This window comes from Quercus suber, unplaced genomic scaffold (assembly GCF_002906115.3).
Source record: "Quercus suber isolate HL8 unplaced genomic scaffold, Cork oak 2.0 scaffold_9, whole genome shotgun sequence".
Lineage (NCBI taxonomy): Eukaryota > Viridiplantae > Streptophyta > Magnoliopsida > Fagales > Fagaceae > Quercus > Quercus suber.
In genome coordinates this window covers 999,306-1,070,831 of record NW_027069475.1, presented here as the reverse complement: position 1 = coordinate 1,070,831, position 71,526 = coordinate 999,306, and the positions used below count along the sequence as shown (strand labels likewise).

Sequence of the window (71,526 nt, the reverse complement as noted above, 5' to 3'; positions counted from 1 at the left end):
CATTGAGAATCCCGAGTCAATGTTGCTCTAAATTCATGGCTTGCTTATTTCTCATCATGTATTTTTCTGCCTTGCTGTAATCAATCAACAAGAGGCATGTGAACGCAATTCAGCTGTTCCAATTCGCTTGTGATGATTGTATCACTGAGCAGGTTCCCTTTTGTAGCATTTACGAACCGAAAAAGTTTGCATAAAATTCTTTTCTGGGAATAAAAAGGGGGGTGGATCAGGCATGAGTTATGCACTGAATTTTGGTCATGTACTATATAATTTCTCTACGTGAGCTGATATAAAGAGATGACTTTTTTGCGAGTCTAGCTTTTATAAAGAGCTGATATAAAGAGATGGCTTTTTTGCGAGTCTAGCTTTTATAAAGAGCTGATATAAAGAGATGATTTGTAGCTCTTCCTTGTCCCACTTGAATGCCAACCAAAGTACACTTCAGCGTGAAAAGCTTTGATTGTTTTGTTTAGGGCTTCTAGAATTCAGCTTTTCTGTAAATGCAATGGTGCTCAATCTCAGTATTCACCATCTCTTGGAGTGTACAAGTTTTATTTGTTTACTTCAACTTTTGGCGGGCCGGATGAGGTTTGTAAAATGCAAAATAATCTATTACCTGAATTACCACAGCCATTTTTCAAGTCATGTTTTTGCAATTGTTGAATATTATCAAGTTTTCAGGTTTGAATAGAGATCGTTGAAAACCAAAATGGGAATGACAAACTTGAAAAAGAAGATGAAAAGTAGAATTGAATTTTCTTAGAGTTCCAGATTTTCCATTTCTTTGGTAGTTTTATTGACTTTTCTAGTTAGAATCTTGCTTTTCAGACTAAACTTCTCTGGCCAATTGGCCTAAGCTTCCAAGTCACGTGAGATGTGGAAGCTTTAATTGATCTACCTTAGGATAGGTGTACCATCCACCATGTTAGAGCCATTACACCTAACCATCTCCTAAGCTTGGCCTTTTATTTTATTTTATTTATTTATTTATTTTTTTTTTTGTGGTTAATAAGTGTATGAAGGGTACAAGTTAAGGTGTATTTAATACTTAGGTTATTTTATTTTTATTTTGAGAAAAATGCTCTGAAATCTCCTAAATTTTAGGGCAGTAGCCATCACACCCCCTTAACTTTTTAAAAACTAACGAATTGATTTTGGTAATTTCATTTTGCATGTGAGAGACGTTAGTTTTCTAACGGTAGGGTAGCAAAAGTATTGATTTGAAAGATGTGTAAAGTTAAAAAATGCAAATTGGCTAAATTAAAAGTTCAGGGAGTTTGATAACCACTCCCTCAAAGTTCAAGAGGTGTCAGGATATTTTTCTCATTTATTTTTGATAAATTCAATAGTTACAATAAGAGATGGAAGATTTGAAAATGTCTTTTATTAAAAACACCAAGTAGTACTAATTGAGTTACAAAGCTCTTGACAATACTTAAGTGTATTTAATATTTTGTTAAATTTTATTTTAATAATAAAATAGAGTCAAATTGTACACAACTATCATCAAAAAAAGATTGGACAGATACTCTTGGATCCATCCCACTCAAAAGAGCTTTGCCAGCGAATGAGCAGCTGCGTGTATTGTTAAGGAATTCATATACCACATCCATGCCCAAAAAATAAAATAAGAATCGTTCCCTTTCTCAAAAATTACAAGAGGGGGTTAAAATTTTTGCATAAGCTAGCAACAAACAAAAGAGAGATTCCCATACTTAACCCGTTAAATAAGTAATAAAAAGGAAAAAAATACATTCATGGCTCACAAGAAGTCACAACCAAGAAGCTTAATATAGAGAACGATACGACAAACAAATGAAGTTTGACACTACAATTCTTCTACCAAACAAATGGTATTGGATCCTCTGATGCTCAGGTATCGGATTATGGAGGTCTGAAGTTTGGCAATGGATGAAGAATGATATGAATCATATGATGATCCATGAGGATTTAGTCTCTTACAAAAATCAAATTGCAGACTATCACAACTCAACTCTTTTAAGGATTTTTTTGGAACTTAGAAAAGAAAATATACAATCCATTCATCCCACATCCAAGAGTCTATGCTGGTGACTTATCAAAAAAACTTTCGACCTGCATATGAATATATTGACTAGCAATAGAAGAAATGCATTTTACAATGAAAGATCAAGGGCCTCACCAATATCAGACTTTTTACATTGGTCACTGGATGATTATTTACATATTACCAACACAAATAAGTAAATCACTTGAATTGGATCATTTATTTCAAGAAATATATATCCTAATAAGTAACATCTTAACCCAGATATTGCAGATAATCCTCTAAAATTCAAGATGCAATTTTCAATACCATGTTACATCCTAGTCCATATCAATCCCAATCGGTCAAGATTACACATAGAGCATCTATATAAGAAAGTGAAGCCATTGCCAAAGGGTATTTCTCCTCAAAAGACAAAAAAAAGAAAGACTCACAAAACATCTTATACATCATGCACACACTTCAGCAATAATCACCTAGCTTTCTTAAAGATTAACTTTACCAAAACTCAAGCAGTGACCAGTAACCTTTTTCTAAAATCAGATTACCCTCAATGAAGCTCAAATAATGGTTGATACACATTGAACAACATAAACCTGCAAATATACTGCGAATGGAACCTTGTGTCAAGAACTTAAACAAAAACAGAACACTCAACTCACGCAACCCTGATATTCATTTGAAAGTAAGAGCAAAATCCATATCCATTCTTATTACTCTTCAACTGACTATTGCACAAATTAAAAAGAAAAGAGGTACACATGTCCTCTTGAACTATACTCATATTTATTTCAAGCCTTAGCGCATGAATTACATCTTTTTCTTGGGTCAGATTAATGTGTCTGTTATGCTCCCATGTTAAAAAGAATCAAATAAACATTCTCTTCCCCCCTCCTTTTCTCTCTTCTAAGAGAAATATCAATTAAATGCCTCACCATTTCAGCAACAAAACAGCAATTTGACTGATCAAATAACAAACGACCAAAACACACATAACAAACCCCTCTAATTATGTAAATGGGTTGCTAAGAAAATTAGTCTCAACATCTTGTCCCAAATAACCAGGCCATCATATTTAAGCAAAAGCACAAGAAAATAACACAAGCTACCAATAAACTACTGGCCCTTGCAAATTCACACACCATTAACCATATTACCAATCCACACCCATTCAATATCATATTACACACACAAAATTATTCACTTCCACGTTGTAGCAAAGTCCACCATTCATCCCAATTCTTATTCATTACCCAACAATTCAAAACGTTACATTCAATAAAAAAATTCTTCTCAAATGGTGTTTAGTTTTACCATCTTTTTCTTGTCTTTTCCCTCCTGTTTTGCTTGATCATTGTAATTTGGTTTCTTGATGTTTTTGCCCATTCAGTACATTTCCTATGTATTGGGCTGTGTTTTTTTTAATAAAATTTTTGTGTTACTTATCTTTTTTTTTTTTTTTTTTTTTTTGATAACGCAACACAAATAGCACGAGGGCATGTCTCTCTCCCATGTCTCAAACATTCATTAACCAATGGAATTCCAAAATATTGTCACAAAACATAAACTATCAAACATTTTAATCTTTAAAGTACAAAGAAGTACAACACAAGCTATGAATAACACACTACTCATGAAAAATTTACAAATCATTAGCTAAATTACCAACCCACAACCATCCCATTCACAGAAACAATCCAAATTATTTACTCTCCACATTATACCCAAGTCTTATCCATTACCCTACAATTCAACAAATTACATTATCAAAAACTAAGATAAAAACATCAACAAAGTATACCACTAAATCATGGCCCTCTCCCATGCCTCAACTATTATTTTCAATTATTGGTAAGTTTACACACACAGCCAATGAGTTATAAACCCACAACCTTAAACTCCACCCATTTACTTCTGGAGGGTAGATATTGTGAGCTAGAACTCATTGGCCTCATGTTTCAACTATTTATTAATCGAATCAGATTTTAAATACTTGTCACATACCATAAACCATAAAATTTCCCAATCAATGAAGTACAAAAAAATATGAAACAACTTACCCATTCCATTCACATAAATGATAAAACACACAAAACCATTCACTTTCTAGGTTATATTGAAGTCCATAATTCTTCCCAATTCTTATTAATTACCCAACAATATACAAATTAAGTAAATATATAACAAAACAAAATTTCGACAAAGCAGGTCTCTCTCCTATGTCTCAAACTAATAAATGAATCATATCCAATTCTACAGTATTTTCCACATACTAGAAACTATCAAATTTCTAATCTTTGAGCTACAAAAACATAAAACAAAAGCTACCCACAAAATATTCACACATCATTAACCAAATAACCAATGGATAACAAATCCATTCAGTGCATTCACATAAAACACAAAAATTATTCACTTCCTGTCCATTCATAAACCATCAAAATTTCAAATCTTTGACACAAAACATAATAGAAAAGCTGCCTGCAACAAATTCCGACATCATGATCTAAATTACCAACCCACAACCATTCCATCCATGTAAAACAAACTACACTGGCTCTTTCCCACATACCTCAACTATTCATTACTCCAATCAAACTCCACAATACCATGGCCAATCACAAACTATAACATCTAACAATTAGCCAAATTACTATTCGAATCACATAAAACACACAAAAGAAAAAACTATTCATTAGTCTAATCATTACCCACTTTATACCCAAGTCCATGGTTCATCCCAATTTATTCATAACCCAACAATTGTCACAAAATTGTATTAAAAATCATACTAATAACAAAACACTACCCACCATGGCATGGTCACTCTCCCATGCCTCAAACTATTCATTAATCCAATCAAATTCCACAATGTTTTGCTTGTCAACTATCAAAATTTCAAATCTTTGATACCCCAAAGACGTTATATTAAATTTGATCAAAAGACTCACATAGCAATCAAAGTCCCATCTTTTTTTTTTCATATGGGCACATATCGCTTCAACGCCTGCTTCGCCGTCACGGCAGCTCCAACCAAAACTCCTCCGACGGCACCGGCCACCGCAGCCGACCGCACTCCACGCGCCGCCCTATACACGGCGCCGGTACCGAGCCCCGCCGCCACGCTATTCCACACATCGTCCACGTCCCTCAGCGCCATGGCCCCGCTCTCCATGCCGGCGTAGATGAGCCCGATGATCCCCAGCCGGTTCCCCCACGCCCGGCCGGCGTGGCCGGAGGAGTTGAGCACCCGATTGGCCCGGAGCTTCGCGGTGTCGCCGGGCTCGAACGACTTGACTCCGGCGACGAGGCCGGAAGCTCCGCCGCCTAGAGCCCCGAGGAGGTAGCCGCAGCCGGTGAAGAAGGTGAGGTTGTCGCTGAGATTACGGCGGCTCCGGCGAGCTTCTTCGTCGAAGAGGTATTGAGGGGCGGTGGGGAGTTGGTAGACGTTGCGAACAGGGATCGGGACTTGGATCCCTTGGTACGGGTCGTAGAATCGGGTCTGGGTGTTATTCGGGTCGGGTTTTCGTTCGCTATCCATTTCGTGGATTTGTGGATTTTTTGTTCTGTTTTTAGAGGTAGGGTTTTGGAAATCTCTCAAACAGAGAGAGAGAGAGAGAGAGAGAGAGAAGGAGTGAGAGATTTCACTTTGCAGTAGGCTTTTTTTTTTAGCTTTTAAATCTCTTTCAATTTATATTTTATTTTCTTTAAAAAAAAAACCTCTGTTTATTGTTTTAGACTTTTATACCATGTTTAATTATATTTTGTAAATTTTTTTTTTTGAGAAGTAATTATATTTTGTAAATTTGATGGATGTAAAAAAATTCACATAAAAATTATTTTAAAAGTCCTACTAAAAAATTGAGAATTAATTTTCATTTCGATTCTTTGTCTGTTTCGGTTAAAAAAAAAAAAAAAAAAAAAAAAAAAGGTAGAGAAGGAAAAGAGTTTTTGTGAGACTTGGCTTGGGGAAGGGGATTCCACATTTTATGCGTAGCTGGAAAGTGTAGAAATGTGCGCTTGGACTATACGTGGCCCCTTTTATAATTTTTTTTTTTTTTTCCTCAATTGACTTTGTGAAAATTCACACATCACTGCCAGAATGTTCCTTTAATGTTTTTTTTTTTTTTGGAAGATAATTTTGTTAGAAGTATACTTCAAGTTTTTTGACAAACAAGTATACTTCAATTAAATCATATGTTTCAATATTCAATATTTCAAAAGAAAAACTGTTATTTATTTTATTTTATTTATATCTATATATAATTTGACTTTTTATTTTATTTTATTTTATTTTATGTTTACTTTTCATTATTTCATTCACCAAAAGTCTCATTTTCTATACTACTAATAACATGATTTCTTGTTTTAATTTTATCATTTTGCGTACTAAAATATCCTCACACAAATTCTTAAACTCTCTAAAATGCTCTTATCTTTTAGTTAAATAATTTTAAATTTAAAAATATAAACGGTTTAAGAGAGTAATTTATTATTTTTTTTTAAAGTTCCTAAGTTTTAGAATTTTTTGCTAAAGTCTATTTGAGTTTAGCTGTTTGGCTAGAGGATGTTCGTGAGGATATTGCTCAATTACTTTTGTTCGATGTTCATTAAGTAATTTTATTCTTCCCTAGGCCAATTTTGGTCTAGTTTCTCAAAAAAAAAAAAAGAAGAAGGAATTACTATTTTTATTTTAAATTCAAAATTTCACACTTATATCAACTCTCACATAGAGAAAGATTCCAAAAATTAGAACTCTATCACTATCTCACTTTTAAACATTATTTCATGTCTTTTTAAAATAAATAAAAAATACTCACAGTTATTTTATATATTTTGTTAGGCAGATGACTTCTCCTATTGAATTCCAATGCTTCTATATGAGAGTTAAAAAAAAAAATCACAAGAGTTTTAGTTACAAATATTTTATTTCATTCATATATGTCACTAACTCACATACAAATAACTAATTTGAAGAAAGAAAGAAAGAAAACTCACATAAAGAAAGATCATAAAAATTATGACGCTTTCTCTATCTCACTTTTAAATATTATGACAGTAAACTCAAAAAAAAAAATAAATAAATAAAAAGTGCCTCATAGCACTTGCAAAGTGCATATGATGAGGCTATTATGGTTATAACTTAATTCGTTGACACTTTCAAGTGTTTTTAAAAAGTTCAAATTCCCAATAAAGTTGTAATTATTGAATTATAAATAAATAAATTATTCATATTATTTAGTTCAAATTATTTTTTCAAAAAAATTATTTTACTAAACAGTTGAAATATTTTTTTTTATTTTTTTTAGAGAAGGTAAAAAGATAAATTAAGATTAAATAAAAAGATAGTGGGTAAAATAGTTAAACTAAAAAAATATCTTAGAGATATCTAGCTTCATTCCTTATGTTTTAAGTTATAACTTATAATATAACTACCTACACTTTTAAAACTTTCATATTTTGAATAGTTAGTATTTATTTTGAACAAAAATAATATCATAGTGCTTGCATGAAACTAGTATAAATAAATGACTAGTTATAATTATAACTCATTGCAATTATTTATGCAATACTAATCAACATAATATATGTCTAAAATGGGATTCAATATGTGTTCAAGCAGTATCCCTAGGGGTGTTCATGGGTCGGTTCGGGTCGGGTTTGTGCCCAACCCGAGACCGACCCGATAGAATCGGGTTGAGGAAATCCTGACCCGTCGCCGACCGGCGAGGGAGTTGGATCGGTGTGGTCGGTTTTGCGCCGGAAACACGGTCGGTTCGGTCAGAACCGTTCACGGTGAAAAATCTGGCCAAAATGGTTGATTTCAGGCGAAAAAGGGCCAAATCCGGCGGAGATCTTACCGGATCTGGTGAGATCTCGCTAGATCCGATGAAATTTCACTAGATTTGGACGAAATATCACTAGATCTACTCGATAAGTGGCCGAAATATGAAAATTTGAAGTCGGAATCTGGAAATTTGAGGCCGGAATCTGGAAATTTGACGTCGGAATCTGCAAAAAGTCGCCGGATTCTGGAAATTTCTGCCGAAATCTGGAAATTTTTTGCCAGAAATTGTTAGTACATCGGTCGGATCGGGTTTTTTCGGGTTTTGGGGAGGAAAACCGAGACCGATCCGCCGGAATCGGTTTCTGGAACAAATGACCCGCGGCCGACCGGTGACTTGATCGGGTCGGCGGGTTTTCTGGTCGGGTACGGTCGGAAACTTCGGGTGAGTCGGGTCGTCGGATTGGATGGACAGCCCTAAGTATCCCAATCTAAGCAACACCCCAATTCATACAATCTTAAAATTCTAAGGGTTCTAATATATATATATATATATATATATTCAATAGTTGGAATTAGAGGATTTTGAACCTAAATGTCTCAATTAGAAAAGTTATATTTTTATTTTTTTGAGAAACATCTATCAATTGATAATATAAAGCAAACAACACCGATAATTTATGTGATAGGTCATAATTATTTAAATAGAAAGAATAAAATTTTTATTTTAAAAATAATAAAAAGGTTTTGTAACTATTATCCTTTTGGACCTTGATACAAGTGTCATTATAGTCATTTGACTTTGGATTTGAAAATTAAGCCCTCCATTTCTCAGTCCATTTTAGGTTCGTAAAAATCAAACATTTTGCTAATATTTTCAAATTCACATTAAAGCAATAACTAATCTAAAATCATCATAAATGAAAATACCACTTTACTCTTTATTATAAAAGATTTTGGGGGGGGGGGGGGTGTGGGAGAACTTTTTTTCAAACTTAATACAAGCAGAGGTTAATTGATGACATTTCATGACATCCAAAGACTCTCTTCCAAGAAGGAGAGTAATTTTAAGCCATTGAAACCTAAGTTCTTGTGTTAGTACCATAAAAGAGATGCTTAATTATCATTACAAAAATGTCTTAGATGAGTTAGGATGATGTGAAAGGTAGGGAAGCCCTACATGGATAATATTTTTCTCCATAGCCATAATACAAAAATTAATATGTAGTTGAATAATCTTAGATCTTTCTTAGGCAATAATATCATTTTAACTTTGTATCATTAATTTATGGCACTCTTCCTTTTGAAAGATTGTGACTTCCATCCTATTGGAGATTTGGAGTGGCATTATATCAATTGTCTCCTTCCCATCATTGCACATTGGACTTTCATCCAATGACAATTATTTCCAATAACATTAAGTCTAGATTACTGCATGACTTAAATCTCGCACATGCTTTTACTTGTTAAAATTGAAGAGAGATATTTGTCAATCAATTTGAAATTTTATTATTTTTGTTGTGGATCAGTATCCGCGCGCTTAAAACTCAAAATCTTAAGGTTTATTATTATTTTTTTTTTAGAGAGTTTCAATTTATGGCGCCCGCTCCTAATAATAGCTCTTTATTATCATATCAAGACACCAGTTAGTTTTGGTGTAGGCAGGGATTGAATCCCAAANACCTAAATGTCTCAATTAGAAAAGTTACAAGGTACCAACCAACTAAATTATAAGGTTCTTAGTTTTCCATCTATTAATTGATTTTTTTTTTTTTTTTGAGAAACATCTATCAATTGATAATATAAAGCAAACAACACCGATTAATTTATGTGATAGGGTCATAATCATTTAAATAGAAAGAATAAAATTTTATTTTAAAAATAATAAAAAGGGTTTTGTAACTATTATCCTTTTGGACTTGATACAAGTGTCATTATAGTCATTCGACTTTGGATTTGAAAAATTAAGCCCCATCCATTTTAGGTTCGTAAAAATCAAACATTTTGCTAATATTTTCAAATTCATAGTAAAGCAATAAAACCTAATCTAAAATCATCATAAATGAAAATACCACTTTACTCTTTATTATAAAAGATTTTTTGGGGGGGGGGGGGGTGTGGGAAGAACTTTTTTTCAAACTTAATACAAGCAGATGGTTAATTGATTGACATTTCATGACATCCAAAGACTTCTCTTCCAAGAAGGAGAGTAATTTTTAAGCCATTGAAACCTAAGTTCTTGTGTTAGTACCATAAAAGAGATGCTTAATTATCATTATTAAAAATGTCTTAGGATCGAGTTAGGATGATGTGAAAGGTAGGAAGCCCTACAAAACATGACAGCACAAAGCATATGCCAGAATGTTCCTTTAATGTTTTTTTTTTTTTTTTGGAAGATAATTTTGTTAGAAGTATACTTCAAGTTTTTTGAAAACAAGTATCTTCAATTAAATCATATATTTCAATATTCAATATAAAAAAAAAAAGTTATTTATTATTTTATTTATATCTATATATAATTTGACTTTTTTATTTATTATTATTATTTTTTATGTTACTTTTCATTATTTCATCTACCAAAAGTCTCATTTCTATACTACTAATTACATGATTTCTTGTTTTAATTTTATCATTTTGGTACTAAAATATTCTCACACAATTCTTAAACTCTCTAAAATCTCTATATTAGTTAAATAATTTTAAATTAAAAAAAAACTGTTAAAAGAGTAATTTATATTTTTTTTTAAAAAATTCCTAAGTTTTAGATTTTTTGCTAAAGTCTATTTGAGTTTAGCTTTTGGCTAGAGGATGTTCGTTAGGGATATTGCAATTACTTTTGTTTGATGTTCATTAAGTAATTTTATTCTTCCCCAGGCCAATTTGGTCTAGTTTCTCAAAAAAAAAAAAGAAGAAGGAATTACTATTTTTATTTTAAATTCAAATTTCACACTTATATCAAATCTCATAGAGAAAGATTCCAAAAATTAGGACTCTATCACTATCTCACTTTTAAACATTATTCAGTCTTTATAATAAATAAAAATACTCATGATTATTTTATATATTTTGTTAGGCAAATGACTTCTCCTATTGAATTCCAATGCCTCTACATGAGAGTTGAAAAAAAAAATCAAGAGATTTTAGTTTCAAATAGTTTATTTCATTCATATAGCTACCAACTCACATACAAATAACTAATTAGAAGAAAGAAAAAAAAAAAAAAAAACTCACATAAGAAAGATCCTAAAAATTATGACCTTTCTCTACCTCACTTTTAAATATTATGACATAAACTCAAAATAAAAAAATAAAAAGTGCCTCATCGCACTGCAAAGCGCATATGATGAGGCTATTATGGTTATAACTTAATTCTTGACACTTTCAGTGTTTTTAAAAAGTTCAAATTCTCATTAAATTGTAATTATTGAATTATAAATAAATAAATTATTCATATATTTAGTTCAAATTATTTTTTCAAAAAAAAATTAATTTACTAAAGTTGAAAGATTTTTTTTTTTTTTTTTTGAGAGAAGGTTAAAAGATAAATTAGATAAATAAAAAGATAATGGGTAAAATAGTTAAACTAAAAAAATATCTTAAAGATATCTAGCTTCATTCCTTATGTTTTAAGTTATAACTTATTATATAACTACCTACATTTTAAAACTTTCATATTTCGAATAGTTAGTATTTATTTTGAACAAAAATAATATCCTAGTGCTTGCATGAAACTAGTATAAATAAATGACTAGTTATAATTAAACTCATTGCAATTATTTATGCAATACTAATCAACATAATATATGTCTAAAATGGGATTCAATATGTGTTCAAGTAGCATCCCAATCTAAGTACACCCCAATCCATACAATCTTAAAATTCTAGGGGTTTAATAATATATATATATATATATATATATAAGTTGGGTTCAAGTTATACATGGTGTAATTCTAAGCAATGTTACACCTCCAATGACTTGTTATTAAATTAATATTTTGAAAATTCAACTATATTCTATATGTGCTTAACATGCATGACAATTTTCATATCAATCGGATGCTATTTACCATTTGATCCATAAACTCATATTTTATGCACAAAATTTGAATTTTAACAATTGATTAATGATATGGATATTAATTTTTGATCACCTTAAAATTTTGCAAGTATAAAGAATATACAAAATAATGTAATCTATGGTAGATTTGTCAATATTCGCTCCAATTAAAAAATATTGAGTGGTCAACATTACTTAAAGTTACACCAGGTGTAACTTGAATCCACCATTATATAATATATATATATTATTCAATAGTTGGGGTTAGAGGATTTTGAACCTAAATGTCTCAATTAGAAAGTTATGAGATACCAACCAACTAAATTATAAGGTTCTTAGATTTTCATCTATTAATTGATTTATTTTTTTTTTTTTTTTTGAGAAACATCTATCAATTGATAATATAAAGCAAACAACATTTTTATACAACAATCAGAGATTTTACCAGTTAGGTTAAATGGAACCCATAATCTTAAGGTTTAATTGTTTTGCTTGGTCGAAGTGAAACTCATTTAATGAAGTGCACATCAGGCACGTTAATTCAATACTTTTTTTTTTTTTTTTTTTGTTGAGAAATTTAATTTAATACTTTTTGAATAAACACAAAGCACACCTAGGCATGTTTTATTTTTTCTAAAAAAATAATTTATGAATCATTAAAATAACTACTTTATATTAAAATAAATGACATATATATATATACACACACATTGATTATGATTTATTATATATACAAACATTGTTCTTAATGTGCCGTGTTGCACAAATAATTATTTGTCAAACATATCAAAATACAGGACCAAGAATAATTTACTACTATTGTGTATTTTAGAGTCTTTGCCTATTGGATATATTTTGATTAATTATATACTGCAATTAATCATAGCTATAATTAATTATGAATTTTTATAAAGCACAAAAAATTATATAAAATATTCTATTTAAATTTTGTATCATTATATTATTATCATATTTTCCATTAATTTTTTTTTTCAAATTTACTAGAAAAATATTAAAACATTAAAATAGTTTATGTAAATTTTGAACTTATAAACTTTGTGCAATTTCACTATCCATTTTAACTAATAGAGAAAATATATTACTATTTTGAGTTTATTAAAAAAAATTATTATATGTTCTGCATCATTCTACTAGAACTTATTATATATTATATCTTAAAAATATGCACTTTACATTAATTAGGTGCATGTTTGTGCTCGGCACTTAGGCTCTAAGATGGTTATGCACTAGTACTAGCTGTTTTGTAAGTGTGTGTATATTTATATATTCCATGGTGAAAATTTGTCATATGAAATAGACTGAATGTGTGAGAGAGTTTGAGACTGAAAGGATCAAAATAGTACGTTCAGCAAAAAAGAAAGGATCAAAATAGTGAAACCATCTTCGTTATAGCCTTATAGGATTAATTGATTCATTCCTTTCATGTGTTTTGAAAATTAGTTGTAGAGCTACTTGCACAAATGGCCAACAACTTTCAACATGTTATTCAACAACAACAACAACAAAATAAGCAGTCTTCAACATGCTTCTTGTATGTGTCTGTACGTGTGTGCAAAGACTGCATGACTATGACTCATATATAGCAATGATCATTTTAATTCTATAATATGTTACTATCACAACAGTCCCATCCCCACAAACCCATAAAACAGCCCCAACCTTTTCATTTTAGACAAAATTGTTATTTGCTCTGTCTAAAAATTTTCACTTTAAACTTCAAAGCTTCCTTCCTTCTAGTGGGAGAACTTTAAAGTTGTCTTCGCTTATTCCTCTATCAAGTGAGGTTTATTGTTGCCCAAAATGGTTTATTAGTTCAAATTAAAGTTATCAAAATCAAAGAAAATTTTGAAAAGTATTATATTATCCTGCTTTTACAATCTTTCCCAAATACTAAATTGAGTGGATCGAAGCCCATGCAGTGGAAAGTGTGCCTTAAGCATTTTCTAATGAATGGTTTTGAGCCATTTAATCTTGTATTTGGCATGGATTGGATGGGCAGGACGGTATAGTAACTTTTATTTATTTTTCTTTGGTTTGATAACTTTAATTTTGGACTATTAAACTATTCCATTTCTTATAAATATCCCTTTTATTGACCTTCAAATTTTGATACTAAGATTTGATTGTTATGGTAAGATATCATGAGTGCAATTTAAAGGACACTATTTTGATGTGGGAATTATGAGATGTACTGTTTGTTGATTTAGATGGTTAATGAACTTTATTATTTTTTTCATAGGTTGTTTTTGAGATAAATTGGCTAACATAATTTGGTATTTTGTCACGGGAAATTGTTACTTTGGTTTGTGATTGTAGGACCTTATTTGCCTAAGAATGGACCGTCATTCCTCGTTACGTGTATCGGGAGGCTAATTAATTGTGTTGCACTCTTGCAGATGAACTCGTAAAGAAAGGAAGAGAGCAACCTGCAACATAGAAGAATACGATACATGCCCACCTTTTGTGTATAATAACTATGTATTGGATCTTATGCAATAGGTGACTCCAAGGAATGCCCCATAACTGCTAATGTTGTATAGTTGCTCTTTAGTCTTTATAATAGAAATAAATAACTCCATCTTTCTACCCAAAAAAAAAAAAAAAATTTGTTGTTTCTGTTATTTTGTATTTCCTACTTTTGATATGATAGATCTATTATCTCTACTAGAAGTTGTGTTTCCTACTATTTTGTAAAGCATCAAGCCATCAACTACTCACATAAAAAGCTCAGATCGAACGGTGTTGTTTTCACTTTCTTTTCCCTCTGGAAAATAGGGAAAGTTAAAAGACTTTTCTCCAATTTGAGAGGATATTTTTCCTTGTGCTTCGCTATAAAGTGGAGAATTAATGTTTCTCAAAAAAAAAAAAAAAAGTGGAGAATTAATGTGAGCTTGGCCAACATAAGTAGTCATTTTATGATTTTGTTTGCATGAAACTAGTATTAATAAATGACCGGTTATAATTAAAACTCTTTATAATTACTTACGCAATTTTAATCAACATAATATATGTCTAAAATGGAACTTAATATGTGCTCAAGCAATACCACAATGTAAAGCAACATATATATCCATTCGATCATAGAATTCTAGGAGTTCTAATTTGCTCTTAAAATATTTTTATGTCAAACAATGTCATCCATCAATTGATAATTCAATGAAAGTTACACTGATTAATTAATTTATGTGATAGTCATTATCATTTCAATAGATAGAATACATTGTCTCAAATAAATAAATAAATAAATAAAAGGTTTTTGCAAATATCATCCTTAGACTTTGATGAGTGTCATTATAGTCAATCGACTGCATGACTATGGCTCGCAGCCACGATCATTTTAACTCTATAAAACTGTCCCATCCCTAGACACCCATAAAAAAACTCCAACCTTTTCTTTCTAGTCGACAAATTTTCATATGCGCTGTCCACTGGGCTTATATAGTATCTCTTTCATAAACTGTGACTCTGTCAGTCTCATACCCACATGTCAATGAGAGAAATATTGTATAATCTTGGCGCAGGAGATCCAGTACCCTTTTAGTGGGAGAACTTTACAACCTGTTGTCTTGACTTCCTCTATCAAGTGAAGTTTAGGCTGCCCAAGATCAAGGGCGTAACCAGTAAATCCAGAAATTTTTACATGGGGCCGATTCAAAGTATTGATATAAAAAATATAAATCATTAGTCTATTAAATATGAAATTTCAATTTTGATATATTTTAAACGTTAATGAACATACAAAAACTGTCTAGTTCACTATAGACATATACAAAAATATCCACACAAAAAAAACATTTACATCAAAATCATGTCTGACGATGATTTTTCATGGAAGAGAATTCATCCATAATCGTTTCCATGGTGAAATTTCCTACAATTTTCTTTTCTATATAAACTATCATATTATTTGCCAAAAGTTCATCCTTTATTCTATTGCGAAGCCCTGTTTTTAATAGTTTCATAGCTGAAAAAGCTTGTTTTGTAGTTGCTGTAGAAACTGGAAGAGTCAACACAAGACGAATCAGTCTGTCAATCAAATGATAGAGTTTAGACTTCCCTAAAATTTCTAATCCCCTACATAGCTTAGATATTGTACCCATATTCTAAAAATCTGGATGCTTTGTCACATCAAGCTTATAATGTTGCAATTGATGTTTCAAAAGACAAATTTCCTGCTCAGTGAAATCTTGAGGACAATAATTTAAAGCCAAATTGCAAATATCACCAATTTTGAATGATCTAAAAGCATCCTTAGGATTTAATGCTGAACTAAGAGTGAGAAGATCTGCTGTTAGATCACAAAATCTACTATTCAATTATTGCAATTGAAAATCTATTGCAACTGTAAATATGTCAATTCTTAAATGATGTTCTATTGTTGTCAAAGCTTCATCTTGATGACGGTATCTACCTCGAGCTTAATGTAACAAGCATTTAAATCAGGAATATCAATTTCATATTGTTCACAAAATGATGTAACATTAGCAAGTAAAGGCTCCCATCCATCATCTCTCAACTTTTGAATAAGCGATTTTGTAGTTGAAGCTAAATGCATGGCATTTAAAAGATCTTGAGAATATAATGATGTTTATACCGAATAAGCTCCATCGGTATTACCACGTTGTTTATAATTAGCTCCTTCCTCGGAGATAGTATTGATAACTTTGTAAGTTGCATCAAATTTTTATCAAACTACAAATAGATTGAAAATGAGATCCCCAACATGTATCTCCAGCTCATTGCAAAATACCAATTTGGTTTGCTTCTCTTCTAGTCTCGATTTCATTAGAAGCAATCATATTCGCAATTTGTTCCCCTTGAGCATATTGCAATTCATCATTACGCTTACTAGAACCAACGACAATATTGATAATATTAGTCAAATGATCAAAGAATTGATGAACAACTTTTACTTCTCTAGATGCTGTAACTAAAGCCAATTGCAACCTATGAGCCATGCAATGTACATAATAAGCACTTGGACATTCTTTAAGAAATAGAGCTTGTAATCCATTCCATTCATCATGCATATTATTAGCTCCATCATACCCTTGATCTTGAATATTCTCAATGTGAAGCTTGTAACGAGAAAGGACAACATATATCTCATTCTTTAGGGTCAACGCAGTAGTAGCTCTAACATGCACAACATGAAAGAAACGCTCTTTAATGAAACCATTTTTATCAACAAACCTCAAAATAATGGCCGTTTGCTTTCTCTTCGACTCATCTCGGGCTTCATCAACAAGAATGCAAAATTTTGCGTCCCCAATTTCTTCACGAATAGCATTTCGCACATTACTAGTAAGAATATACAAAATCTCCTTTTGAATTGTGTGTGATATATATTTGGCATTTTGTGGAGCATTTTCCAAGATAACACTGGCTACTTTGTCATTGAAAGTTGATGTGAATTTTATCAATTAAATAAAATTGCCTATATTTTTTGAATTAAGGCTTTCATCATGACCTCTAAAAGCACAAGCTTGGAATGCTAGCCATCGAGCACACTCTATTAAGGTTTTGAGCCGCAACTGATTATTCTCTAATTCTTTTGACGTTTGTTTCTCAATTAGCTNCAATCAATAATATTTCTACCTCTTACCTCAAAAAAAAAAAAAAAAAAAAAAGGTTTATTGTTTAAACTTTGAAAAGTGTGTTTCATTTAAAATTGTGAGCTTAATTAATATGTCCAGGGTCGTAGCCAGGAATTTTTACATGAGGGGGCCGATTCGAACCATGAATGTTGAAATCGATGACGATGAGTATCATCGTTGTATGGATAGTCTATATTTTTAGGTTGATATGGACCTTCTTTGAGATAAGCTCATCAGATTTCATCTTGTTTGTTGATAGGAAATTCACATATTTGTTTACGTGATCCTGGATCACGATCTATCTCTTCAGATTGAATTCTTGAACATTTGGAGGGGTCAGGGTGTTCATTAGGCATTGAAGTATCAACATTTGTTTCTACAGCCACAAGTGTCCTAATTTCTGAATTGTAAACATCTTTTTTCTTAAAAAATGCATCAATTGTTTTTTTGTTTGCTCATAATTCTTTTAGCTTTAAGAATATGACTCAAAAATTAACCTGAAAAGAAGTTTAAAAAATAAAATTTTAATTAGTAATTTTTACTTAGTTATATGGATGTTATTCATACTCAAGAAAAAAAAAATTTCTACTATAATTTAAACATACAACCTATTTTTAATAGGACTTTTTTTTTTTTTGTGAAGAGTATTTTTAATAGGACTTTAATTAATAATAACCCCTCAAACAAAAACAAAAATTAAACACACAAGTATTGGTACACAACATAAACCAAACAATTTAACAACACCCATAGCCACATCCACAACCACATGATATCTAACTAATCAAAAATAGGTAATAAATCAAAATAATTTTACCTTAAAAACTTTGTCTTCACAAAGTGCAAAGATGGATCACCCGTGTGGCAATCCCTACTGCCTCTGCTTGACTGCCTCCAACTTTAGATCTTCCCTTCAAGACTCATCACAAACAATCTCCCTATGCCTTCAATCATGTATTTCTCTTAAAATCTATGAAAATATAAAGAGCATATGAATATTTAGGTGTAGATAGTTGAGAAAATAAAAAAAAGACACTAAAAAGAGATGAATGTCTAATGCTTAAGAAAGAGAAGAAAACTCACTAGTCACCAAGTAGTCACCAAGTTCCAAAACTAAAGCTGATGAAGAAAGAAAAAATTGGTCAGGATTTTTTTGTTTTTTTGTTTTTTTTTGGGGACTGTGAGTACAGAAGACTGGAGTTTTGGGGGTCGGTAGGTAGGCAACGGTATAGTGCAAATGAAAGTGTATCAAAGAAGACCAAACAAAAGAATAAGAAGTAAAGAAAGGGATTCTGTGGGTTAGTGGGTGGATTTTTTGAGATGAAGAGAAAGTGAAATTTTGTTTTTAGTATTTGGACTTGAGCGGGCCAGCTTGTTTTATTTGGAGTACATATAGTGATAAGGCCTAAAACTAAAGCTGGGCTTAGGAGAATATTTGAGCTGGGCTTGGGAGAATAGTTGAGAATTAGGCATTGGGGGGGCCGGCTATCCAATATAGGGGGGGCCCAATTTTTTTCTATCCTTTTACTTTTCCATCCTCTTACTAATTTTCCATCCTCTCACTTTTCTACTCTCCCAACCAAACGGACCCTTAGAGAAAAAAAAAATCCAAACATGAATCAGGCTTGGAATTTAATTGGTTTGGGCTTCAAAAAAAAAAAAAAGCTTGGCCCAACCCATAAACATGATTCTACATTCCCAACAAATAGGAGTAAAACAAAAGCCCAGCTAAGTGAAAAGGCAACTCATAGCTGTCAATAATCCAAGGAAATTTTTAGCTGTAAGCTCATTTTGCCATATAGGTTAATTTGTCAAAAACCAAAGTTGGTGAAGTCATGGTGGTTGGTAGAACTGGAAAGACACGAAGTCTTCAACTATAGTAGTATAGCTAGGTCTTCTCCAATAATGCAAGGATTATCCAAGAAAGCACAATATAAGGTGCAGGGAATAAAGCACCATTGACCCCAAGTCCTTCGCGTCTTTGTTAAGTTTAGCTTTTTAGGTCTTCCTAAAGAATGCAAAATTGGTATATTATTAGGGAAAGCACCATTGACGCCAAGTCCTTGGCGTCTTTGTTAAGTTGAGCTGTTTAGGTCTTCCTAAATAATGCAAAAATTCGTATATTACTAGTGGTGGGTGCAACTTTTTTGCCTGTTGAACGAAGACTAATCTTATAAAAAAAAAAACAAAGAGGAAAGAGGAGAATGATTAGAGTCCTTGAAAAACTGACATATCATCTAATCAAGGACTTACTCATTTGATTTTTTCCTTGAAATAATGAGAGATGAGAAATTGTTTGAAACTGTCCTTGGAACAGCTTAATGAAAATCGCTTTGCATTATATAAATCTCTAGCCTCTTCTTGATTTTGGGTAAATTCTCAAATAATGCAATGCTCTTAATACCAAGGGCATAGGTTAGTCATCACTGAACATTATCTAAGAAGAAAGCACTGGATACACCGACAAAGTCTTTGGCTTCTTGTTGAGGGTCTTCTAATTGCAAAATTATTGGCGAGAAGAAACAAATAATAGAAGTCAATGGTTATCACCACAAAGAACTAACGTGCAAACAGACTCAATAGGGGTTGGAGTATAACCAAAAATTAAAAAAAAAATAAAAATAAACATCCATATGGTATTAATAAACTATTAACCAAAACAAACAAAGAAATTATTGTTTTTTAATATATTAAGAATTTAAGATGTTGTTTCTTAATACATAACACTATTGTTTCTTAATATACTACAATTAAGGGAGTCAATTTCATACCAAAAGCTATTTCAGTTTGACTAAAGGAACGGTATATTTTTCGATATCAACAAATATTTTTGTACTATTTCACAATTACCACTATATATATATATATATATTTATATAAATTTTAGTCATATCTCAACCACCCACCAACAAATTTTAAGAACTCTCTCTCTAAACTCCCTTATTTAAATGTTAAAACTTAATCCTTCATAAATCCACACCTATCTAGTCTACGTATTATGGTTAGCTCTACTTTTAATTAAGTTTTATCTCTTTTTATTATTATTATTAGGACAAAACTTTGGTACAATAAAAATCCCTGACACATGTAAATCCTTGGCCCAATATAATAAATTTGATTAAAAAAAAATTAAAAAGAGATAGCGGCTATTCAGGGTGAAATACCAGATTTCGGCCGGCAAAGAGATACGGACCAAAACAAGAAAGTTAGAAACATAAAGATTTCTTTTCATAAATAATAATAATAATAATAAAATAAAAAATAAAACATAAAGATTTNTTTTCTCTATCTCAGTATGTAATGCATTCAGGGGCGGCTTGATGCATTTGGGGGCCTAAGGCGAAAATTAGTTATCTTGTTTCATATATAAAATTACTATTAATCAACATAAATCATGTAATTTTTTTTTTTAAAAGTTTATAAACACAAAAAAATTTGACAAAACTTTTTACATTGGTTGATGTGGCGGATTGATAGTAGTGAGTAAAAGAGTGATGTCAGTGGTGAATCTAGTTGAAAACTAATAAAAGTTTGCTAACTTGACTATTGTGAAAAATATTGTGAATTGCTTTTTTTCTTTTCTTTTTTTTTTAGAAGTGCGACATTCAGAATATTTTTCATGACAAGTCTTAGGTGTGAAGTTGCTTCTTGTTTTCTAGTTGAACCTATCACTAAAATTATTTCTTTGCTGTCAATAAGCTATTAAGATTTTTTGTAAAAATGTTGTGAAAAATATTGTAGACGTAACATTTTTTTCTTTTTTTATTTGTTTTTCATTGATAAGAAAATACTATTTTATTTATTGGTTAATATTTTGACTTAATTAATACTAATGGTTAAAATTTAGGGGCCTTTTTTTCACTTGGGGCCTTAGGCGGCCGCATCAATGGCTTATACCATTGAGCCGGCCCTGAATGCATTTAGCATTCTGTATCTTTTATTTATTTATTTATTTTTGTTTTGGGTGTCTTTACAAGTGAAACTGAGTACACCATTGGATTCAAATGAATTTGTAATTCAGAGATAGTCATCCTCGTGTGAAACTGAGCAGTGAGTACTGAGTATGGAGTAGTCAGTCAAGGGCAATAAATTGAAGCGAAGTGACAGGACTAAAGTTCCTGAAAAAAAAAAAAAAAAAGTGACAAGACTTAAAAGAAAACAAAACGTGTATAAAAAAAAAATGAAAGCAAAAAGAGTAAAAAATGATACAATTTGTGTTATAACTCATCCACGGGCGAGTTGTGAGTGATAGAGATATGATGGTGGTTCTTTATGAGACACACTTCTACAACTCGAAACTCATCACATGAACAAGTTGTGTGACACAAATTGTGTCATTTTATGTGATACCACGCTACTCAAAGCAAAAAAGATAAGAAATAGTAGTAATAATAATAAGAGTAAGATTTAGGTACAGTACTTAGGTAATATTTTTTAAGTTTTGCTCTTAAAATTCTACCATATGGACTTTTTCTCATAGAATAGAAGTATATCTTGTAGTTAAATAGTCACATAACTGAATCTTAAGAGAAGAACCTAAAAAAAGCACATAAGGCTTTTTTTTTTTTTTTTTTTGAGAAGGGTGTTTGGGAAAATAATTTTAAAGGAGATGAGCCCAAACAGCGACCCAAATATAAATATATTTTTTTGAACTGAAAATATATCAATTATTTTCTTTTCATAAGGTCAGGGGGCCTGGGCCCCTTTACGCCGTCCACGATCGTAATAATGATATGGAGTGTTTGACAACAGTATATATTTAGGATTATATATTTCAATTCAAGGTCATTTTGGAATCATAACTGAGAGGGTTGGACAAAAACCATTCGTCTTATTGTCATAGGAAATTAGAAAAACAAAAAGTAATGGAGGAAGGCAGTTAATGACTCAAGAACTCGTGCATTAAAATCATTCCAACTCAAGTCTAGGAGTTGCAATTTAGTTAAGATGTTTGAATCTACAGGGCAAAATAAAATATCTCAAAAACATCGACATGATAATTTCATTTGACATACCAAACAGAATAAGTATTTGATTTTAATCCTTGAATATATATTTCTACAAACTATCATACCTCCTGTTGTCACTAAGTCATTGATCTCAGTGCCACTCAAGTAGAGATCCTCCAAGTTGGTAAATGCTTTAAATTCTACATTAAAAAAAAAAGTACATGAAAAAATCATGGAAGAATAAAGGGACTTCAGTAGCATAAATACATTCATTTAAAGTAGCTAACGAAAAAAAAGGGTGAATTTTAGTTGCATAAATATCAATGATTGATAGGAGGGAAATAAGAAATGTTATATGCTCAATAAGCGTGCATGAAACAATCTTCCAATAATCTTCCTTTGCAAATTAATGAGAGTTTTACCTTTGAGGTGGATTGCTCCATTCAAATTGTTGTTGTTCAAATCTAGTTCCTTGAGCGACGCAATACCACTTAAGGATTGTCAACTCAGTAGTTGACAACTAGTCGCTAACCCGTGCGATGCACGGGGAAGCTATTGATAACTTTCCTAATATGAAAAAAAAAATCAATATCATGGTATAAATTATATACCAAACTAATAAAACCTATCACTTAAAAAGTAATAAAATCTATCACATACAATGAGATATCGTGATAACTAAGAGCTTGAGATCATATTTAGAGATATTGTGATAACCAAGAGCTTGATATCATATTTAGAAAATAAATAACTAGAGATGCGCACAATAGCCACCTCTCTCTTTCTCTCTCTCTCAAAGTGGAAAGTGATGATTTCAGCAATTGTGTAAATTGGCATTATGGTTCCTTTTCAATCCCATTGAGGTCTAGAATCTTTGTTTACTGGCAATGTTAGAATTTAGATACATCTTGGACATTAAGAATGATTAATGTAATTTATGAAGATATTTGGTTGAATGAGTATTGAATTAACAATATTTGTGTAATTAATTTTATTGAATTAGTTATTTATTTTCTAAATATGATATCAAGCTCTTGGTTATCACAATATCTCTAAATATGATCTCAAGCTCTTAGTTATCACGATATCTCATTGTATGTGATAGATTTTATTACTTTTTAAGTGATAGGTTTTATTAGTTTGGTATATAATTTATACCATGATATTGATTTTTTTTTTCATATTAGGAAAGTTATCAATAGCTTCCCCGTGCATCGCACGGGTTAGCGACTAGTTGTCAACTACTGAGTTGACAATCCTTAAGTGGTATTGCGTCGCTCAAGGAACTAGATTTGAACAACAACAATTTGAATGGAGCAATCCACCTCAAAGGTAAAACTCTCATTAATTTGCAAAGGAAGATTATTGGAAGATTGTTTCATGCACGCTTATTGAGCATATAACATTTCTTATTTCCCTCCTATCAATCATTGATATTTATGCAACTAAAATTCACCCTTTTTTTTCGTTAGCTACTNCCCACACCCCACACCCCACACCCCACAAGTACTTATACTTGTGAATTAACCACCGCACCAAGAGTGCGCGGTGGTAGTTTAAATTCGAATCAACTGTATTAACTTACTATCTAGAATTTGTTATAATTTTTTGTGAAAGTGTTACAAACCATGCACTTCTCATATCACTTATATTATAAATTTTGTATTATTATTCTTATTATTATTATTTTTTGAGGTGCAATTTGTGCATTATTTGAGATAAACTAGACTATGATAGTTGAAGACTTGGCGTCAATTGCCCTTTCTTAACTCATATCTAGTACTTTCTTTGAAAGTGTTTCATAGTAAATACTAATCTATATCACTAATATTTTGCCCAAAAAAAAATCTATATCACTAATATTATAAACTTTGCAATATTTGAGAGATAGCCTAAACCATGACAGTTGAAGACTTCGCGCCATCAAATCTTTCCACCCACCACCATGAGAAGTTTTTATTTATTTTTTAAAATGCTATCAAATAATTATAATTCAATTTCATTGAGAGAATAAAATATGAAGAAATTATTTTATAAGATAGTTTCAAGGACCAGCCCCTCTTATATTTGACGGTTCCACCTATAAGACCCACATTTTGTAAGGGGAACGCACCATAACACATTCTCAATTTCTCATAGCATAATCTATTTGCATGCGTGGGGCAATCACATTGTGCATCTCCCTCAAAAGTAAATATAACCTAGATTTTCAACATTTAAAATGGCTAGCGAATTTGGCTTTAGTTTCCTCCCACAAGGCATCTCTCTAGGATCTCATCATTTCAACAAATTAAATACTTTTCTTAGGATATAAAATTGGTACCTTCATTTGGGACCCATCCATGAATCCCATTCCAACTCAAATCGAGGTACTAGAGCTCTTCAAAGTGAAGAAACATAGAGGAAATAAAGTACCAACTTTCTCTACTCCAATAGGATATCGTACTATTAAAAGTAAATTAGATTACACGGCCAGTTGTGATGTTGCACTTGACTCTTCCCCATTGACGGCAATCACTCTCTTTGTTGCCTGAGTCCCAAGATGGAAAATAATATTTATCAGCGTTGTTGATGGTGGAAGCTTTGTATTGTAAGAGAGCAATTCTCTCTTGCTCCCAGCAACCAAATTTGGGAGGAAACTAAAGCCAAATTTGCTAGCCATTTTAAATGTTGAAAATCTGGGTTATCTTTACTTTTGAGGGGGATGCACAATGTGATTGACCCATGCATGAAGAAAATTATGTAATGAGAAATTGAGAATGTGTTATGGTGCGTTCCTTTTACAAAATGTGGGTCTTATAGGTGGGATTATCAAATATGAGAGGGCCGCCCCTTAAGACTGTCTTATAAGATAATTTCTTTATATTTTATTCTCTCAATGAAATTGAATTATAATTATTTAATAACATTTTGGAAAAAAAAAAAAAAAAACATTCTCATGGTGGTGGGTGGAAAGATACAATGATGCGAAGTCTTCAACTACCATAGTCTAGGCTGTCTCTCAAATATTGAAAAGTTTATAATATTAGTGATATAGATTAGTATTTACTGTGAAACACTTTCCAAGAAGGTATTGGATACAAGTAAAACCGGTTATTTTTCTTTCTTCTTAAAGCTAAAGAAACGAAATCTGACTTTTGCTACTTGGGGCAAACAGACTCGTAATTATAAAATAAAGCCTGCAAACGACATTCAGGGGTTTATACTACGAAAAGATAATAAAACGGCATGGTTATAGAAAAGGGAAGAATGCTCTTAAGAACAGTGTTAGGAATTTCAAACACAAGGAGGCTGCAACAACAATGACTAAGAACAAGGAAACCTACGATGGATGCTAACATTGAAGCGAGAAAAAAACCAAATGAGTACGAGTTACATGTCTTGATCAATTAGAGGGAAAATTTTGAGAAAAAACCAAACGTGGCTAAAATGTAAACAAATCAATTAACGTGCTAGACAAAGGCAAAGTAATATTAGATCTCACACCAAATGTGGTCGTTTTTGTCTCGTAATTAAATTCCTCCCTCATCAAGTTATGTGCAAACCTATTCAATGGTAGTGTTAGCCGATACATGTGTACAAAAAACTACAATTTGGACAGGTTTTTAAACATTCTTATATTATCCAAGTTACTGGCTCTTTTTTTTTTTTTAACCAAGAAAATACGAAGAATAATAAACAATAAAACAAATTGATAAATTTCTTGTTCATCATTTTTAAAATAAAAAAACATGTGATACTATAAAATGATAGACTGACTTTAATTGGGCATGCTCTTTCTATTCACGTAGCCAATTGGGTTTCTCCCTTAAATAAAATTACGGGCCATTCTAGTTTATTTCAGTAAATTCCAGCCCAAATTGGAGTTTGGACCTGTAGTAAGTTCTCAGGCTGTATCTTTTTTTTCCCCCCACTTATATGTAACCCACAAAATACAAATTCCAAAGCAATTGAAATTTTAATTACATGAAAACTTTGGCACCAAATATGGATCAATAGTGGTAAGTAAAAGAGTAATGAAAGTGGTGGACCTAGATGAGAACAAGTAAAACTTTGCCAACTAAACTGTTATGAAAAATGTTGTGAATTTTTTTGTGCATTTTTATTTTTATTTTTATTTTTAAGAAGTGCTACATCAAATCTTAGGTGTTAAGTTGTTATTGGTTCTAAATTATTATTTCAACCCACCACTGAAGTTATTTTTTTCTTGTTTTTTGTTTGAAAAAAAAATATTATTTTATTTATTGGCTAATATTTGGTTTTAATTAATACTATTACAATAATAAAAAGAGAAATGATATGTACAGAACATTTTCACAACATTTTTATAACAAATCATAAGTGGTAGGTTGTTACTGGTTGTTATTTTTGGGGCAAAAAAGTAATCTTAATGTTAGGTTCAACTTTGAACTAATAACAATTAACCACCTATGATTTATTGTGAAAATGTTGTAAAAATGTTGTGGACGTAGCATCTCTCTAATAAAAATAATCATATCACTTAAAATTTGGGGCCTTTTATATACTTGGGTCTCTAGACGACCGCCTTAATTACTTATATAGTTATAAATTGCTCTTTATAACTTCAAGTATTGTCTCCATACTGTGAACATTAGCAACAAAAGAAAAGCTCCAAATGCAGATAATGTTTACACTAGGCTTGGCAAAAATTTTGATAAAGTGGATGATGAAATTGTTTTTTTTTTTTCTCAAGGCCCTACACTATAGTGTACTCTATGCATTTAATGGAAGTGAAGCTGGACCGCTTATCAGGTGGCAAATGCGCTAGCAAGTGGCCTACTGTGTATAGCCAAAGTATTTTGTTTTGTCTCCATGTATATATACTTTTTAGTTAAATGATTTATTAAATAATTATGTGATTTATTTAAATAATTTTATGAATTATATTTTTTAATAAAATTTTTAGATACGGTCTTATAAAGGGTCACAAAATGAGTTGGAATTCCACCTAGATTTGGAGGAAAATTTTATGGGTTAAAAATGTACAAAACTTTGGCCTAATCCCTAAACATGCTTCCTTATATTTCTAAGCCTTTCCCCACAAAAAAATTTAAAATAAAAATAAGAAAGAAGTCCTGCTAATCCAAAAGACAAGTCCTAGCTGCCGACAACTAGAGGTCAATCTTTGCGTCTAGTATGGGTTAATTTGACAAAATAAGTTGATAAAACTCAAGATGGTGGGTGGAACCGTGGAAAGACACCATTGATGCCGAGTCTTCAATTGTTGTCGCGTAGGTCTTCTTAAGGGAAATGTTAAGTTGTTATAAATGACGAGTCATGTAGTCAATTGGGTTTCTACTAATGTTGTCAATACCTTTCCAGTGGAACAAGAAACCCCCCCTTCTCCTTCGAATAAAATTACGGGCCATTCTAGTCTATTTCAGTCCATTCTAGCCCTAGTTGGAGTTTGGGCCTGTAGTAAGTTATCAGGTTAGATCTTTTTTTTTTCCCCCTCCCACTTATAAGTAACCCAGAGAGTACAAATTCCAAAGCAATTAAAATTTTAATTACAAGAAAATTTTGGCACCAAATATGGATTGATAGTGATAAGTAAGAGAGTAATATTAGTAGTGGACCTAGATGAAAACAAGTAAAACTTTGCCAACTAAATTATTATGAAAAATGTTGTGAATTTTTTGTGTATTGCTTTTTTTTTTTTTTTTTTTGAGAAGTACTACATCAATCCTAGGTGTTGAGTTGTTACTGGTTCTAAATTTTAATTTGAACCCACCACTAAAATTATTTTTTTGCTATCAATAATAGCTTGTAACAACATACTACTTTAAGATTTGTTGTAAAAGTGTTGTAAAAAATGTTATGGATATAATATATATTTCACTATTTTTTTTTCTTGTTTTTCGTTTGATATAAAAATATTATTTTATTTATTAGCTAATATTTGGGTTTAATTAATACTATTACAATAAAAGAAATAATCTTATTGGTTAAAATATGGGGGCCCTTTATTTACTTTGGGCCCTAGGCGACCGCATGAATTGCTTATAGTATAGAGCTAGCATTGCTAAAGCTACTCTCCCTAACTCCAAATTCTGGCTCAATCTTTGCATCATCTCATCCGAAAACCACATTGTGGGCATTAGCAACAACAAAAAGCTCCAAATACAGATAATGTTTACACTAGGCTTGGCAAAAATTATGATAAAGTGGATGATGAAATTGTTGTGCAACTAAGACAAAAAAAATTTCCCAAGGCCCTACCATAGTATACAGTATGGGTCAAAGTGTACAAAACTTAAGCCTAATCCTTAAACACGCATCCTTATATCTCTTAGTCTTTCCCCACCAAATAAATAAATAAAAAAATAAAAATAACAAAGAAGTCTTAGTTGCGGACAACTAGAGGTCATTCTTCGCGTCTGGTTTGGGTTAATTTGACAAAATAAGTTTATAAAAGTCAAGATGGTGGGTGGAACCGTGGAAAGACACCATTGACGCCAAGTCTTCAATTGTGTAGGTAATCTTAAAGGAAATGTTAAGTTATTATAAAATTTATTTATTACCAAAAAAAAAAAAAATTACAGATTGATATATGATAATGAATCTAATTAGTTAGTGTCATTCAATATGTAGCATGCTTGTGTCTATTTTAACTGAAGAACACTTTGTTTGGAGAAAATTCTTTGTCTTATTTTTGTCCCGGAAATTCAGGAAAAGAAAATTAGATAAGTTGAGACGTTTTTGCTTTTTGGAGGTGTTAGTTTTTGTTCAATTATATTTCAATGGGTGCTTTGGTTGCTAGGAGCAAGAGAGAATAGCTCTCCTACAACTCAAAGCTTCTGTGATCAACTTTATAGGTGAAAATAATTTTACATCTTGGGACTCAAGCAAAAACATTATGAGATCAACCAAAAGTTAAATCTCATTCATAAAAGTATATCCACAAGGTCATTGGTTCTTTTTACTCTCTCAATGTAAGTATTCATTCATCAAAAGAAAAGAAAATATCTTCTTCCGCCTTTTCTATTTAGAAAAGGTTTTAATTGTAGTGGGTGGAAAGACACCACGAAGTAGAGTCTTAAGTATTTGGTCATCTTGTTTCTCACATAGTGGGGAAAAAAAAAAAAAGAAGTCTTGGTCATCTCAAATAATGAATGTAACTTTTTTTCCTAAAAAAAAAAAAAAAAGCACACATATGATCCGAGAAAGCTCCTTTGTATAGGGTGAAGCTAGGTGGGGTCCAAAAGGGCCTGGGCCCTCGACCTTACGGGAAAAGGAAAAAGTATATTCTTCACAAATTTATATTTGGCTTCTTCTTTCAAAAGTCATGGCCCCCTTTTTCTTATAATTTTACATTGATTTCATTAATAATGTAGTAAGAAATAATAGTATTTTGTGTCTAGTAATGTACTATGTACAAAACAATGTTTTTGTGTCTTTTTTCTTTGTTATTAGTTTATTAATACTACTAAATTGGATTTTTTTTTGGATTTTTTTTCTTATACTTTGCCTTACTAATTCGAAATTTTGACTCCATCCTTGCCTACCTTGCCTACCTTGCCTAACTTTGTATTAGTAGTGGATGTAGCTTTCCTGCTTATTGAATGGATTAGATAAAAACTAAGATAGAGAGGAAACATGAATGAATTAGATAGGAAAAAAAGCAAATATGTGTTGTTTTTCTTCTATTTTTTTCTCTCAAAAATCTAGGAATTTGGTAAATTCCTATAACAAAGTGCAACAACATTATGAAATCAACCAAAATTGAAACCTCTTTTGTGTGAAACTAAATCAGCAAGGCCATTAATTGGTTCTTTTAATTTACTTCCCTCAATCAAAGTATTTATTCATCAAAAGAAAATAAATTATCTTCTTACTCTCTTTTTTATTTAGAAAAGATCGTTAGGCAGAAAGACACCATGATGCGAACTATGAAGTCTTAGTTTGGTCATCTCAAATAAAGATCGTCAGGTGGAAAGACACCATGATGCACAAGATATGATATGAGAAAGTTGTATGTGTAATGGGTGTAGCTTTCTTGCTTGTTGAAGGGATTAGATAAAAATGAAATTAAGAGAGAAAGGAAAACGTGAGTATGTATTAGATAGGGAAAAAGAAGAAGTTAGAAATGAAAAAGTGTATGAAAGTTTATCAACTCAATAACGTACATAGTATTGATGATTGGTGATAGTTGGAAACTTGGAATAGCTTTAAGAAAAGTGCTTTGCATTATTTGAGCAATTGTAATACTGTGTAATGCTATTTTGCATGGACATCGAGATGGGTATGGATACGGGGTGCAACAATTCTTGAAAAACAAAGAGTACAATATGTTAGGGGTTAGACAATTAATTAATATTTATATTTAGGTATAAAAATATTTTTAGACATAATTTATGTTTATTTTAGGTTTTAAATTAAGTAATAACAGTAAAAAAAGTACAATAACACCCAATGAAGTACAATTCTCCATAGTAGAGCACTTGAATTGCCTGATTCACTAGTGGAAAACTATCAGTTAATCTATCAGTACTCATTTTATGTACAATATTTAAATTTAATAAACAAACAAATTGTACACAGTCACAACAAATGCCAAACAAAAAAACAAATACTAAACCAAAAAACAAATAAACTTATAAAACCTAGAAAACCAAAATATATAGTCTAAAAGAGACTCGTACCAAAAGTTGTTTTGGTTTGGTTAAAGAAATAAAATATTTTAGTATCGTTTCGAAATTATGGTTAATTTTATTATATATATATATACACACACACACACACACATATATATTTAAAAGTCTTTATTCTAATTATAATTTTATTTGTCTCACATAATATATTTCAATAATAATAATTATATGTAGATTTTTATTTTTATTTTTTTTTCCTAAATAAGATACACCTATTGTTAGAATATGTTAAATAGAAAATAAATAAAATAGAAAAAAAAAATTAAAATTTAAGGCTAAAGCCTACAATACACGGCTGTGTCGGTAGACAAAGACAAAGTTTTGAAGAGTGGAAAGCGTTTATTCAAAACTTTGAACTTTATCAGAGAGTTATTCACAACTTTGTATGGGACCACACTGTTCAGGCCGGCCGGGCAAAAAACAATGAATAGGCTCTTAAATCATTGTCGTATGCCCTTGCACCTTTTTTTATTTAGAAAAAATCATTATCTTAGGATTTGTAGCTGGGTGGAAACTGGAAAGACACATGATGCGCATTGCGAAGACTTAATTAGTCTTTAACCAAAAGAGAAGACTTAATTAGTCTAAGTCATCTCAAATAGTGGATGTAAATTTATGCTTTTGGAAAAAGCACAAGACATGATCTGAGAAAGTGGTACGTGTAGTGGGTATATATAAGATGGTGGTGGTAGTGTTATTTCAACTCAAGACCTAGTTTGCTTAGGAGTATAAATCAGAGTTGAGCAAAAACTTTGTCAGTCTTATTGTTGTAGAAAATCAGAAAAGGAATAAGTAATGGAGTTGAGACGTTATTGGTGGTGGCCAGTGGTGTTAGTTTTGGTTCATTTTGGTATGAATGGGTGCTTTGGTTGCTGGGAGCAAGAGAGAATTGCTCTCTTGGAACTCAAAGCTTCCATTGTCAACTGCACTGATGAATATTATTTTCCTCATTGGGACTCAGCCGACAAAGAGAGTGATTGTTGTGAGTGGGAAAGAGTCAAGTGCAACATCACTACTGGCCGTGTAATCCACCTTACTCTTAATAGTACGATGTCTTATTCGAGTAGAGAAAGTGAGAGAGGTTGGTACTTTAATGCCTCTTTATTTCTTTCATTTGAAGAGCTCCAGTACCTCGATTTGAGTTTTAATTCCATTTTTGGATGGATCCCAAATGAAGGTACTAAGTTTATATCTTAAGAAAAGTAGGTAGTATTTGTCAATATTTTACTTTTTTCTATTACCTCTTTGTTTTTTTTAAGGGATGTTAAAAAAATTAGTTGCAAATTAGAATCATTTTATACTGTTTTGTGGGAATATATAGTTGCCAACATGTAATTGAAGCATCTAAATTGCAGGTTTTGAAAGATTCTCTACTTTGGGCAAGCTAGAAGTGCTTCACTTGTGTTGTAATAGTTTTAATAACAGCATTTTACAATACTTTAGTGGTACTATTGCTTCGCTTAAGGAACTACATTTGGATTCCAACAATTTGAATGGATCAATCCACATCCAAGGTAAAATTATCATTAATTAATTTGCAAATGAATAAGATTAGAAGAGTGTTTCATGCTTATTGAGAACGTAATTTTTTTTTCCCCCTCCTATATTAATCATTGAGATTTATACAACTAAATTTCACCTTTTTTTTTTTTCGTTAGTTCTTTTAAATGTCTATCTATGGAACTGTAGTTCCTTTAAGAAAAACTAAATTACTGGCCATTTATATTATTGAGAAATGTTAGTGGGCACTTTCACCTAATTAAAATGAGAAATGATATGTCCACAACATTTTTACAATATTTTCACAATAAATCATAAGTGACAGGTTGTTACTAGTTGTTATTGTTGGGGTAAAAAAGTAATCTTAGTGGTAAGTTCAAATTTGAACCAGTAACAATTAACCACCTATAATTTGTTGTAAAAATGTTTGTAGACGTAGCACCTCTCATTAAAAATTAGTATAAATTAATGAAGTGACTGAAAATATTACTTAAATGACAAGTGAAATTCAAAAAATTAGTTTTATTGGCTCTATATCTTAAAAAGTTGGTAAAAAATTTGACATAAATTAAAATGATTTGATATTAAGTTATTTCTTAGACTACCCTATATTGATAGACCTCTTCTTTAAAATATATGTGTGTGTGTGTGTATATATATATATATATATTGTTAGACGTCTTAAGACTCCATAACAATTAATTATTAATAAATTTAAGATAGATAGTATGACAATATGTGGACAGTTTGGCCGACAGGCCTAAGAAAGTTAACACCAATATCCCTGTTCAAGTAGAGGCTAATGCTATTCTTTTGGCTGCCCACATTGCTTTGAACTTCTCTTTTTGTAACTGCATTATAGAGAGTGATTGTAAAGTTTGTATAGATGCTATTAGAGCTGGTGGGAAGGAAATTCCTTGGAGGCTTGTGAATTTTGTAGAGTCAGTTAAGAATGTTTGTAGGGACTTTGGCCATGTATCTTTTAATTGGGTTCATAGGGAGGCTAATCAGGCTGCGCATGTGCTAGCTAATTGGTCGCTTGGCCAATCTTTTTTTGGTTCTTTTGATATGGGGTTTGGCCCTCCGAGTTTTGTAAATGTTATCTTGGATGAGGCTAGCCAGGAATCTGTTTCTGCTGTGTTTCAATAAATTTTTCTTTCAGCAAAAAAAAAAAAAAAAAAAAAAAAAATTATGGTTAATTTTATATTTTATATATATATATATATACACACATATATTTAAAAGTCTTTATTATAATTATAATTTTATTTGTCTCACATAATATATTTCAATAATAATAATTATATGTAGATTTTTATTTTTATTTTTTTTTCCTAAACAAGATACACCTATTGTTAGAATATGTTAAATAGAAAATAAATAAAATAGAAAAAAAAATTTAAAATTTAAGGCTAAAGCCTACAATACACGGCTGTGTCGGTAGACAAACACAAAGTTTTGAAGAGTGGAAAGCGTTTATTCAAAACTTTGAACTTTATCAGAGAGTTATTCACAACTTTGTATGAGACCACACTGTTCAGGCCGGCCGGACAAAAAACAATGAATAGGCTCTTAAATCATTATCGTAGGCTCTTGCACCTTTTTTATTTAGAAAAAATCATTATCTTAGGATTCGTAGCTGGGTGGAAACTGGAAAGACACATGATGCACATTGCGAAGACTTAATTAGTCTTTAACCAAAAGAGAAGACTTAATTAGTCCAAGTCATCTCAAATAGTGGATGTAACTTTTTGCTTTTGGAAAAAGCACAAGATATGATTTGAGAAAGTGGTACGTGTAGTGGGTATATATAAGATGGTGGTGGTAGTGCTATTTCAACTCAAGACCTATTTTGCTTAGGAGTATAAATCAGAGTTGAGCAAAAACTTTGTCAGTCTTATTGTTGCAGAAAATCGGAAAAGGAATAAGTAATGGAGTTGAGACGTTATTGGTGGTGGCCGGTGGTGTTAGTTTTGGTTCATTTTCGTATGAATGGGTGCTTTGGTTGCTGGGAGCAAGAGAGAATTGCTCTCTTGGAACTCAAAGCTTCCATTGTCAACAGTACCGATGAATATTATTTTCCTCATTGGGACTCAGCCGACAAAGAGAGTGATTGTTGTGAGTGGGAAAGAGTCAAGTGCAACATCACTATTGGCCGTGTAATCCACCTTACTCTTAATAGTACAATGTCTTATTCGAGTAGAGAAAGTGAGGGAGGTTGGTACTTTAATGCCTCTTTGTTTCTTCCATTTGAAGAGCTCCAGTACCTCGATTTGAGTTCTAATTCCATTTCTGGATGGATCCTAAATGAAGGTACTAAATTTATATCTTAAGAAAAGTAGGTAGTATTTGTCAATATTTTACTTTTTTCTATTATCTCTTTGTTTTTTTTTTTTTTTTAATGGACGTTAAAAAAATTAGTCGCATATTAGAATCATTTTATACTGTTTTGTGGGAATATATAGTTGCCAACATGCAATTGAAGCATCTAAATTGCAGGTTTTGAAAGATTCTCTACGTTGGGCAAGCTAGAAGTGCTTCACTTGCGTTCTAATAGTTTTAATAACAGCATTTTACAATCCTTTAGTGGTACTATTGCTTCGCTCAAGGAACTACATTTGGATTTCAACAATTTGAATGGATCAATCCACATCCAAGGTAAAATTATCATTAATTAATTTGCAAATGAATAAGATTAGAAGAGTGTTTCATGCTTATTGAGAACATAATTTTTTTATTTTTTTTATTTCCCTCCTATATTAATTATTGAGATTTATACAACTAAATTTCAACTTTTTTTTTTCGTTAGTTCTTTTAAATGTTTATCTATGGAACTGTAGTTCCTTTAAGAAAGACTAAATTACTGGCCATTTATATTATTGAGAAATGTTAGTGGGCACTTTCACCTAATTAAAATGAGAAATGATATGTTTACAACATTTTTACAATATTTTCACAATAATCATAAGTGGCAGGTTGTTATTGGTTGTTATTATTGGGGCAAAAAAGTAATCTTAGTGTTAGGTTCAAATTTAAACCAGTAACAACTAACCAGCTATGATTTGTTGTAAAAATATTGTGAACGTAGCACATCTCATTAAAAATTAGTATATATTAATGACGTGACTGAAAATATTACTTAAATGACAAGTGAAATTCAAAAAATTAGTTTTATTGGCTCTATATCTTAAAAAGTTGGTAAAAAATTTGACATAAATTAAAATGATTTGATATAAAGTTATTTCTTAGTCTACCCTATATTTAAGACGTCTTAAGACTCCATAACAATTAATTATTAATAAATTTAAGATAGATAGTATGACAATATGTGGACAGTTTGGCCGACAGGCCTAAGGAGCCGGATTTTACTATTTTAGGCACTGGTCCAAAAGTCCGTGTTCAAATCCCATTGCGTAGCCTGTTATCTTTATTTATTAGACACATTTAAAGTCCCTTTTAATGAAGAAGGGTGCTGTTAACGGGTGCTATTAATAGGGTTATTATACCTTGCATTGGGTATACTATTAATAGGGTTATTATACCCTATTAAATGCAAAGATTCAAATGATTAAATTCCGTGCTTATTTATTGCCGTGATTCCCAGGAGGTGTATGGAAATATCATGGATGATTGGATGCTTAGGTAACAATCTCAGATAATGTGAAAAAAGAAGTGTGACTTGGCATTCCAAATGAAGAAAAAGAATAGGTAACAATAAGTCAGTAATAAAGTTTGGAACTTTGCTTTTTGGTAAGTGATAAAATTTGGAACCTAGCATGTCATAAATTAGAAAAATCATCCTAATAACCCATGAGAGCTCTTGAAGTTGAAACACTGACAAAATTTAGGGGGAAAATAGGTAAAAATGGCAAACTATTATATGACGACATTAAAAAAAAAAAAAAAAAAAACCACACACACAAACATTCACATGCCCTTATATAGGTGGGTACCGTACCCCCCCTTTTTTTGGGGGGGTACGGTAGAATGACCCTATATATATATATATATATATTGTTAGACATCTTAAGACACCATAACAATTAATTATTAATAAATTTAAGATAGATAGTATGACAATATGTGGACAGTTTGGCCGACAGGCCTAAGGCGCCGGATTTTACTATTTTAGGCACTGGTCCAAAAGTCCGTGTTCAAATCCCACCGTGAAGTTTTGCGTCGCTTGTTATATTTATTTATTAGACATATTTAAAGTCCCGTTTAATGAAAAATTAAACCTTGCATTGGGTATACTATTAATAGGGTTATTATACCCTATTAAATGCGAAGATTAATCAAATAATTGAATTCCGTGCTTATTTATTGCCGCGATTCCCAGGAGGTGTATGGAAATGTCATGGATGATTGGATGCTTAGGTAACAATCTCAGATAATGTGAAAAAAAAAAAGTGTGACTTGGCATTCCAAATGAAGAAAAAGAATAGGTAACAATAAGTCAGTAATAAAGTTTGGAACTTTGCTTTTTGGTAAGTGATAAAATTTGGAACCTGGCATGTCATAAATTAGAAAAATCATTCTAATAACCCATGAGAGCTCTTGAAGTTGAAACACTGACAAAATTTAGGGGGAAAATAGGTAAAAATGACAAACTATTGTATGACAACATTAAAATAAAAAAAAAAAGAAAAGAAAAAAAAGACACACACACACACACACACACACATTCACATGCCCTTTTTATTTTGGGTAAATAAGGATAACAAAAACAAGCCCAGTGGGTCAAGTTATAGGCCATTCCATTGATGGATATGGGGCAAAAGGAAAAAAAAGATACATCATCAAATATAGAACAATTAGACTAAAATATTAGCAGAGTCATTCAATTATATAATATAATGTTAGTCAATGATGACTCTTTTTTTAAGCTGACTAATTAAGTATCATTAAACAAAAATAAAACAACAACAAAAAGTCATTTGATCCAAAGTCCAAACTATCTTCATCCTCTAAGATAACGGAATGGATGAATGAGATAGTTCAAGAGGAATAATTCTAGTGACATAATCAATCACACATTTAATTTTACAATTTACTAAGTTGTGTCACTATGAATGGTGGATATTTTCTACTTTATGCGACTCACTACTTCATGCAGAGTGCAGACCACTCAAACTCACACAAGTCAGCAAATTATGAAATTAGGTATGGGAGTGATTGTGTACAAGAAGTCCAAACACCACATACAAGAAACCCAAACAGCTAGCAAATGGAAATGAACATTACAATCCTTGTTAACAAAATGAAATTAAGATTCTCAAATTGAGATTCAACCTTTAATCTAGACAAATTGAACTTCTAAAAAATCTACAATCTTTTAATTAATTTATTTTTTCATGTAGACTTCAAAGCATTTAACAACTTGGAGGAGCTCTACTTGCACGGAAATCATTATATCAATGACTTCGTGACAATGAAAGGTATGACAGGTTGTCAAATACATGTTCACGAATTAAAATAAAATCCTTATTTAACATGGTATGCCATATGCCTAATGAAACTGCAACATTATTTATTTATAAAATATTTTATTTTTCCCTATAGATTCAAACAGCTTAAGTAAGTTGCAAGTCCTAGATTTGAGTTACAACAATTTTAGTGCACGAATTCTTGAGTCATTAGCTGCCTTCCCATCATTGAAGATATTAAACATTGGAAACAACAATTTGGATGGATCGTATACTACTAAAGGTAAGTTATACAATTCTTAGACTTTTACATACACAGTAAGATAATCATTACCAGCATAATTTTAGAAAACCATAACCTATTATAAACTTTTTATAAATATTTTTCATGAAATTTCTTTAAAAGAAATGAAACAAAACTTGTGTTCCTTAACATTGGAACCATCCTAACACATGATTCTTTTGTAATTTAAAATAAATTTCGTATTACATTTTCAAATCCTTTATTTTTCTAGATAATAATTTTGCATCTCTTGCAATTCTAGTTATAATGATTTGGAATCACTTGTTAAAATTCCATAGTCTTCGAAAGAACATAGAGATCTTTTCTAACTCAATCAGTTTATGCACATATTTGAAGACCAATGGAACTCGAAAAATGGTTGTCATGTTTACTTTGCCACTTTCTCAAGAAAATAACAAAAGCAGCAGTTTCAGACATTGAAAGTTTATTTCATGCTTTTGAAAACCATATTGTACAGATTATGGATTTTAGAAAAAAAGGAACGATTAAAAAGTCGTAATAGAAGTATTTACTTTTAAATTTGTTGACATTCTTGTTATAAAATTTCACCTAAATAGGAAAAATGTCTTTTTCTATGGAAAAATTATTCACTTTTCACTCCTCTCACTGATGATGTTGATGATAAAAACAAAGTGGACATTTCTAATTCTTTCTTGGATTTGTTAAACCAAAATATGTATATATTGCTTTTATTTAAACTTTACATATAGCATGCCACATATCTTGCAAACAGTAGTAACTATTTCATAGTATACCATATTAATAATTTTTTTTTTACAATTTCCATGTCTAAAAATTTTATTATTATTTTAGAGTTAGGTGCACTAAACAACCTACAGCAGCTGTACTTGGATGATTCATCAATTGATAGCAGCTTCCTTCACAAAGTTGGAGTTATGTATTCTCTTAAAGTATTGTCAGTGCAATTCTGTAATCTCAACGGTAGCTTACCTGCACAAGGTAGGTTGCTTTCACAATGATATTATTTAGGAAAGCTACAATACTAGAATCTAATCGATACTAATCTCATTTTACAGGCTGGTGTGAACTTAGGAAGCTCCAAGAGATAGACCTCAGCTACAATAATTTTGAAGGGATACTACCTTCATGTATGGCAAACTTGACATCACTTCAAGTATTGGATCTCTCTAACAATCACTTCACCGGGAACATTGCTCACTCCCCACTACCAAGTTTGACATCACTTGAGCACCTCTCCCTGTCAAATAACGACTTCTTGATCCCAGCCACAATGTCCACCTTTTCTAACCTCTCAAATCTTAAGGACTTATTAAGTGATAACAATAAAATTGCCTTTGAACCTAACTCTCATACTGGGATTCCAACCTTCCAATTGCAGTTTTTGAGTCTAACGGACTCAATGTCAAGGGCACAACTCCTAGATTTCTTCATTACCAATATGAGTTGGTAGTGATTGATCTCTCTCACAATAATTTGGTCGGAAAGTTTCCCACTTGGTTGCTAGAAATCAATACAAAATTGGAGTCCCTTTTCTTAAATAATAACTCTTTCACGGGGCCTTTCATGCTGCCATATGATATTTGTCACAACATTAGGAACATAGATATTTCAGATAATCACTTACAGGGTCCAATCCCCATAAATTTTGGTTTAATTTTTCCAAATTTAGAATATTTAAACATGTCTAAAAATGCATTTGAAGGTAGTATACCTTCTTCTTTTGGGAAATTGGTTTTCTTACAAGTTCTAGACTTGTCTGAGAATCATTTATCAGGAACAATACCAATGCATTTCGGAATGGGCTGCCACAACTTATATTTTCTCAAATTGTCATATAATAACTTCAGTGGCCAAATATTTCCCACCCATTTCAATCTGACTAATTTAGAGTTTTTACTTTTGGATAACAATCACTTCTCGGGAATGATCCCAAAGAGCATCTCAAAATTAAATTATCTTCTGACAATTGATTTTAGTAATAACCATTTTTCAGGCATGCTTCCAACGTGGTTGGGGAACATATCTAATTTATTTGACCTTGTTATGGCCAAAATCAACTTGAAGGTCCTACTCCAGTCGAGTGGTGCAAATTTGTTGGACTTGAATTTCTTGACCTTTCCGAGAACAATCTATCCGGCTCTATTCCATCTTGCTTCAATTCATCATATATTAGATCAGTTTATCTGAATAAAAATTGGTTGAGCGGTCCAATTCCATGTGCGTTCAAAAACAACTATAATCTAGTTACATTAAATCTTCGAGATAAGCTCCTAATTGGAAACATTCCTGATTGGATCGGCAACCTCTCATCCTTGAGCATTCTTCTTTTGAGAGAAAATCATTTAGAAGGTAGGATTCCAAATCAATTATGCCTTTTGCAAAACTTAAACTTGTTGGATCTTTCCTACAATAAATTTTCAGGTACAATACCACATTGCTTGAGTAACATTACTTTCGTGGCATCCACCCAAAAGCCTATTGTTAGAGGTTTCTTGGTAGGGTTTTCTAAGTACAGTATTAGAATGCCATACTTGAAGACAAAATCAACAAATATGAAAGACTGGAATCATAGAGGTTATTTGTTGACAGATGTAAGTGAGATAGATGAAGCAGAGTTCACAACAAAGAATAGAATTGACTCCTATCATGGAGACATTCTCAACTACATGTTTGGAATTGACCTTTCATGCAACAAGTTAGTAGGTGAAATCCCAACTCAACTTGGAATGATGAGCACCATCCGGGCAATGAACTTATCACACAACAATCTAACTGGACCAATCCCTACAACATTCTCAAACTTGAAGCTGATGGAGAGTTTGGATCTTTCCTATAACAATTTAAGTGGTAAAATTCCAACTGAATTGACCGAAATTACCTTTCTAGCAGTCTTCAGTGTGGCACATAATAACTTATCAGGTACAACACCAGAAAGAAAAAATCAATTCGGGACTTTTGGTGAAAGTAGTTATGAGGGTTATCCTCTTTTGTGTGGACCTCCATTACATGATTGCACCAAAATCGGAGCTCCGTCTACAATGCTAGTGGATCATGATGGGGAAGATGGTGGTAGTTTCATTGACATGGCTGTCTTCTACATAAGCTTTGTGGTGGTTTACATAACAGTGTTGTTGGGACTTGTTGCAGTTCTCTACATAAATCCTTACTGGCGTAGGGTGTGGTTTAACTTCATTGAGGTGTGCATTGACAATTGTTACTGTTTTGTTGTGGTTTATTACCGTAAGTTGTTCAATTTCAAGCTCGCATAGCCTTGCATTATAATGGTTACATGTATGTGTCTCTTCCTTGTGGATTTTGAATCTAAAGTTTGAACTTTGAATAAATGTATCAGTTGTGTAAATTTTGAATTTGGCTATGTTGTTCTAACTACGAAGATTGTGCATTTTAATTTTAGACCCCTTTCAAAACATTATATTTAACCAATTTTAAATCCAAGTTAATTATTATATCTATTTTGGAAGATTTAGGCTAAAAACATAATCATCAATATTATTATGCAAGTGCAGAAATTTAAATGATACAAGATATGATGATCTAAGAAACCAATGGAACACAATAGTTTCAAAGGAAAAACGTGGGCGAACTTGACCTTATATGTCACACAAATTTGTGTGAGCAAATTTTTTTATATGTCACACAAATTTTTTTAGCCAAACTGTGGGCATTAGCATAAACAGCAAAGCTACAAAGTACAAATGCAGATAATGTTTCCACTAGGCTTTATAAGAATTATAATTAAGTGTATTTATCCAAAAAAAAAAAAAAATTTATGATGAAGTGTATGATGAAATTGTTGTGGAACTAATGGATGCAACTCAGAAAGATTTGTTTTTCCATGGCCCTACTATTATGGTGCAGGTACTCCATGCATTAATGGAGCAAGTGAAGATGGACCACTTATCTGGTGGCAAATGCATTAGCAAGAGGCCCCGAAGCAAAGACAGGATACTGTGTACAATTATCTGACCCCTGCCTTTTTTTCCTTAGCAGTAGATGCGGACTTGGTGAGAGTTTGCTTCCCTAGCATTTGTGGTGTGAACAATTTTTGAATTCTATAAATGTTATTTAGCACCAAAACAAGCAATGCCCAAATTTTCAATACAACTAAAACTAAAGAAGGCAGCACTCAAGGAAAAAAAAATAAAAAAAATAAAGAGAGTAGTTAAGCAGCACTTATACAATAAAAGCATTGACAAAATAAAGCCACAAATCGATAAAACTAAAACCAATAGAACAATTCTGAAAGAATGTACTTACATTGTCTTGGAAGAAATCTTTAAATGGATTATGAAAATCATTGGGAACGCCACTGTCTCCTTGTTGTACATATGCCTCATGGCCAAGCTATAAGATAGTGTGTACAGACAATGCAACTACAGATAAAGACTAAAGTGATAGGAAGAAAAGTGCTGAATTATGTTAAAAAATGGAAAGCTAATGTAGTTTCTAAAATGCACAATTAGGTAATATTATACAGAGTAGTTTTACTTAGATGCAAATATAAAGGCAAAGCTAGTTGATTTGCTCACTCAAATAAAAAAGTAAACAGGATAATTCATCAAGACATTAAGATTTTCAACATGTGATTAAAGCCCACTTTCCACAGTAAATTGTTTGATTTTCAATGTCGGACTATAGTTGTTCATCCTAGTAACTAAGAACTGCAATTGTATGCATAATATTTTGGATTGAACACATACCATCTGCCATTTAAATCTAAAAGTGTGTGCGTGTGTATTCAAGCTCCAAGTTGTTGTAACAGCCCAATTGTGGGCCCAGGTTTATACAAAACCACCAGTTTAATGGATTTGACTGGGTCTTCTTCTTGTGAGCTTATCAAATTGAAGAACACCAATTCCCTCATGTAAAAAGATAACAAAACTCCATGGTTATAGAAAAGGGAAGAATGCTCTTAAGAACAGTGTTAACAGAACTCCCCATAAGGAACAAGAAATACTCTTCCAATAATGCTCATATTATATATAGGACATCTTTCAAAGGTTTATACTATGAAAAGAATATGAACATGCAATTAGAAAAATTTAATTCCATGCAAGTTTTTTCTATCCTTTTTTGTGTTATCCAAAAAACGACATCTATCCAATTTCTTTGTGTTCCAAAAGATTCACATCTCCATCTAAAATGTTTAAGGTATAACAATAATGCCACACTCCAAATATTCAAGGTATAACATTACAGTGATCCATACAAGCAGATTTTTTCTCTTTAAATTTTCAGTGCACTTCTTCATTCTATAATTAAAGAAACAATCATGCAAACGTGTGATCTACAAATCAGAGGTAAATATTACTTATCAAAAAAGAAAAGAAATCAGAGTCAAATATCAGTATTCTTTATACATGTTCTAAATACATAATACACATATACCATAAAAACCAGCCAGAAATTTTCCATGTCTTTGTATATAAAAATGTGAAATTAAAGAGGGGAGAAAAAGAAGAGACAAGACTTAAAAAAATCTTAGAGTTTTATTTCCTGCGACACACTAAAGGCCCGTTTGGATTCTACAGAAAATGGCGTTTGCGTTTTTGTTCTGCGGTTTTTTTTTTTTTTTTTCCCAGGCGTGTGAGGGAGTAACGCAGTTACTGTGCGGCTACTGTTCAATGAACAGTAGCCACACTTGTTGACTTTTTGTCCATACTATTCACACATTTAAAAATTATTTTGTTACAGTGTTTTCAGTTTTCAGTTATATCCAAACGGACGCTAAATCTCAGACTTTTAAATGAGACACGTTATACTTTATACTTTTACCAAAAAAACAAAACCCCAATCTAGCGAGGTTTTAAACTTTAAAGTGTTTTTATTTATTTAAGTTTGTTGTTTAACTTTTTCTTCTCCTCTCGTTAGGAGCTCTCCTTCTCATCTTGGGTGAGACTTTCTTCCTACTCTTTGTGGGACAAGGGTACACACTTTCGCTATAGATCCTTTCCATTAGAGTTGCACCAGTATTGTGTTTGCTTAACATGGATTCGGATTTCATAGAACGATTACGATGAGTGAGTTTGACACCGGAGGAGGGTGAGGTCATACAGGTTCGTTTTGAGCATTGTAAACAAATATTAGAAGAATGCTCCTTGAGTCTATTAGGTAGGTTCCTCACGACCAAACCAATAAACCTTAGGGCAACATAAAATCTCTTGAGGTCAGTATGGAAGATGGGCAGCGACTTGAAGATTACGGATGTTGGGGATGGACTTATACAGTTTAAATTTGCCATCGAGAGCCAATTAGTGTGGGTGCTTAACAAAGGTCCATGGAGTTTTGATAACCATCTGTTATTACTTCACTGATGGGAGAAAGGGATGACGGCTTTCTCAGTTAACTTTCAATCTGTGCCGATTTGGGTCCAAGTGTGGGGATTGCTGCTCGACCTTATTAATGAAGAAGCAGGCAGAGATATAGCGAGGGCAATTGGCCGAGTATTGAGGTGGATTGCAAGGCAATTGCGTCGGACCAAGCGAGGTTCCTTCGTATCCGAGTAGAGATGCCAATAGATAAACCAATACAGCGTGGTGCCCCTGTGCTCAGTCCAGAAGGTGATCAAGTTTGGGTGGCATTCCAATACGAGAGGCTTCTGGGTTTATGCTTCCACTGTGGCTTGTTAGGCCATGAGTCTAAGTCACAGTGCCATGAATTAATCTAGCTGAGCCACAATTGGCATTCAGAGCTCCCAATAGCAACCAATTTTTCTGACTAACTGCATATCACAATACACAAACCATTAGCTCAATATTATTAAAAACATACTATCTTCAAATAAATTAAGCCAATAATCAGTACAAAAACAAGCACACTTGCTCACTTTGTTGCAAACAAAACTCAGGAAATGAAAGCTTAATAAAACAAGAATTGAACCTGACAAATAAAATCCTAAGTTGAAATGGGATATTGGGTATTATTCATTCAAACTTCAAAAAATTTCATTTTTATTTTCATATTCCCGAATTCTCAAAACCCCAACAAACAAAAATTGAAGTTACCATTTTTGGAAGTGTAATTCCCAAGAATCCGAGAAGGGTTACAAACCCCAGAATTGAAATTCCTATATGCCCCTTTACACACCGTCTCGTATATCTGCAAAATTCAAAACCCCACAAAACCAAATGGCCAAAAATTCAAACTTTTTTCACAAGCTGATCTAAAAAAATTAGGGAACTGATTTGAAAATCGAAGTGGGATTGAAGAAAGAGAGCGCGTACTGTGGCGGCCCTGGATTGGTGGAAGAAATTGGAGGCGAGAGAGCGACGAGCGAGGCAGCGGATAAGCCTCACACCATTGGAGCGAGCCATTGCTTTTGCGTGTGTATTGGGGGTTTGAATTTTTGGGGATTAGGGTTTGGGAATTAGGGGTTAGAGAAGCTATAATAGTTTTGACTCTTGAGTGAGATAAACCCTTGAGATAAACCCTAATTTTCAGACATATTGGAAGGTTCTAGCGCAGTTAGAGAGAGTGAGAATTTTCTTTTCTTTTCTTTTTTTTCTTTTTTGGGTTTCCCTTTTATAATGGAATCAGAAACTCAGAAGTCAAAAGCCCAAAGCCTTATTTTCAAAAAAATTGAAAATGGTTATTTAAACGCATGTACTAAACAGGTCCCAAACTTGTGGGAAACATTTTTCAAGATTTTTGCTTTTTTTTTTTTGGTCACCCCTTTTTTTCTTGGATAATAGGTAAAAAGAATTAAAAATACTTTTTGTTTTTAACAAATAACAAATTAATTACATGTGATTTGATTAAAATTTAAGTTGCCTACATGTGGTTTGAAATTTGATACTTTACCTATCTAGGGTTAACTAAATTAGAGTTCTGTAATCCGTTAAAAACATAGTTAAATATGTAATTTTGCTCCACATTATGTCTATCTCCTCCAAAAACACAAAAAAATATAAAAATACAATTCTGATAAGATCAAAAAAAAAAAAATCCAATAGAACATTTGCATCATGGGATTTTAAACCACTGGTAAGCAACTTAAAATTTGGTTAAATCTCAGGTTAGTAAATTGTCAAATTTCAAACCACAAGAATGCAACTTAAATTTCAGTCAAACCACAAATGGATAAGTTGTAATTTACCCCCCTTTTTTTAATATTGTGTGTTTGGGAAATAATTAGGTTTTTTATGCCTGTAATATATATGTTGAATGCATGAGATAACTTCTTATGCTTGAGTTGAGGCTTAATTCTGCTTATAAGAGCACGTTTGGTAGATTGTAATAGATACTATAATGTAATAAATATTCTTATGGCATACCTATTCAGTTGTTTGGTTATATTTTTATTACAATGAGTAGTTATTTCTTATGAATAGCTATTCTTCAAAATGAGGAATAACTATTCATTATCAAAAGTACTGAATATCTATTCCTTCATCTTATGTAATAACTTTTTTTTAAAATTTTCCTAAAAAGCCATTAGTTGCCACATCTTCAAAAAGAAAAAAAAAAAAATTTTTCCTTCTTGTTAATTATTAGCTCTATTTTGAACACCCTAAAATAAGTGTTGTAAGGACTCAATTTGGATTGACCCTGGGTGACGGGTCTTTCAGCCCAATAAGCCCAAACAATACATTTATAGAGAGTGGGGTGAAAGGTTTAGGTGCTGCCCGTCGATCACTAAGCATGAATTTTCTTGCAACGAAGAAAAGTGCTAAGAGTTTTTCTTTCAAGGGGGGAGATGCTCCTCGGCCACAGGCCGAGGAGGCCTTCTCGTTCTCCCTCCTTTCTCCTTCCTTTCTTTACTTTACTAACTTTTCTTTTATAGTTTTCATCTTTCTATCCCCTCTTTCCATCTGTTGATCATCTATTTGCCTTCTTATCTGGCCATCCGTCCCATCAGAGGCCTTATCGGTACTCAAGTGGTTCACTCTGATCAACGTTATCCTGCCAAGGGGTTTACCTCCCCATTAATGCGGCCAGGGGGAGTTAGTTGAATGCATTAAATGTGAGAATGACAGCTTATTTTGGGGTTAGCCCCTCCCTAAAATCCCCCTCGTCAGGCCGAGGATGAGGTGGTCCTCGGTGTGGATTGGGAAAAGAGGCTTCCCCCAAGTTAGCCTAACAACACCAACAAAAAAAATGGCCTATGCTCCTCGGCCTGGGCCTTGGGCCTGTTTCGTGATGGGCCGAGGCTGTGAGGCTCATAGGCCCCACAATAGCCCCTCAAAACCCTGCTGCACGTTCCCCGGGACGGGAAGGAGGGTTTTGATACTCGCGGGCCCATGGACGAATTGCCCTACATTGGTTTGTACTGATGCTTGCGGCTTTCTGACTGCCCAATGCGCGTTTTTAGCATTTCAAGACTTAATGGGCGCCCACGTTAAATTTTGGCGGCACCACGTTTCCCACTATCAACGGCATGATTTTTTGCTTTTATGAGCAAGCGGTTACATTTAGGGAACCCAAGGGGGAGTTTAAATACTTGTTTGAACCTAAGGGTTTCATCATTTTCGCGCTTACAATTATTGATGCATCTGATTTGAATCTGGCTCGACTTGCACACTATCTGAAGGGTTCCGTCATATTTCTGTAAGTCTTCTTTTCCTAGTGATCCCAAAATTTCTCGATTTCACTCTTCTTTTTCTCGTTTAGAACTTTTAGTTGTCTTTGGGGAATGGGTAAGTTTAAGAAGTTGGTCGAGTCTGATGAGATGATGAACAAATTCAGGGTTAACTATGGAATACCCAATAATGTGAATTTGAAGTATTGTGAAGAGGGAGAATGGTACCTTAGGAGGAGGGAAGGTGAAGTTGTGATCCCGATAGTTGCTTTCGTAGAAGGAGGGATGAGAATCCCTATGAGGCCGGTAACCCTTAATTACCTTAGGCATTTTCGCCTGGCCCCTACTCAGTGTGCCATGAATGTGTTTAGGATATTAGGGTGTGTAGATACCCTGAATGAGAAAATGGGGCTAAGACTGACTCACCATGATGTGAACTGGTGTTACAACCTTCATCACCTGAGGGGTAAGACATATTATATGAAGACAAAGGACGATAGGGTTCGTCTTATCCAGTGTCTTCCTGATTCCAATAAGGGGTTGAACGAAGATTTCCTCATAGTGTCGGGAGAGTGGTACGACGGCTTTCATTGCCTAACAGCAGAGGGGGAGCCAGGTAGGGCATCCGAAATACAAGATAATCTAGGTCTCAACATTTTCAAGTTTTATACCTGTATACTAGATTTGGTTGATTAACCATAGGAATTTCGCTTTCCTTTTCACAGACCCACACGCTTTTGCACGTCATTTCCACCTGGTTAACAAAGCGGATTTGGAGACCGTTCTCAAGTCGGACCTTTTCTTGAATGAACCTGATAACCAAGTCAGAGCTGCTCACAAAATCCTCGAGTGCGACCCAGCTCAGACGTCATTCTCAGTTCCACGGCACGTAATTAGAGCTCGTGACCCTCGGCTCACGCAGATTACCGTGGTGGAGAGTGGTTTTGCCTTTACTGAGGGGTCTTATATACCTAAAGGCATTCCGCTGTCAGGTCCCTCCTCATCCCAGCAAGTAACGGTGGCCGAGAAAGGACCATCTGAGAAAGCGAGGGAGGTGGTTGAACTGAGTTCCTCTGAAGACGAATATAGTGTGTTTGACTTAGTTGATCAGTCTGAGGATCCTCCCGGTGACCTAGGAGACCCCCACTTGTCTGAAGTCGATCTTCAGTCCTTAAGAATTGGTACCCAGGCTGAGATGGGTTTAAAAAGACAGCCCCAAACTAATCTTCTTGACCTGCTTGAAGGCGGTTCCAAGAAGGATGTACCAGGGGGGTCGCAGCCCCAGCCCCCAGCACCTCGGCCTCAGATTCCAACCATGCAAACCAGGTCGTCCTCCGTTCCTGCAATAACAGCCCCTCCTACTGAGTCTCCTGACCCGAAAAGGAAAAGACTTTCCAAGGGTAAGGAGCCAATGGATGGGAGCAAATCTCACTCCTCGCCCGAGGAGGGTAGGACTCGCAGGCCTTCAAAGCAATTGAAGCTTGGTGATCAAAGGAAGAGTAAGAAGACCTCCCAGCAGCCCCAGGCTCAAGCATGGCTGCCTGCTGCCATGCTCCACGATCAGCCCCTAATGGATAACGCGTCGATACGAGAGTCTCACGGAGACGAGGGGGCTCTCGTGGCCGAGGCCCTAGAGAAATCTCTTCTTCTTCCTACTGATATGGCCGAGTTAGAGAAAATGAGTGGGGTAGAGGTTGTCCTCGACCTTAAGAAATATCTAGACATGGTAGGTCCCTTGGCGCCTATTCATATTACTAGAAATTTTGTCGCTTAGTATTTTTCTTCCTCTTTACAGAGTTGCTTGTTTTTATTGGCAGGCTATCCAGGCCCTTTTCAGGTTGGGCGAAAAGGTTGATGACCATAGTCATGCCTTAGCGCAAGAGCGCGATAAGTTCCTGGAGGCGGCCAAAACTCTTAAGAGATCTGAGGCCGACCTGAAAAAGGCGACTGAGGATCTGGCAAAAATGGCAAAGGCCAGGGATACTGCTGTCTCTGACCTAGCCGTGGTCAGGAAACAAGCTGAGGATCAAACTGTCCAACTGCAAGATGTTGAAGGTCAATTACAGAAGGCCAAAGAGGACATTTCCTACATGAAGGGAAGTTTGACTAAAGCAATCCATGACAAAGGTGTTGCCGAGTATGCCAGGGACGAGGCTGTGAGAGCCAGAGACGAGGCGATTTTTGCAAAAACAGACGCTGAGCGCTCTGTGGAAGAGGCAAAGGAAGATGCTTTCGCAGAAGGGGTGGCTAAGACTGAAGCCACCCTTCGGGCTCAAGTTCCTACTGTGTACAGGCATTATTGCTCTCAAACCTGGCATGAAGCCCTCAACCAAGCAGGGATTAATGCTTCGTCTGATCTTAGAAGGGAAGACAGGGTATATTACCCTACTGCCATTCGCGAGATTACACCTGCTGCTCCTGAGGAGGGGTCCTCCTTACCATCGGTTGAAAGTCAGGATAGGACCACTGCGGATGTGCCGTTAACTGGTCAGCCATCCGAGGAGGTTGAGCCCCAAAGAGTGTTGGGGGAAGTTGCAACCGAGGGTCAGGGAATGCCACAAGATCTGGCAAGTCCTCTAGCGGACCTTTTGAAATCGAGCTCTTAGGCCTTGGCCCAGGCCTTTTGATTTACTTATTGATTCAATTTGCTCATTGAATTGAGGAGACTAGTATACGGCGTAGGACGAATTTGTTTATCTCCTCTTTTACCTCATTTTGTTTCTTGCCTCAGTGGCGTTGTAAGGGAATTGTATACTTTCTTTTTGAATTTGAATACGTAATACTTCTCTTCCAGCTAATGATATTTTCTTTTCTTTTGTTCACGTTACTATTGTACTCTGCTCAATATTCGTACTTCATTCTGGAGTTTGCTTCATGAAACCATCTGTTATCCTTCGAATATAAATCTAAATACCGCGGTATAGCTTGATTCTAAGTAACGCTCTAGTTTTTATCTGGACGGTCATTTTCTTTATGGGTTTGAGTCCGAGGACCATGTAATACCTTGGCTTTGCCTACCACTTCAATTTTTGTAAGAATGAGACATAATGGTGTGCGTAGTTTTACCATAGGTTTGGGTCCGAGGACCATGCAATACCTTGGCTCTGTCTACTACTTCAATTTTTGTAAGAAGGAGATATAATGGTGTGCATAGTTTTACCATAGGTTTGGGTCCGAGGACCATGCAATACCTTGGCTCTGTCTACCACTTCAATTTTTGTAAGAATGAGTATATTACCACACGCATCAAAATGGTATCCAAACCCAGGCTCCACCATGCAATACCTTGGCTCTGTCTACCACTTCAATTTTTGTAGGAATGAAATATAATGGTGTGCGTAGTTTTACCATAGGTTTGGGTCCGAGGACTATGCAATACCTTGGCTCTGTCTACCACTTCAATTTTTGTAAGTATAGGTTTGTCCTCAGATTGCTTTATTGGAGATGATTCCTCTTTGCGTCAGATTGTGATCTTTACACGTGGCATTGACCTCGCCTCCAACTCGTGGCCCCATCTTTTTCAGTTATGAAGCGCCCTTTGTCTGTTCGTATTCCGCGCTTGACGCTCCGGTGCGCGAAACGCGCCTTCATTAATGTCCTCGTAAATTGACACGAGTCCAACCGTCCGTGGTCTCCTTGAAAATTGGCGACTTCATTACTGACCCAGCTGATAATACTCTTTTCGAATTCTGCATGAATTAATTCTCACCAAACCCCCATCCCCTCTATAAATTGAGGAGATGGTTTCTCCATAACCCATGAATCTCTCAACAGAAACAGAACAAAACATTTTCTCCCAACTTCCCATACCCTTCTAACAATCCCGCCGGAATTGTTCCCGGGACTTGACAAAAACCGGTATGGCCGCAGCCCCTACCGGGCTTTCGGTGCGGCAGAGTCTAGGCGTAACCCTGATGGTGCCCTTCGAGGTATCCCAGAGGGATGTTGTTAGAGAACCTAATGTCTTTCCCTGGAGCACACCCCCGACGAGGAAGACATGCGAATTCACCTCATGGGCGGTGCTCGAGTGTTGCCGTCTCCAACGGCCAACACTTGAGAGGAACGGAGAGAATCGAGGGAACATCATGGGGGAGGGCATCCCGGAGCCCCTGCATCTGTTCCTCTCTTTGTTCCAGCTCCGCCTAGCCGAGGAGGGAGTGGTTGGGGGCCTGAGAGCATGATTGTCCTTCACCTCCTCCACCGCGTGTCAAGCTCTCCCATTCTCTTGGTGCCAAATAAAAGCACGAGTTGACACTTCCCTTCGGCTAGCTTCTCCTTAGGGCGGCTCCACCTGGGCCTCTGATTGTAAGAATAGCAGGTGGCTATTAGCTCGTAAATTTACTTGTAGAACAGGCCTACCTGAGCCTCTGATTGTAATATGTAATTTTTCTATGCATGAAATAATAGTAATATCAAGATTTTTCTTTGTTTATTTATTTATTTATTTATTTATTTTTAACTTACTCTAAAACGAATACTTAGAACTTAGAACACTTATCTTCTTCAACCTACTGTAAAACGAATACTTAGAACTTAGAACACTTATCTTCTTCAACCTACTGTAAAACGAATACTTAGAACTTAGAACACTTATCTGGTGCGCCGGCCAGCATCCTAATCCTTCCCACAGACGGCGCCAATTGTAGGGACTCAATTTGGATTGACCCTGGGTGACGGGTCCTTCAGCCCAATAAGCCCAAACAATACATTTGTAGAGAGTGGGGTGAAAGGTTTAGGTGCTGGCCGTCGATCACCAAGCATGAACTTTCTTGTAACGAAGAAAAATGCTAAGAGTTTTTCTTTCAAGGGGAGAGATACTCCTCGGCCTATGGCCGAGGAGGCCTTATTGTTCTCCCTCTTCTCCTCCTTCTCTTTACTTTACTAACTTTTCTTTTATAGTTTTCATCTTCCTATCCCCTCCTTCCATCTGTTGATTATCTATTTACCTTTTTATCTGGCCGTCCGTCCCATCAGAGGCCTTATCAGTACTCAAGTGGTTCACTCTGATCAACGTTATCCTGCCAAGGGGTTACCTCTCCATCAATGCGGCCAGGGGGGTTAGTTGACTGCATTAAATGTGAGAGTGACAGCTTACTTTGGGGTTAGTCTCTCCCCAAAATCACCTTTGTCAGGCCGAGGATAAGGTGGTCCTCGGCGTGGATTGGAAAAAAGGCCTTCCCCAATTCAGCCTAACAACAAAAAATGGCCTATGCATCTCAGCCTGGGCCTTGGGCCTGTTTCATGATGGGCTGAGGCTATCAGGCTCATAGGCCCCACAAGTCTAATAAATATACTTTTTATAATACATATATTGAGTTATAAAGTAATTAATTTACATTTTAAATTATTTTATAGTACTCTTTTATATTACAATATATACTAGAAATATATTTCGAGGACTATGCAATGCCTTGGTTCTGTCTAACGCTTCCATTTCTCTGTATGAAGGGGTTTGTCCTCGAACCGCTTTGTTGGAGACGATTCCTTCTTGGGTCGGACTATGACCTTACACGTGGCGTTGACCTCGCCTCTAACTCGAGTTCCCGTCTTTTTCATTTACCAGGCGTCCCTTGGTCGTTCGCGCTCCACGCTTGACGTTTCGGTGCGCGAGACGCGCCTTCATTAATGTCCTCGTGAATGAACACAAATCCAGCGGTCTACGGTCACTTTGGAATTTGGTAGTTTCGTGATTAGCACTGTTGATAATTCTCTTTTCGAATTCTGTGTGGATTAACTCTCACCAGTCTTCATCCTTTATATAAGGCTTCCCAGGGGGAAGGTTTTTCCACACTCCATGAACTTCCAACGCAGTTAGAAACACATCCCTTCAATTCCCCCAAGCCCCTTTAATAACCCCGCCAGAATTGTGACCGGAGTTGGCAGATATGGGGCGGCTTTGGGCGGGTGTGAGGACATCCGTGCCAAGGGCCGTTGTAACCACAGACCCCACTGGGCTTCCGGCGCGACAGAGTCTAAGCTTAACACTGACAGTGCCGTACGCGATGGCCAGGAGGGATGTCGCTGAAGTACCTAATGTCTCTCCCCGGAGCGCACCCCCGACGGAGGAGACGCGCGAACTCATGTCATGGCTGGTGCCCGAGATATATATATATATAATTTTTATTTTTAGAATCTAATTTATAAGTGGATAAAGCAATTTGAAAATCAACAGGAGAGTAGTCCTATTTTTTAGGCAATGTTTTAGTGGGAGTTAGAGTTGTATTTTTACCAGATTGTCTTTTAGTTTTGTCTCTACTTAAACATATGAGTGTAAGGGCATTTTTAAACCAAAAAAATGAGGATGTCAAACAGGAGAAACCTCCTAAATAGTAGTATAGATAAATTGGAAATGGTGAATCAAACACCTTTAACACTCATACCAAACTTGATTGAACTTCCCCACCAAACAGACTCTATAAGTTCAAATAGCTTTTGTCTTCCTCTGCTCTTGTATTAACTAAATCATCACTCTAGTAGCCATCTAAATATTTCATCCTTCAAGTTCAAGCAAGTTACTTTTTAGCATAGAGTCCTAGTCACGTTGATCAGTGTCAAATTGACTTCTTTTTTGGTTGAACTTTTTAGTCAGTTTATGAGCTCCTAAATCTTAACTGAATCATTTCCTCTAGTCTAGAACTACCTTTAAGATAAAAAATGATATTGGTCCAGTAGTTGTATCCACATCAATTCACATTCCTTAGGATTTAGATTTAATTCAATTAAAAACTTTTAATTAAAAAAAAAAAATCTAAGTAGGGTCAATAAGAGCATGAATTTTTTTTCAATTTATTTATCTTTTTATTACATATAATGAATTTATTCAAAATCGGATGTCATAGATTGAAACTCAAAAAAGAAAACTCCTCCTATGCATTGAATATGAGATCTCCCTCCTACCATATGGCTAATATTTGCATAATCTTTACATTGCAATTCCATTTCAAGGATAGGATCATAAATGCGCTAAGTTCTTCAATTAAATTCAAATATGTAATTACATTAGCTAATAGGTTACATGGTTGAAATTAATTTTTCTTACTTGTAAAAGATAAATTTGTTTGCACTTTATCATGTGATTAAATTTGAAAAGATAACCTAAAAAAAAAAAAAAAAATACAGTTTCTAATGAATTATATATAAACTTTGCCCAATTTTCAAATATCCTTCTGTACTATTTTAATTTCTATCTTTTCTGCAACCAAACCGTTCACATTTGTCAATCTTTAATCATCTTTCTGTTGTCTATTCCTTTCATTAGCTAACCCGTCAATCACTACCCTTTTTAGCGTGCATTCTTTCCTAATCGGTAGTTGAGATAAGATGAATCTGGTGATCAGGGGCCACAAATTAGTTTTCTAATCTGGTCGGTGACCAACTGAGCCAATACCCTAATTTTGATTTTAGAAAGCATATTCACCCTAACCTAAGTAGCACAAGCTTAATACAAATTACTGAAATTAGATTACTATATCTATTCTGATTCTTATTAACTTCTTGCGTGCGAATCTCTCTCTCCCTCTCAATTGTGTTTTCCTATTTTACTCTCGAGGAATTTTAGGGTGGTGGATTTATTGATATGGGATGTAACATAAATCCAAATGTTTTACCTTAATCAAGCACATTATTGGTACATGAGATTTTTAGAGTATTTCATGTGTAGAAAGTAGAATAGTTTAGCCAAAGATTAGGACACGACTTATTCAATATATCTATATATATTATCCTCTATAATTTTATTAATTTCATCTTTTGTTATATGTATTTTTTTGTTTTATGGACTCCTGGTAGTGAGAAATGACTCAAATGAGGGGTAACCCTTCAGTTTCTGAAACCATTGCCGTCTTATATTAATTTATTATGATTCATAAATTTAGGAAGTGAAAAGCTCATAATTTTATTGTACCAGCTCCTTTCTTTCTACAAACGTCAAAAGATTGGGATTTGTAACTCAAAAAACTTAAATTAGAACTATTAATTAATATATCCATTAATAAGAATCATAAAAAAGACGTGGTTCTGTGGGAAACTTTCTGATCATATTCGTCTTCAATTGAAGTAGGTGAATCGTAAGGCTGATATTAATTCATGGGCCCAACTATCCTTATCAACCATGCATAGTCATTACCATCAACCTAGGCCCCCCATGTTATCCACCAATAGAGTCTTAAGTTATCTACAAAACACGTGTCGTCATCATCATGTATCTGTCGAAATTTCTCGTTTTTTTGTGCATGCTATTCACACTTGATATTATTACTTGCTTGTCAGTTGAAAGGAACCACTAACCAAATCCCTATAGTCTCTTACCCAAAAAAAAAAAAAAAAAAAAAAAAAGCCTTATTGAATGTTCAATGAAATTATATTAAACCAAAAAAACGTAAGAAAAATATCAAAGATACTTCAATTTTCTACAAATTAACGTGAAAAGAATACTTAAACAACGTAAAATGAAATATTTAAATTATTTTTTAGTGATTGGTAACACTTTGTAAATATTTGCGATATCACAAGTATTAATCAAAACTTAAATACATTATTGGTCTTTAAAATTTAACTCAAGAGTAATTTTAGTTCATGTAATGACTTTAGTATCACTTTGTAAACATTAAAATTGATCACTTTAAAATTTGTGAGCAACTAAAATCGATCGTTTAAGTTGTTTTAAACTCAAAAGGAAAAAAAAAATGTGGGGATTAAGGAATTCCCAACCAAAGCACATTTTTATATTGCTAATATCAGTTGAGGTCAAACTGTAGTTTATGTAGGTAATTTATATTGCATTAGCTGACACAAGAAGCTAAACAAAGGAGATTTGGTCATCTCTTTCGAATTTCATAAAAAAAAAAAAAAATGTTGAGGTTAAGGGAATAGCATTCAATGTAGATGCGCTGGCTTGGAACATGGGCTTCTTTTTCTTCCTTAATTAGCCTATACAGATTTTTACTCTTACAATTAAATGGGGAATAGAAAGTGTATCTACACATGGAAAAAAACACAGGGCGAAGCATCCCATCTTTTGTCACCTTCAATCTCTTTCTTTTTCTTCTAGTCCAGGCAAGGAAGAGTGACCCATCTCTTTCTCTCTCTCATATCAAAGTCACTAGCTTTCAATTTTCATCTTTCTTTTCATTTCCTTCCTGTGATTTTTATCCACAATGAGGAGCATAGCATCCTGTTACAATGAACATGCTATTAAGGTGTCTGATTCATATTGTTCAGGCCCTTCTAACCGGCCTTTTGGCTCTCCTAAATTGATCCCTTCAATCCCAAACTCAGTCACATGTATATACAAAGCCAAGCTCTCAACCCAAAAGCAGGTCTTGATCACTCTCACCTGGTGCAACAAACTTGTGGGGCAAGGCTTTATCATTAACATCGGTGACAACAACACTTCCTCACCCTCCAAATTGAGTTCAGATTCTCAGAGATTGCATAGCAAAAAAGGGTCTAAAACTTTCCAATCTTGCAATTCAAAGATAGAAGTTTACTGGGATATTTCAAAAGCTAGTTTTGTTGTGGGGCCAGAGCCGATCAGCGGGTTTTATGTCATGGTTTTGGTTGACTCAGAACTTGGTCTAAGGCTAGGAGACAATGATCAAGAATTGGACTTGATCAAGAAACACAAAAAGGAAGAAACGCCACATGCAAAATCCTCTTTGGTTTCAAGGAGTGAGCAATTTTCTGGTACTGCTATATATTCAACCAAGGCACAGTTCTGTGACACAGGAACTACTCATGACATATTGATAAAGTGTGTTAGAGAAGAAGGGTCAAAGAGTCCCATACTATCTGTTTGCATTGACAATAAGAGGATTTTCCAAGTGAACAGATTAAGGTGGAATTTCAGAGGGAACCAAGCACTTTTTTTGGATGGATTGCTGGTGGATATGATGTGGGACGTTCATGACTGGTTCTTTAATCCAAGTCCAACATCTGGGTGTGCAGTTTTCTTGTTTAGAACTAGGAGTGGTTTGGATAGTAGGCTGTGGTTGGAGGAGAAGGATTTGGAACACAAGGAACAAGAAAAGGTTGGATTTTCTCTGTTGATCTGTGCTTGTAAGAACCCTGACTGATTCTTATTTTATTTTATTTTTTAAATAAATTTTTTTTCCTAATTCTACCTGGTGAACAGAAAAGCATATTGATGCCAAAATTAATGTGCTAATTATTATAATGATTCTAACGTATGAAAGAAAATACATGGTTAATCTTTGTGGTTTTTGGGAGAAATATACTTTACTTTGGAATGGGAAAAACTGTTATGTAACTTGTGACTTGTGGTTGTAACAGTTGTATAGATTCCAATTGTACATGAAACATCATCTTCTTGAATTAATTCCCCTTTTTCTTATCTTCCCCTATTTTCATCCTGAGGTGCAACGTTTCTCTTTAAAGCCTCCAAGCATATAAATTTCTTATGGATAATTTCTTTTAAATTTTATTCTTTTTACTTATTTTTTTTTAAAGCAAAATTCACAAATAAAAATAACTCTTCCAAATACACACAAGGACAGAATGTGACTACATTACTCTGATTTTGTTTGAGAAAGCGTTGGTCATTTACTTGCTATGCATAGAGTGAGATAAATGGTTTTCTTTTTCATTTTTTGGCCTCTGTTTAGAAACTAGCTAGGCCAAGTATCACGAGATTTCCTTAGAAATTTTTTGGATAAAATGCAAAATTGACCATTTAAATTTCTTCAAATTTCATTTCAGTCCTCTAACTTTCAAATTTATTCAATTAAAGCTTTTTTATCAACTTTTGTTATATGCCGTGGTTAATTTTTCAATTTTATAAATATTTCTTCAAATTTTTTAAATTAAAAAAATTCAATTAATGATTGAAAAATATTTTCCAATTTTTTTTTCAAAATTTTTTAACAAAAGTTAACGGAAATGTCTTAATTGAATAAATTTGAAACTTAGGTACCATTTGGGTACCGATTATTGCGTCCACGTTTGGACGCAAAATGTATTTCAGACCTTTTTTTTTTTTTTTTTTTTTTCCATGAACAGTAAAAATATGCATATGGTCAACGAGTGCAACCGGCGGTCCACTTATTATCGATCGTAAGTGGGTGGTCAGGTAGGAGTGGGAAACTGTGAGGGTGGCGTTGGAACTTGTTCCCACCTCTACGATAGTTCTCGGCAGCAGTGGCTCTCCGAGGTACGGCCGGGTGGGTACAGCGAGGGGCTTCCGAGAGTCAAACACCTCACTGCCTGGGAAGGTTTTGCCAAGAAACGATGAAGAGGCAAGGCTCGGGCTTGAAGTACGCGTGGTCCGGGGTGGGCTGCCGGGCATAAGGGGATTGGCCTCATGGGCCATATACCCAGGCCAGGGTCCAAGGCCCAATATGGGGCACGACGCAGGGGCATACATAAACTTTCTAGGGTTTTCTTTTGAATAACCACCTTAGAATTTTGTGGGTAATGAGGATATATAAAGTATGGGTGAAGGATATAAGAGTCACACTTAAAATCATACAGGCAAAGAATTTCGCAGGTCACTCGCGACTTGGCCAAGCCACGAAATGACTCGCGAAATACAGCCTGACAAAAGACTGTTCAATTTCCAACATGTACTTCTCACATGACTTTTCACCGGTTGTCCACTTGCGAATCAGTCATGAGCAAGTCGCGAGATCAACTGTCTTGAGCAATTTTCACCAACTTAGTACTAAACCTATTACAAATAAATCTCACAAAATACAAGGAAATAAATTAATGCAATTACAACACTTTTTATCATGAAATAAAACCAATATAAATATGATGTGAACAACCATAACTTAACAATATCAATTACTGGCTTTTACTAGTATTAAATTCTAATATGAATTAATTCCTAAAACTCTTCTAATATTCAACTTATCGTTGGACTTATAATATTCAGTCTCATTCTACAGCTAGACACTCACTGTTTTATTTTCCTCTCATGGCTGGACTTGTATCACTTTTACTAATATCATAAAACTAGACTGATCAAATGTTATGGTCGTTCGATTCATGATAAGTTACAGTTCCTTGACCTTCTAATTTATAATTACTCGACTCCTGAATGTGGGTGACTTCACTATTGTTTTTAACTAGCGGCTGGCACGTGGCCACGCACAACAACAACAAAAAGGCCCCAACAATATCAAATTATTATCTTATGAACTTGTTTGTAAACTCAATTTAAGTCTTATATCAAGGTTTAAGTAGGTTTTTATTCCCTATCAAAAAAGAAAAAGAAAAAAAAGTAGGTTTTTATTCCACCTGCCACCCGACCCGACAACTTTGGGTTTAAACAACAAGAACTCGTTCTTTTATCGTTATTGCTCGAGTATTTGATCAACAAGTTTCCTCAGATGATTGGTTAGAACCAATTGGTTTCACAAGTGTGTTGCATTGAAACCAAGGAGCAAGTGGATGACTTTAAAAGAGTGGGACAAAGGGTTTTCTTCTCTATTAAGTAATAAATCGTGAACTCCCATGACTAGCTAGATGTAGATATATCAGCAAATACTAGCTTTCCCCATGAGCCAAATCTTGGCCTCACAAATGCTAGAATGCCCTCCACAACGACATTGTTTAGTTGATTGAGGCAACTGCCTGGAGGAATGCAATACATGACAAACAAATTTTTTTAACATTTTCAACGACTTGCTAAATTGTCAAGTTTTGATTGAAACATCATTATTATTTTTTTAAATAAGCCCACTGTTAACACAACTTTTATCATTCATCGCTCACAACAGATTAAATTAATATGTGGGTTTCAGTTAACTCAATTGATAAAGTTTTTAATAGTCGAATAAGAAATCTGAAGTTCAATCCCCGCCTACGCCAAAAATCAATTAGTGTTTTGGTCTGATGATAAAGTGCTATTATCAAAAGCAAACATCATAGATTAAAATACCCACAGAACAATCAGGTATTCAAAAAAAGTACTATGGGTCTGTTTGGATAGCACTTATTGTTGCTGAAAACACTATAGGAAAATAATTTTTTAAATATATGAATAGTACCGTGGGACCCACTTTTAATATTTTTAATGTATGAACAGTGCATGAACAGTGCGTGAACAGTACACGCACAGTACATGTACAGTGTTTTTTTCTCACAAAAGTCAACAAATCCGGCTGAAAAAAAAAAAAAAAAAAAAAAAAACAAAAAAAAAACAGAAAACGCAACACAACTTTGAGTAACTAACCGTGCTATCCAAACGTAGGCTATGAACATCTACTTTGACAACAACAAGAAGTCAATAACAACAACAAAAAAGTTTGGCTAAAATGCAAAACTGACCCTCTAACTTTCTTCAGATTTCATTTTAGTCCTCTAACTTTATTTTCGTTCATTTCAATCCTCTAATGGTGAGTTTGGATACCGCTTATTTAGTTCAAAACTAAAAACTGAAAATAATAAAAAATTTATTGTTCACCAAAGGGTTATTGTAGAATTTTTTTTTTTTTTTTTTTTTTTTTTTTTTTTTTTTTTTTTTTTTTTCAGCCGGATTTGTTGACTTTTGTGAGAAAAAAACACTGTACATGTACTGTGCGTGTACTGTTCACGCACTGTTCATGCACTGTTCATACATTAAAAATATTAAAAGTGGGTCCCACGGTACTATTCATATATTTAAAAAATTATTTTCCTATAGTGTTTTCAGCAACAATAAGTGCTATCCAAACAGACCCATAGTACTTTTTTTGAATACCTGATTGTTCTGTGGGTATTTTAATCTATGATGTTTGCTTTTGATAATAGCACTTTATCATCAGACCAAAACACTAATTGATTTTTGGCGTAGGCGGGGATTGAACTTCAGATTTCTTATTCGACTATTAAAAACTTTATCAATTGAGTTAACTGAAACCCACATATTAATTTAATCTGTTGTGAGCGATGAATGATAAAAGTTGTGTTAACAGTGGGCTTATTTAAAAAAATAATAATGATGTTTCAATCAAAACTTGACAATTTAGCAAGTCGTTGAAAATGTTAAAAAAATTTGTTTGTCATGTATTGCATTCCTCCAGGCAGTTGCCTCAATCAACTAAACAATGTCGTTGTGGAGGGCATTCTAGCATTTGTGAGGCCAAGATTTGGCTCATGGGGAAAGCTAGTATTTGCTGATATATCTACATCTAGCTAGTCATGGGAGTTCACGATTTATTACTTAATAGAGAAGAAAACCCTTTGTCCCACTCTTTTAAAGTCATCCACTTGCTCCTTGGTTTCAATGCAACACACTTGTGAAACCAATTGGTTCTAACCAATCATCTGAGGAAACTTGTTGATCAAATACTCGAGCAATAACGATAAAAGAACGAGTTCTTGTTGTTTAAACCCAAAGTTGTCGGGTCGGGTGGCAGGTGGAATAAAAACCTACTTTTTTTTCTTTTTTCTTTTTTGATAGGGAATAAAAACCTACTTAAACCTTGATATAAGACTTAAATTGAGTTTACAAACAAGTTCATAAGATAATAATTTGATATTGTTGGGGCCTTTTTGTTGTTGTTGTGCGTGGCCACGTGCCAGCCGCTAGTTAAAAACAATAGTGAAGTCACCCACATTCAGGAGTCGAGTAATTATAAATTAGAAGGTCAAGGAACTGTAACTTATCATGAATCGAACGACCATAACATTTGATCAGTCTAGTTTTATGATATTAGTAAAAGTGATACAAGTCCAGCCATGAGAGGAAAATAAAACAGTGAGTGTCTAGCTGTAGAATGAGACTGAATATTATAAGTCCAACGATAAGTTGAATATTAGAAGAGTTTTAGGAATTAATTCATATTAGAATTTAATACTAGTAAAAGCCAGTAATTGATATTGTTAAGTTATGGTTGTTCACATCATATTTATATTGGTTTTATTTCATGATAAAAAGTGTTGTAATTGCATTAATTTATTTCCTTGTATTTTGTGAGATTTATTTGTAATAGGTTTAGTACTAAGTTGGTGAAAATTGCTCAAGACAGTTGATCTCGCGACTTGCTCATGACTGATTCGCAAGTGGACAACCGGTGAAAAGTCATGTGAGAAGTACATGTTGGAAATTGAACAGTCTTTTGTCAGGCTGTATTTCGCGAGTCATTTCGTGGCTTGGCCAAGTCGCGAGTGACCTGCGAAATTCTTTGCCTGTATGATTTTAAGTGTGACTCTTATATCCTTCACCCATACTTTATATATCCTCATTACCCACAAAATTCTAAGGTGGTTATTCAAAAGAAAACCCTAGAAAGGTTTATGTATGGCCCCTGCGTCGTGCCCCATATTGGGCCTTGGACCCTGGCCTGGGTATATGGCCCATGAGGCCAATCCCCTTATGCCCGGCAGCCCACCCCGGACCACGCGTACTTCAAGCCCGAGCCTTGCCTCTTCATCGTTTCTTGGCAAAACCTTCCCAGGCAGTGAGGTGTTTGACTCTCGGGAAGCCCCTCGCTGTACCCACCCGGCCGTACCTCGGAGAGCCACTGCTGCCGAGAACTATCGTAGAGGTGGGAACCAAGTTCCAACGCCACCCTCACAGTTTCCCACTCCTACCTGACCACCCACTTACGATCGATAATAGTGGACCGCCGGTTGCACTCGTTGACAAGTAATTATGACCTCTCCACTAAACTATGGACTATAAATACAGGAAGTTTTGAGAAGAGAGGGGTTAGAGAATGGACGGTGAGAGGAGTGTATGCAGAGAGTGAGCAGAGAGAGAGGGTGACCCAGACCCACGAGGAAAGAACTGAGAGGACGTTAAGGCTTAGCGAGAAGAACGACCCAGAGTAGGAAATCCAAGCCCACCATACAAATAAGTTGTGAGCCCAAGTGAGGCCCAGCCCAACGGGCTTTGGTATTGGGCGCACACAATTGGCGCCGTCTGTGGGGAGTCCTACTAAGCAGTAGTTCCGCTGAGACTTGTTTACCGGAAAATGTCTGGAGGTAACGCAGAGAGCGGCTCGGCAGGGTCTTCCCGGGGATCCACCTGGCGGGAACGGAGGCAGAAGAGACGCGAGGATCCGGCTTACGAGCAACTAGAAGAGCGATCCGGTCTTGGAGAAGGGTCCTATCAAACGGGGAGAACGGCATCCCATGCTTCCCGGCACGGACAGCCCGACGCCAGGGATGAGGAGCTCGAGCGGCTGCGGAGGTTAGTACAAGAACTGGAGTTGGAAGCGAGGAATGAACGTCGCCGAATAAGTCAAGACGACCAAGGGGGAAGGCCTGATGCCGATGAAGAGAGACGCGGGATGGGGTCGAATCAATCAGGATCCCACTGCCGCAGGGAGCGTTCACACTCGAGGGAGTCCCGTCGCCGACGAGACCGCTCCTATTCAGCGGAATCTCGCCGAAGACGACATCGCTCTCGGTCACGGGAGTACGGGAATCGGGGCTCGGGCTCTCCAGAGGGACGACCGAGGAATGCGGCCATGGATGCGATGAGCCGTGCGTTGCGCAGGGCGGCTCGGTCCCCATTTTCAGCGAACATTGAGCGAGCACCAATGCCGGAAAGATTTACACGACCGCCGTTCAATTCGTACGGCGGGAAAACGGATCCCGTGGAGCACGTCAGCCACTACATAATGTAATTGTACACACATTGTTGGTATACTAAAGTTTTAAACAAATTGAATGACTAATGTTAACTGTGTTTATCAATTTTAAATTTATTTTTTATAATTTGATAGTTGGGAAAGTGAGATTTAAAACACTGGATACATTCATTAGAAACATTAAGAAGTACTAGTTAAGCTATGAACTATAGGACTCTAGGCAATTAGTTCTTGAATATGGTTAAATGTTATCTTACAACAATGAACATTTCAAATTGACCTCATATAATTAAGTACTATAAAATAAACAAACTATAATTTGTTTGGATTTCTCAAAATATAAGTGACTAAGGCCGGAATTAGTATTACTAGATCGAACTGGGATTTGAATATATAATTATAGTAGTTTGAATTCAGAAAGACTTCTTCTTTCTAAACTCTGACCCGTTTGATATTTTTATTTCGTTTCCATTTCCGACAAACTTATGTCTATTTATGAGATGGACATCCTTATTTTGGTAGACTGAAAAAAAAAGAAGAGAGAGAGAACAAAGAAAGTAGAATTCTTTTGCAATAAAAAATTGAACAAGCACTGAGCTGGTCAAACTAATAGTATAAACAAGCAAGTGATGCTCAGTTCACCCCATTGTTCTGAGGATGTCTATCTGAAATAATCACTTAGCAACTACTGAAAAACGTTATGATTAAATAGAGATTAAGAGAAAAACAACATTTGTCAGCCTTGAACTGCTCAAATGTTGAAACAATCTTCCTCTACCAAATTTATTACATAAAAACATTGTGTGTCATGCGTAAGAGCATCAACATCATCTTATAAGTGTCAAACCAATTGCAGTGACTATAAGAGTTGAGGGGACTCCAAATTTGAGATGGCTCCAAAAGGATAAAGTGTACCCAAGTTTGGGAGCTCGGCGAGCCTGCTCACACACGATTATGTTGGCAGCTGATCCCAATAATGAGAGGTTCCCAGCTACTGTGCTGACCCAAGCTAAGATTAGCCATGCCTTCTTCTCATCAGCTGCAGAAACTGCAGCTGCCGATGCTGCCACTCGTGCTCCAAGCAAGAGAACTACACAATATTAACATGAGCTATAGGAACTCTCGTGTAAATAGTTTTAAAAATGGCCTTTATGTTGCTGAATAATGGCTTACAGCAGACAAACAATTTATCATAAATCAACAAAATACTGGGGGAAAAAACGATATGAAAGAAATGAACATTAACATGAACCTCAAGACTGTTTCATAACAAATGGAATACAGCATCAACTTAGAGATGTATCACCAAAATCATTAGATACTTTTTTATATGAAAGAAAAACCTAACTAGTCTATTAAGGATCCATAGGTGACCCCAAAATTTTGGGACTAAGGCTTTGTTTGTTGTTCTTGTTGTTGTACATGAAAGAAAAACAATTCTTAATCAGAGATGCAGAAAGAAAGATTAAACCACAGTACCAGGCTACCAGCTCATTTATGGAAAACAATCTCACAGATTCAGTGCAAGAGCATCCCTTGTTCCCTATATTATGTACATAGGGCCATGGATAACTGAGAGCCTTGTCAACTCACAGTTATCATTACTGGTAAAAAAAATCCCTTTGTTACTGAAAGGAAATTTTCCTTTTAGCACAAACTGCAGAATGTTTGTTGTTTAATAGAATGCTATGGCAGAATTCTGAGGGGGTAAGCATATCCAAAAATTGTTTATGGTTTTTCAAAATGTCAATTGAAAACAACAACTTGGTGAGAAATGCTGTTGTCATTGCAATTATCCGAGACTTTGAGAAATGACCCAGAAGGGTGCCAGTTTGTGTACAAAGTGAAGTGAAGGACACTTCTTAGACTGAAAGACCTGTTCAGTAAAATGGTGTACTATCAGCTTGAGTAAGACTTGAACATGCATGAGAAAGGTTAATGTCAGTTGTCTCGAGTATTTTTTTTTTTTTAGAAGTGAAATTGGGAAGAATCTTGAGAAAGGTTAATGTCAGTTTGTCTCAAGTAGAGAAAGGATCTTGACAAGAAGTGAAAACCAGAAATATGCAATTAAAAAATTAAAACTGGAAATACTATGATATCCCGAAGAGATAATCTGTATGCAAAGTCCAAACTATACACTCACATATTCCCCAGAAATCTAAAGACAGTGCAACAAACTTATATGCATCCCAATGTTGAATTAGTCTCTGTACAGCTTGAAATTGCTAACAAGAAAGCTTGGCAAACTCGTTTTATTCAATAAGGAAAAAAGTTGTTTAAAACGGAGTTACAAACAAGCGCTAGTCCAAAAAGCTAATTTCATCTGACATATCCCAAAAAAAAAAAAAAATTATGAAACAGATAATAGAAAAAAAAATATATATATATATATATATGTGGAAGAAATCCATCAACATACCTGTTGGTACATTTGAAGCCAAATTTGACATGACAAGTATGACAATGGCGAGAATTGCTATCCCACTAACATGATCGATTTTTGAATAGGGCTCCATAAAGTCCCACAGAGTACGTGGGATTCCAGTTGTGTTAAAGCCTTTAACTGTGATAAACATTCCACAAAAGAAAACTAACAGAGAATAGGAGACCTGGCAAAGAAGAGAAATAAACTTGACATATAGTAAACTCTCCAACAAGCAATCAATGGTCATAATCACCAACATGTTATGATTTACAATTTTTGATAGGGAAAAAATAATTTAAAGGTAGAAAGCAACACGCTTGCAGATTATACCTTTTCAAGGCTTGGCCTAGCATCCCTGAAATCAAGAACCACAAGAGCAAGCGCAGCAGTAATTGCAGTCCACGACATATTTAGACCCAGAAGCAAAGCAATCAACATTCCTATAGTAAGAAGGTAAACACATGATTTCCACAATATTTTTTTCCATCTCATGGTCAAATCATCTTTTTCTTCTGAAGACAGTACAGAAACTACATCTCTTAGTCCATCCAATGATGCAACTCTCTTTGAAGGGATTGTTTCCTCATTTACCTGAGAAGATACATCATTTGCTGCCTCTTTTGATGCAATAGAAATTCTTACAGACTCCAATGTGCCACTAGGAACCCCTTGGATTTCATTCTCACTCGGAATTGATCGGTTCCTAAGGTTCTCAACACGTCCCATGAGAACACTCATGCCAGGAGAGCTTTGCACAGCCATACCTTCCAATCTAGAGTTCCATTCCTGAGAATTCAAGGATGTAAAATGTGACATTGTGGCAGGTGAAAAACGATGAGAATTCACTTCATCCTCTGCAATAACTTCTACAGCTACATCTTCCTCATCCTTTTCAATAGATAACAACTTCCAGTACATACATAGAAGAAGTAGGGCATTGACAATTACACCCATGATCATTCATTTGTTCTACTTTATTTGTTCTACTTTCAAGCCCCAAAAAAATTTTTTGAGTTAAAATTAAAAAAAAAAAAAAATTGTAACAGAACAAGTCTAACATTAATCATAAACAACAGATTACAAACTCAATATAAAGAAAAAAACAAGGTAAAGCAAATCCAATATGGTAGCAAACCCACAAACTCTCAAAAAAAATAAAAATAAAATAAAATAAAAAAACTAAAACCCAATATATGCAATTACAAGTTGTCAAAACAAATAAAAAACCTCAAATCTCTATAGTCTCATTTGGTAGAAGAGTTTAAATAAAATTATTTATATTTTTTTGAAATACGTACGAGGAAAAACGTGTAACGTTGTTTTGATTCTGCGGAACTGAAGAATGGTTGAATGGATTTTGACTTTTGACTTTTGAGGTACTTGGATTTCTGCCTTTCTCTAGACTCTTCTTAAGATTTGTTAAAGACCTAAGTTTTCTGTGGGGTGGGTTGGACGTTTCACAACGTCTGGTCCTTCAAGGATATATATATATATATTTTTTGGTTAAGCCTGCGTTTTATTTTTTATTTTTTATTTTTTTTCTGCAATAGGATTTGTTTTATGTTTTTTGTGGGTGCCATCTTGGCGGGCATTCTCATGGCTGGGCTGGGGCGCTGGGCTTGTACAGTGTTGTGTTTATTTATTTATTTATTTTTTAGTCTGGTGTGTTTATATATATATTTTTTGGTTATTGGTAGTATAATGAATAAATTTTTATTTATGCAAGTTTGAGATTGCTAAAAATTTGTTATTGTTCAGTGAAACTACAACAATATTTTTTATATAAATTAGGTTTCATTTCTTATTTGCTCTACACTTGAAAGTTATTTTTTATTTTAGTCTTTATAAATATATTGTTTGACTAGAAATTTCTCCTAGAAAATATGCATCTGGATATGAAAATTTTAAAAAAATAAAAAGAGAAGAAAAACTAATTGAGTCTAAAAAATGATCAATGAATAAATTTGTTATTAGTAATAAACAAAATATAACACAAAATTTAGATGAAAATATCACAAATGAGCAAGAAATTCACCAAAAATAGATTTTAAACGAAATATAATATAATATTAAAATATTAAATAAATATTAATTTAATTAATACATAAGTATAAAAAATAATTTAATTAGCCAATAATTAATTGGGGGAAGCAACTAATAAAAAATAATTAATAATTTAATTAACCAATACATTATAAAAGACAAACAAATTAAATTATGTTAGGCTAAACAACAATTAATAATTTTATAATTAATGAAACAACAATATAACAAATTATAGTTTATAAAAAACAAATAAATTAATGAAACAACTAAACTACAATAATTAATACTTTTATTAATATTTTAAATGAACTTATAGTTTATTGTCTATTCTTTTGTTAGAATTATGGACAAATATTTGATAAGAAAACTATGTAGAATGCAATTGTAAATGTGGGGATAAAAACCCAAATTCGTATATTGAGCCTTGGGCCCTATTTGAGGATGTGAGTACGTCCGAGGAGGAGTAAGTTATTAGGAAAGGCCCCAGAGTGGGGAATCACGTAAGGAAAGGATAGAGGAATATAGTCCGAGGAGTGTATCCTTCTCGGATACGATGAATAGCAGTCAAGCAAGTACTTGGCCGATTTAGGTGACCTTCTAGGAAGTTTCAACGATAAGGATGAACTTCAAGCATGTATAAAGATGATAAGAGTACAGTAATATCCAAAAGAAAAGCTGCTACCACCGCATTAAATGTACTGTAGCAACTTTTCTAGCAGCATTTATGTGGAGAAGACCCTTGAACACTGCAATCTCAACTACCACCATTCATAGAGAGCCAAAGAAGATGCCTGATGAGACATATACTCGATTGAAGGTTTAGATAATTAATAAGTGTACGATCAAGATGGTCTGAAAGGAAACTATATAATATAAAAGATACCCCATAAGAGAGGGATCAAAGAAAAGAGAAATAAAAGGGAGAGAAAGATTTATTGTAGCTCTAAGAATTGTATTAGTTTTCAAGAACAATAGTTTATCTCCTCGGACACCAATTTAATCAAGTTTCAAGTGTGTTTTTATGCTTATTCATCTTTTAAATCTTTATTACCCGTTGTTTAATTCACAAATAGCCCAGCTCTTTCACCCACTCTCTACAAATTCATTGTATTGGGCTTGTTGGGCTCACATCCCACATCTTTTGGGCTTGGGCCACAAATCTTAACCTTACAATTGGCGCTGTCTGTGGGAAGAGATTGAGCAAGAGTGAGACCAAACGATGGCAAAACCAGTACCACAACCAGTAGAATCTAGGGCATCCCAACATGTTGATCCTTTTCTCAATTTAGAGCAGATAGGTGATCGTGAAGGCAGTGTGCATACCACACATACTGATCGAAACCAACCTCGAGGTGGAAGTCATATGTCCCATGCAGAGAATAACAAGAACATGCAACTAGAGATTGATAAGTTAAAAAAGGAGTTGCGCCACCCAAAGAGGAAGCAAACTTCTTCAAACTCTGATGACAATTTTGATGACGAAAAAGATGTTAATTACAGGCGGAGGTCTCGAACCCCACCTAGTGAATCTTTTTCCTATGAAGATGAAAATTATCATAAACGGCAGCCTCGAAGCCCTTCACGTGGAGGTGTAGGGAATGACGCTATAAGCAAGGCCCTGAACCAAATCTCCAGATTGCCTTTCACACTTAAGATTGAAGAGGCAAGACTTTCTCGTCATTTTCATCAGCCAACGTTCACTATTTATAATGGTCGAACAGACCCTGTGGAACATGTGAGCCATTTTAACCAAAGGATGGCTGTCCATTCCAAGGATGAAGCTTTGATGTGTAAGGTTTTTCCCTCCAGTCTGGGACTAGTTGCAATGAGGTGGTTCGACAGTCTGAGAGCAGATTCTATAAGCTTCTTCAAAGAGCTCACTCAAGCATTTAGTTCCCGTTTGTCACATGTCGTAGAGTCGCTTAGCCCTTGGCTTCCCTGCTATCCTTGAACATGCAAGAGGGTGAAACCCTGAAAACGTATTCAGATAGGTACTGGGAGATGTTTAACGAGATGAATGACAATTTTGATGAAGTGACCCTCAGTACATTTAAGCTTAGCCTCCCCACTAATCATGGTTTGAGGAAATCTCTGATTGGAAAACCTGTCACCAGTGTGCGTCAACTGATGGACATGATTGATAAGTATAAAAGGGTTGAAGAGGATCAACAGCAGGGGAAAGGGAAGGATAAGGTTATCCCTCAGGAGAAGATGGATTTTAGGTTGGATCGTTATAGTAACAATAGCCCATGGAGAGATTTTGCTGGACAATCAGGGTCGACGAATCTTTAAGCAGTCAACGCCATGTTTTGAGAACCAATGCATCAAGTTTTGGAGAAGATTAAGAATGAACCCTTCTTTGAACGAATGAATAAGATGATGGGAAATCCTGAAAGATGTAATCATAACCTCTATTTTTAGTACCATTAGGATCATGGGCATACCACAGAAGATTGTAGAAGTCTCTGGGATCACTCGGACCAACTTATCTGCGAGGGCAAGTTAAAACAACTCCTGCATCATTCCAGTGGCCAGAGGAGTCAGGCAAGCTCAGAATCTCGAAGAGATGTTTCTTCGAGACCCCCCTTGGGAACTATTAATGTCATCTTCGCTGCACCAGGGAAAACAGGATCATGTCCGTCCAGGGTAATGTCCAT

General features: G+C 34.3%; 7 protein-coding genes and 3 long non-coding RNA genes across 10 annotated transcripts in view; 5 read left to right on the top strand and 5 right to left on the bottom strand.

Annotated features, from left to right (window-relative positions):
• The window catches only part of LOC112030134 (dihydrolipoyllysine-residue acetyltransferase component 3 of pyruvate dehydrogenase complex, mitochondrial), a 6,408-nt gene extending 6,096 nt beyond the window's left edge, over window positions 1–312 (top strand). Inside the window, exon 8 of the mRNA XM_065776655.1 lies at window positions 1–312. This exon is cut by the window's left edge and continues 40 nt beyond it. Coding sequence (XP_065632727.1) covers window positions 1–31 — 31 coding nt within the window. The 3' untranslated portion in view covers window positions 32–312.
• Window positions 313–4,741: 4,429 nt separating this feature from the next.
• On the bottom strand, window positions 4,742–5,700 carry LOC112030143 (mitochondrial import inner membrane translocase subunit TIM23-1). The gene has a single exon (XM_024062829.2). It carries the CDS (start codon window positions 5,565–5,567, stop codon window positions 5,007–5,009), a length of 561 nt encoding a protein of 186 aa, XP_023918597.1. The 5' UTR covers window positions 5,568–5,700; the 3' UTR covers window positions 4,742–5,006.
• A 16,669-nt stretch (window positions 5,701–22,369) lies between these two features.
• On the bottom strand, window positions 22,370–23,168 carry LOC111985156 (uncharacterized). Its single transcript, XR_002880021.2, has 2 exons — window positions 22,858–23,168; window positions 22,370–22,635 (listed from the first exon to the last, which is right to left on the bottom strand). It is a non-coding gene; the product is annotated as an uncharacterized LOC111985156 (long non-coding RNA).
• Window positions 23,169–31,599: 8,431 nt separating this feature from the next.
• Window positions 31,600–32,544, top strand: LOC136069181 (uncharacterized). Its single transcript, XR_010630427.1, has 2 exons — window positions 31,600–32,284; window positions 32,463–32,544. It is a non-coding gene; the product is annotated as an uncharacterized LOC136069181 (long non-coding RNA).
• Window positions 32,545–34,455: 1,911 nt separating this feature from the next.
• Window positions 34,456–38,086, top strand: LOC112016349 (receptor-like protein 9a). Its single transcript, XM_065776645.1, has 3 exons — window positions 34,456–34,920; window positions 35,107–35,265; window positions 37,968–38,086. The coding sequence occupies exons 1-3, from the start codon at window positions 34,539–34,541 to the stop codon at window positions 38,084–38,086; spliced, it is 660 nt and encodes a 219-aa protein (XP_065632717.1). The 5' UTR covers window positions 34,456–34,538.
• A 1,030-nt stretch (window positions 38,087–39,116) lies between these two features.
• LOC111985153 (cuscuta receptor 1) lies at window positions 39,117–41,689 on the top strand. The gene is given in 4 exon segments (XM_024016799.2): window positions 39,117–39,297; window positions 39,375–39,725; window positions 39,728–40,366; window positions 40,369–41,689. Coding segments are annotated over 4 exon segments (2,385 nt in total). The 5' UTR covers window positions 39,117–39,122; the 3' UTR covers window positions 41,589–41,689.
• A 120-nt stretch (window positions 41,690–41,809) lies between these two features.
• On the bottom strand, window positions 41,810–44,979 carry LOC136068866 (uncharacterized). Its single transcript, XR_010630170.1, has 2 exons — window positions 42,598–44,979; window positions 41,810–42,360 (listed from the first exon to the last, which is right to left on the bottom strand). It is a non-coding gene; the product is annotated as an uncharacterized LOC136068866 (long non-coding RNA).
• Window positions 44,979–45,850, bottom strand: LOC112004873 (chaperone protein dnaJ GFA2, mitochondrial). The gene is made up of 3 exons (XM_024037114.2): window positions 45,564–45,850; window positions 45,345–45,438; window positions 44,979–45,061 (listed from the first exon to the last, which is right to left on the bottom strand). The coding sequence occupies exons 1-3, from the start codon at window positions 45,651–45,653 to the stop codon at window positions 44,979–44,981; spliced, it is 267 nt and encodes an 88-aa protein (XP_023892882.2). The 5' UTR covers window positions 45,654–45,850.
• Window positions 45,851–57,012: 11,162 nt separating this feature from the next.
• LOC111994231 (uncharacterized) lies at window positions 57,013–57,930 on the top strand. The gene has a single exon (XM_024026106.2). The coding sequence runs from the start codon at window positions 57,013–57,015 to the stop codon at window positions 57,928–57,930; it is 918 nt and encodes a 305-aa protein (XP_023881874.1).
• Window positions 57,931–64,946: 7,016 nt separating this feature from the next.
• LOC112029835 (silicon efflux transporter LSI3) lies at window positions 64,947–67,801 on the bottom strand. The gene is made up of 3 exons (XM_065776640.1): window positions 67,154–67,801; window positions 66,818–67,007; window positions 64,947–65,488 (listed from the first exon to the last, which is right to left on the bottom strand). Exons 1-3 carry the CDS (start codon window positions 67,781–67,783, stop codon window positions 65,226–65,228), a joined length of 1,083 nt encoding a protein of 360 aa, XP_065632712.1. The 5' UTR covers window positions 67,784–67,801; the 3' UTR covers window positions 64,947–65,225.
• Between the last annotated feature and the right edge of the window lie 3,725 nt (window positions 67,802–71,526).

What these genes read in the sequence shown, in the direction of transcription:
- LOC112029835 (XM_065776640.1), bottom strand. Translation starts at nt 67,783, where the DNA reads ATGATCATGGGTGTAATTGTCAATGCCCTACTTCTTCTATGTATGTAC. An exon ending in CTAGGCCAAGCCTTGAAAAG is followed by an intron (nt 67,008 to 67,153) that starts GTATAATCTGCA and finishes CTTCTTTGCCAG; the next exon opens with GTCTCCTATTCTCTGTTAGT. An exon ending in GGCTTCAAATGTACCAACAG is followed by an intron (nt 65,489 to 66,817) that starts GTATGTTGATGG and finishes AATATTGTGTAG; the next exon opens with TTCTCTTGCTTGGAGCACGA.
- LOC112016349 (XM_065776645.1), top strand. Translation starts at nt 34,539, where the DNA reads ATGGAGTTGAGACGTTATTGGTGGTGGCCGGTGGTGTTAGTTTTGGTT. An exon ending in TGGATGGATCCTAAATGAAG is followed by an intron (nt 34,921 to 35,106) that starts GTACTAAATTTA and finishes TCTAAATTGCAG; the next exon opens with GTTTTGAAAGATTCTCTACG. An exon ending in TGGATCAATCCACATCCAAG is followed by an intron (nt 35,266 to 37,967) that starts GTAAAATTATCA and finishes TTTTTCATGTAG; the next exon opens with ACTTCAAAGCATTTAACAAC.
- LOC112004873 (XM_024037114.2), bottom strand. Translation starts at nt 45,653, where the DNA reads ATGGCTCGCTCCAATGGTGTGAGGCTTATCCGCTGCCTCGCTCGTCGC. An exon ending in ACCAATCCAGGGCCGCCACA is followed by an intron (nt 45,439 to 45,563) that starts GTACGCGCTCTC and finishes TGAATTTTGCAG; the next exon opens with ATATACGAGACGGTGTGTAA. An exon ending in GAATTACACTTCCAAAAATG is followed by an intron (nt 45,062 to 45,344) that starts GTAACTTCAATT and finishes TGTGATATGCAG; the next exon opens with TTAGTCAGAAAAATTGGTTG.
- LOC112030143 (XM_024062829.2), bottom strand. Translation starts at nt 5,567, where the DNA reads ATGGATAGCGAACGAAAACCCGACCCGAATAACACCCAGACCCGATTC.
- LOC111994231 (XM_024026106.2), top strand. Translation starts at nt 57,013, where the DNA reads ATGAGGAGCATAGCATCCTGTTACAATGAACATGCTATTAAGGTGTCT.